This window comes from Tenrec ecaudatus, chromosome 8, assembly GCF_050624435.1.
Source record: "Tenrec ecaudatus isolate mTenEca1 chromosome 8, mTenEca1.hap1, whole genome shotgun sequence".
In the NCBI taxonomy this organism is placed as follows: Eukaryota; Metazoa; Chordata; class Mammalia; order Afrosoricida; family Tenrecidae; genus Tenrec; species Tenrec ecaudatus.
The window spans coordinates 19,183,538-19,255,626 of record NC_134537.1 but is presented as its reverse complement, the minus strand read 5'-3'; positions in this window follow the sequence as shown (position 1 = coordinate 19,255,626).

Genomic DNA, 72,089 nt, shown 5'->3' with positions numbered 1-72,089 from the left:
GAAAAAAATTGATCTGAAATTGATCATGGTGATGATTGTATAACTCCTTTTCCTATATTAAACCACTGAATTATATCATGCATGAAGGCTATGTCAATAAAATAGCTAAAAATGACACAAGGAGAAGACATTGAAATTATGTCATCTTCTCAGAAAAGGACTACATTAAATGGCAACTCATATAAAAGGGTGGTGTTACTTGGAAGACTTTTTTATAACAAACAGAGACGACAGAACACAGCACTACATAGCACGCGCTTTGGCTTTTGGAGACACTTAGTTCTAACTGTAGCTCTGTCCTTGACTAAGTGTGATACTGGACCATTTGCTTAACCCCTCTAAGCCTGCTTCCTTCTATGTTAAAGGAAATAGCAATAAGAGAAACTCAGTATTTTTGTGAGATAGGTATACAAGAAGCACTCAAAAAGAACTGGGAATTTTTCGATAGAATTGATGCAGTTGTGATTGCTTTTAGGTACACTGGGCCAGTTCTGCCTCACAGTGGCCCCATGTGGGCCTAGCAGTCTCCCAGGGTTTCTCTTTGTTACTGTTGTTATAATTCCTTTATAGAAGTAGATTGCCAGATTTCTCTCCCACAGAGCCACGGGGTGGATTTTAACCTACAAAGTTTTGAGTAGCAGCCAAGAGCATAATCATTGCACTACAAGGACTTCTTGTAATAAATAAAGTAGTAGTAATAATAATTCCCATATACCAAAGTATAAGAGAACATAATTTTCTTCAATGTGGATTCGATTTTTTCTTGCATTTGCTCATTGTTTATTGTTTTCTTCCTTAAGTGAATTTGAAAACAAAGATACATTAATATATAAAAACTATCCATACTCGAGACCAACATATTGCTGTTTCAGTATATGCTACTGTTACACATACTGGGCAAGAAGGTGTCAGTTGGGTAATTAAGTACGTGGTCAGTGCTACCTGGTGAGAAACAAATGGTCAAGTAAGGGCTCTGAACGGTTTTTCAGATTCTACTGTCTTCCTTTGTACTACCCTGCAGTTTTGTATTCCCTCTTGCTGACGCAGGTAGAGTAGAAGCAAAGAGCTGAAACTTGATCTAGTGAAGTTGAAATTCAGATATGGAACATCTGAGTTTCTGCATTGAGCTGCACCTTGAAAAATAAAAGGTATTGCAGATGTTGGCAGAATTACAGTGCTAGAGACAGGAGCAAATCTGAAAGCCTGGCAGACATTATAAGACCTATGGAAGCAGAACTCAGGAAGTGCAGGGAATTAGGGCTCTGGAAGAAGAAAAAGATTCGTGAGTCACTACCATCGTGCCTTCTTCAAGAAGCAAAGAAAGTAGAAACTAATGTTCTTGTCATGTTTCAGTAGGTTTGGAAATCCAATGACCTGTGCGGCATCAGAAAACATTGAATCATTTCAAGTCTCGATGAAATTCAGCTAAAATACCTACCCCACAGAGTGATCATGCCAATGGATGAGCTACTAGATCTAAAGGATTTAGCAAAGAGTAAAGTCCAGAGTGATAGTAAACATGAAGTTAGAACTTGACCATCCGGCGGTGATTCAAATGGCTGGCGGACAAGAAGGCGGGAGTGAATCACAAATGCGCAGGCTTAGGAGGAAGAGAAGAAGCAGGTAGTTGTAAGGCCGCCTGGCGGGCTCAGAGAATGGAAAGGTGGATTGAAAAAAAAGTAGTGTATAATTTGTGGGATACAATGCAAAATTAAAACAAGAGTCCTGTGTTCAAAAAGAAGAAAACATCAATATTCAAGGTACTAAAATATACGTATTTCCCCTTAAAATGGTATTACTTATATAATATGTGTACATAGTACTTATATTACATGAGCAAAGCCATAAACATACAGACAGCAAAAACAACAGTATGGATTATGATTCAATTGCAACACAATTGAGAGGTAATCAATGACTTAATATGGCCTTTCCAACCCTCATCCCTTTTGTGACGTATGGTCAGTTCTAGCTTCTTTGTCTGTGGTTAGAATCCCATTTTAGAGGAAGCGCACTCTTACAGGATTCATAAGGGATTTATTCGGCGCCCACACCGTACGAGAGGTGTAATCCTACCATGTTTTGTTTCCTTCTGGTATGGCCTGCTGAAAGACAAGAGCCATACTTCCTCAATGTCGCCCCCTTTTGATGACTCTGGCTTCCTGACTGAGAATTGGCAGAGGCCAAAATAATCTGCTTTGACTTGTGGACATTTTTGGTTTCTGGCTTTGGACCCTGAATTCTGCCCAACCTCTGTTCTTGGGGCTTGAGTAGCAGTCTATCAGCTGCCCTGATTTCACCTTTTTTTTGCCGCCTTTGGATGAGGAAGTTCCTCCATAGAGACCGCAGGTGATAGGATGTGGACTTCACAGAAGCCACAACCACGTGAACCATTTCCTTTAAGCTCTGTGAGTTCTGTAAGACATTACAGAGAATAGCAGAGCCCAGGGACGTGAGGTGTGAGTTGAAATCAATCCTATGGCACACAGCAATGCCAATGTTATTTCTGTGCCGGTGCTAAGGGATTGGTGCTTAACATCATGGAAAATGGAACAATCTCACATCTTGGAAAAGTTTGGCATTTGAGGCAGCTTTAATCTGCACTGAAGTGTACACTTCAGACTTGTCAGGCTCTGTGACAATAGTGAAATTAGTTTCATATTGATTATTTTATAAGATGCATTGCAATAGGGAGCCATACTGGTGGGATAATCATTTGTTTGGCAGCTAATTAAAAGGTCTGTGGGTCAACCATTGGTTCCATGGAGAAAAGGCCTGGTGTTCTTCTGCCATAAAAAAATTGAGCTTAGGAAACCCTCCTGGGCAGTTCTTCACTGTGAATTGGAATCAACTTGATGGCAACATAGCAATGGCAATATATTTCAGCACCTACAGGATAATTTTTTTCAAAAAACAATTTGTTTTCTAAAACCAAATCCATGTGTGCAATTGTGAATTTAATGTAAGAGTATACTTATATGATACACATTGAAAGTTTCTCTGGACATTTTATTTCACTTGTATGAAGAAAAGCAAAAACAACTTCATAATGTATATATATTTCAAGATATCTATTTATTTATTCTATTACCGCAAATATACAATCATAAAGAAAAACTAATGATAAAAGAGTCTTTCCTAATAATTGATCCATTTGAAAATTCAAATACAAATGCTGTTTTTGTTGCTGTTGTTGAATGAAATAATCCTTCAGCTCCATTTCTACTTCTTACCTTGTAGATATTTTCTTTGGAATGTGCCACTGCTTTCAAGCCAGAGATTCTAAATCTTTGAAGAATCTAACAATTCTCTCAAATGCTTTATATCAATGCCCATCTACATGCTTTGATTTGGTAATAATTTCTTAGTGACATTTACTGCCTTGGCTACAGCAATTCCTGTCCTTGTGCCTAGGCTGCAGAGTTCATATTTGTTCAGGTGCCATAGCAACAGGCTCCAGGAGCAGATGGGCAGGTCAGCATCCCGCCACGCGGCCCACTGCTCCTCCCAGGTGGCTTCCATTACCACTTCTGTTGCTGGCACTGCTGTTTGCGCCACCGTGGCTCCTGTCACTGCTGTCATTCTGAGCCTCTCGGGTTCCTGGATGCCCTGAGGCTCCCGAGTGAGTTCTGGGCAGAAATACCAATTGCTCCTTATTTGTGATGCTCAACATGTATGCGTGTACCCTGCTGCCCTGCAAACCTCTAGTGTTTATATTCAACAACTCCATGATTACATCAGACTTCACTTACAGAACACAAAGCCAAAGATACAATTATAAACATTTCAATACCGTGTCACCAGAGCATTACATCAATGGGGGCTCCTTCGTGTGTGGCTGGCTATATAGGTCTCCCTCGCGAAGGTGGTTCTGATACCCAGGGATACTGGCAATGCCATGCCCATAACAAAGGAATGTTAGTTCGAGCAAATCCAAGTTTTAAGAATTGTACTAAAAAAAATAGAAGGTCCTATGAGCAATGATATATTAGAGGGGACATCCTACTTTTAGGGTGGGGTTAGCAATAATCTCATTGTTCTGAACCAAGTATATGATGGATTAGGCTCCTGGAAAAGTCGTAGCTATTTTTCAAAGTAGCGCTAATCATCAGATATGAGGCCCTCATACTTACGTGATTGACAAGATCGTGGCTACCAGGAAGGCTGGCAGATGTTAGGCAGGACCTCAGCCAGTAGATTCAGGTTCTGCAATGGAAAAGGGCATGAGTGTAGATATTCAGTCTCAAGCCAATTAGATGGGTTCCCGGAGAGATGTCACCTTTAAGAAGTCTGATATGATTCAAGACACGGGGGCAGGGAGTCTTCAGCTGTTGGAAGTTTTAAAAATTTGATAGAGGAATTTTTCACAGGACCTCAAAGTACTCGTCACTAACTCTTTTGTGGTGGTTGTTGTTCTTATGTAAGTATTCATCTTCATTACTATTTTAAACTCCTTCCTGCACCGGGCAGAGTTCATTATATTATTTGTAAATAAATCAGAGAAAGAATGCATTCCTGGGAGGTTATTTAGAAATACATTTGTATAACTTCAGAATTATAATATTTCTTTTTTATCGTGCTTGAAGGTCCATTAAGGGTTGAAAAATCTCCTTTGGCTTCATTTCCCTCCTATGTCACTCAAGGCTTTATTAATGATTTCATTCGTCGCCTTTCTAAATCTTTTTAAACTTTCAAATACAGTTCCTACTGTATAATATGGGAATGCAAATTACACACAAATGGTGAGACTACCTTTCTCCCTATAAGCCTGTGAAACATAAATAGCTTTTTAAAAAGTTACTAACTAAAGCTATTTTAGCAGAGCTAGAAAAATTTTAATATACTCTTGAATTATTAACCAATGTTTTACCAACTCAGCATACTTTCACAAAAATATGTAATTCAGAATGCCCTTAGAATTTATTGAACTTAAACCTTAATTTAAAATGGCAATTTCTGATAAGTTTGAAAAAAAATGGTTTAAGTAGAACTGTGCAGTAATTTCATTGCTGTGTATGTAAATGATCCATCAATGTTTACTTGGAAAAATGTCCCCTTTGAAATGCCACATGCAAAAAGAATTGCTATAGTGCTATCATTAGCATTTAAAATATCCCACTCTGTAAAAAAGTACATCTGAAAAAGAGTCTGAGTCAGGTTTTCTATGGCAAGCATAACCAAATTATTCCATATTCAAATTACTCTTTGAACCCAATAAAAAGTAGATTTGCACCCTGATGTCAAATATTGAGAGATGCTGTCAGCAATTCCTATTAGTTTGGGAAAGTAAAAACACGGGTACGGGTGATTCTGTTCATTTTCCATGGGTTGAATTGTGTTCTGCTGGCACATTTGCCAAATTGAGTGAACCATGGAGCTCTGATTTGGCCATTACGTAACGATGAAATGTAGCAGTTATGTAATGCGCAGATACCATGCGATCCTGTGTGACAAGCCAATCAGACGTAAAAGGATCGAGGTTGGAATGCAACAGCCTTAACCCCATCCCAGCCCTGCTTAGTTGTCAGGGAAGCTTTCCTTTCCTGTGATAACATCTTTTATTTTACAAGCGATAAAAGGAGAGAAGAGTGACCAGAGTGGAAAGGACCCACTACTGCCACTAAGTTATCACAGCATTCAATGACCAAGACACCTATAATTGGAGGGCAAGGCATGAGACACTAGTAGAAAATGATTTCGTAAGAAAAGGATTGCTTTCCTGATCCATGCGCAGGCCCTTCTGCTTCTCTTATTCTCTCTGTGGAGAACATGGGCACAAGCCACCGCTTGCCTGTATGCTTGTCTTACGTATGGCTCATGCTTGTGTGTTGCTCTGAGGCTTCAAGCTGTTACTATATTTCAAATGCCAGCGGCGTCACGCAAAGTGGATAGGTTTCGGTGGGGCTTACAGACTCATCCACAAAGAAGCAACCCCCTGTCTTCTCCAGATAAAGTAGCCAATGAAAACCGTCAGCAGAAAACGGAGACCTTGTCAACTACTGCAGGTCTAATGAATGGAAGAAAAACACTGTCAGAGAGAGTGTCACACGGATGGCCCTGCAGGTCAGAAGTCACTCAAAATTGGCCCGAGGAAGAGCTGCCTTCTCACAAGAGTTGAGCACAGTGATGTCAGTGGAATGAAGGTGAAAGGGATAAAGCCTTCGGGAACCTCAGGCTGATGGAGCTTGAATCAGAATGAGAAGAAATAACTGCAAATATCAGTTAGAAATCAGACTTGGAATGTATGTAGGATGAATCTAGGAAAATTGGAAGTAATCAAAATTGAGATAGAATGCATAAAAATCAAAAACATAGGTCAAGGGCTGGCAACTTGTGGTTCACCTGTCACATAGGACTCTTTTGATATAGACACGTGGCTCTGAAGTACAATTGAAAATGAAATTACAGGTCTAATACTTTCATTTACAACATTTTAAAGTTTTATTCAGGTAGTGGTGATGTCTTCTGTTTGTAAAACTATATTGATGGCTCTCGAGTAATGTTAAATTATTGTGAGGGATAGGATTGACTCTTCCATCTCAAAAGTTTGCCAACTTCTGTAACTTAAACTGAAAAAATTTGGGGGGGGGCGAAGGGGGAATTCAATAGGAAAGAAAAGAAAAGTAAAAATATTAACCCTTGAGTTGCATTATTCAAAGATACTATTGGGAAAATATTTAACGGTACCAGAAACAGGAAAAGAATTCATGTTGGCACTCTTCAAAACAAAAACAAAAAAGCTAGTCAACATTCAACCATTTCAAGAGGTAGCATATGAGCAAGAACCAATTGAGCTGAAGGAAAAAGTTCAAGCTGCGTTGAAAGCATTAGCAAAGAATAAAGCTCCAGAAATAGATGGACTATCAATTGAAATGTTTCAGCCAGCTGATGAAGCACTGGAAGCATTCACTTGTCTATGCCGGGGAATTTGGAAGATGGCTATTTGGCAAACTGACTGGAAGAGATCCATATGTGTGCCCATTCCAAAGAAAGTTGATTCAACAGAGTGCTCAAATATAGAATAATTTTATTGATATTAGATGCAAGTATCATTGTGCTGAAAATCATCCAACAATGGGTACAGCAATACATTGACAGGGAACTGCTAGACATTCAAGCTGGATTCAGAGGAGGATACGGAAGAAGGAATGCCATGGCTGAAGTCTAATGGGTCTTGGCTGAAAGCAGAGCATACCAGAAAGATGTTCACTTGTGTTTTATTGACTATGACAAGGCATTGCACTGTGTACATCAGAGAAAACTATGCATAGCTTTGAGAAGAATGGAAATACCAGAACACTTCACTGTGCTCATAGAAAAATGTGTACCTGGACCAAGAGGAAGTTGTGCAACAGACAAAGGGAATACTGCCTGGTGGAGATATGAGGTAAGGTGTGCATCAGGTTTATAACTGCACATCATCCTTTTTTTTAATGGTATGTTGTGCAAGTAATCAGAGAAGCTGGATGATGTAAGGTAGAAGGTAGCATCAGGATTGCAGGAAGACTTATCAACAACCAAACTTGAAACACTTTCTGAAGATCAAGGCTTGCAGCCTTCAGTGTGGATTCCAACTCAATTTAAAAAACAAAACAAAACAAAAGACCAAAATTCGCACAATTGGACCAATATCCAGGTAAATGAAGAAAAGATTAAAGTGGTCAGAGATTCTGTCTTGCTTGGATCCACACCAATGATCAAGGAAGCATCCATAAAGAGAACAAAGAACACACTGAGTTGGGTAAATCTCCTGCATAGGACCTCTTTAGAATGTTAAAAAGCAGGGAGGTTACTTTAAGGACTAAGATGCTTTGTCTGAAGCCAAGGTATTTTCAGTGGGCTTATATGGATGTGAAAGTTGGACATTGAATAAGGTAGAGAAAAATAATGCAAATTCCAATAATCCAAATAATGCTACAGAAGAATATGGAAAATTCCATGGACTGCCAAAGGAACAAACAAATCAGCCTTGGAAGAAGTCAACCAGAATGCCCTTTAGAGAAAGGATGGTGGGACTTTGCCTCATGTATTTTGGTTGTTTTGTCAGGAGAGACCAGTCCTTGAAGAAGGACATCATGTTTGGTAAAGTAGAGGAGCAGCGGGAAAAAAAAAAAAAAGCAAGGCGCTTAATGAGATGGATTGACACAGTGGCTCAGCAATGGGCTCCAACATCGGAACAATGATGAAGACGGTTCAGGACAGGCAGTATTTCCATCGATGTCCACAGGGTCCATACGGATCAGAATTCATTCAGCGGCACCTCCAACAGCAAAAGGCCCTGAGCATGAAACTGGATACTGCTCTCTCAAGCTTAAGAATAAAAGCATGTTAAAGGTCATTTAGTGGAAAGCCAGAAGAAATAGAAGCCATGAATAAATTCAACTAACGCTTTGGCAGCAACCATGGCTGGCTTGGCTTGGCTTTGATTTCTTATTATGTGAGAAAAATAATGGCTGCTTCTTGAAGCCATCCTCCTTGGATTTCTTTAACCTGCAGTTAAAAAAGCAATTTTAAACTGATTCAAAATTTACATGCAGTTAGATGTATTCCTAACATACAATAAGACAATTATCTTAATGGATATCAAATATTGGTTACATTTATTTACCAATTCAATGGTACATTAAAACTGTACATTGCAGTAGCTCTTAAGACAAATTCAAGCCTGCAATTCTAATTCAGTCTAGCTAGCGTGCCCTACTTTGACACAGATAGAGCATTTGCCAAGTGAAGTAAAAGCTCAATTTTAGATTCCTAAAATAAAGATTTTTCAACATGTATGTTAGAGTGCCAACTCAGAGTGAACTACTTTCACATCTGACTACAGCAGACTGAAGTGGGCTCTCATTTAGCACTGACGTCACATGGGGACACTGCCTCCTCCTTCTATTTCAATAATTATACTCCTGGCGCTGTCTGTTGAGTGAGTGTTGTATTGCTAACCTCAAGGTCAGTGGTTCAAACCCACCAGCCACTCCAAGGCCGAATGATATAGCTGTCTACTACTGAAAAGATTGGCAAAGCCTAGGAACCTCTAGGTAGGATTACTACGAATCAAAATAGACTTGGTGGCCATGATTTGGGGTTTCTTTTCTTTTTTTTGTATGAATGTATCATATATATATATATATATATATATATTCAGGTGATACATATACCATTTTAAGAATGTTTCACAGTAAACATGCCTGTACAATCATCCTCCTGATAAGAATCACAGCACCAGCAGCATCATAAAGATCCTCCCTCCCCTAATAACTGCCCACCTTCTTCCTCCCCTGAAGTCACCATCACCCTCCTCTTTGCCACTATTGGTTTATTTTCTGTTTTGAGGTTTATATAGAAAATCTGGTTCTCTGAGTGGGACAAACAGTCTGTCTTCTCCTATTCATCTACAGAGTGGCAATAAATTCTTTGGATCTGGCCCTTTTTTGTACAACATTATATTTTTTACCATGTAATTATATAAAGCAGCCTTTTTATTTTGTAAAGTTAATCTACAGTTTAATTGTAGATTTATTTGCTTCTTGAATGTACAAAACAATGGCATTCATAAATGTCATCTGCAAATTAGCTTCATTTCTTCCTTTCCAATACTTAGAATTTTTAGCCCTTCTGCCATCTAATGCACAAATTACAAACCTCGAACATTGTGGAATGTAAGTGATGATTGTGGGCATCCTTGCCTTATCTGATGTCTAGGAGAAAACAATCACTATTTTCCATTAAATGTAATGTTTGTCATAGAATTTTATAGATGCATCTATCAAATTAAGAAAATTTACTGATATTGCTTCTTTCCCAAGAAATATTTTCATAAATTGAATTCTATCAGGAATTGAATTATAGTAAATTGTTTTTCAGTAACTATTCAGATGACAGATGATTTTTCAAAGTGACTTTATTGAAGCAGAGAATTACATGAAATAATTCGAATTTTTTTTCAACTATTAAACTAAATTCCACTTCTGGACTAAATCTCTGATTTGATAATATATAGTAAATTGTACATGGTGTCCTTATGAGTTGGAACTGACTCACTGGGACCTAAGAACAATAACAACACACATACATAAAGATAAAGCATACATAATCTATACAAGTGTTGTTGTTGTTGTTAAGTGCTCAGATGCAGTGCACTATTAAATGTGCCTCCTGTAGCGAATGTCTCTCTCTCACCAAATGACCTATTCCTACATAGGACTTGTAAGAAGGTGGGGAAGATGCTAATAGGATTCACCTGTGAGTAATTGTGAACAGGATTCCCTGTAATACTATCTTGTTGCATATAAAAGCAGCCCTCTGGGAAGCAGGAAGCGATATCTCATTACCAGCAACAGCAGGAGTGGAGCATGTCCTCTGGACCCAAGATCCCTGCCCAGCGAATCTCCTGATCTCAGAAGTCGGCTGTGACACCAAAAGACCAGAAGCAGAACCTGGAGCCAGAGCATGGACTTCCCAACCCCTAGAGGTTTTAAAGATGAGTACTTTCTTGCAGGAGTCTGGCTTCTGAAGGGCGGTGGCTTTGGACACCTAATTGAGGAAGTTGAGCTTGCAAACCCATGGAAATAGAGCTGAATGCCCTTGGGCTGAAGCTGACTGGAGTGGGCTACTTCTGGGCACTTAATTCAAGGAGCTAGGTTTACTGCTCCCACAGAATTTGAGCTGAATGCCTTTGGTTTGAGGTTTATAACACAGTGGTATGCCCTTTGGGTATCTTTTAGCAACACTGTAAGAACTTTGCAACATATCCTGATGAATGACTCTATCTTAAGTCTTCCTCACTTTTATTGCAACCTGTTCACTTCCTTAATAAATCTGTAATCATAAATTCTGTCTATGGATTCTGTGTACCCACTGCAATGGATATTAGAACCTAGCTATGAAATAGAAAATATCAGTTAACACAACCCATGTATCACACGTTGGTTCCAACATATAATGATCCAATGTAAGCCAGAACCAAACACAGCCTGGCCTTGCAACAGCTTCACAATTGCAGTTAGGCTTCTGTGTCAATCCATCTTCTCAAAGGCCTTCTCCTCTTCCACTGTCCTTCTACAAATGTGTACACACATGATATACATAGGTATACTAAATAGTCACATATTTATAAGATGTGCATTATGCATATAACATGTGTATGGCATAAAAATGGAAAAATATTAGGATAAACTATCTGTTCCATAATCAATAAAGTTAATCATTACTCTTGCAATTGGTTGAGGTCACATTGGTATAATGAGTTTGGTATTTACACGCAGATTTGAATTCATCCTCCTTCTGGTATATCCGAGTTATTACACAGTAGGTAAACAACTCATCTTCCCTGTCTTCAATTTTCTTTCATATTACATGAGGAAAATTATAGCTCAAGCACAGGCATGTTATCATAATTAGATACAATTTATGGAAAACAATTTAATACGGGCCCTACTACATAGAAGACCCTGAAGAAAGAACACATCTTTGCCTCGTTTATTGACTATCTTGTTATGGAACATTTCACATTTACAAAAGTGAAAAAAATTCTCTATCTTGCACATGAACTACATACATGTAACGAGTCCTGAGGGGTGAGGTGAGAGTAGTGCTGGCGGTGATGGTTACAGTGATGCGTTCGCTTGTTTGGGCCATGATTCTCTGTGGTTGGGCGGTCATGTGATGGTGAAATTTGGCAGTTATGTGGTGATATAGTCATGCTCCCTTTTATGATCTGATGTGGTCATCTTCCATTTTTTGGAATCCAGCCATGGCTGTTAGTTGCAGTGGTGTCAATTTTAGAATTATAAGAAAAAAGCTTTTGCACTTGTCACTGAGGGTACTAATGAGATATGATTGCAGGCCACATTTGACCCCCTCTGGCTACCCATTCAAAGAGGAGAATTCAACTTCACACCTGTCTGCTCAAGAACGATTCCACATTCCAATGTTCATTCCCTTATTCAGCCACAAAATCTACCTCCCACGTCACTGTACCCTAATGGGTTTGATAAGCCATTGGACTGGCTACATAGAACTCAAAATGATGGGGTCTAATAGGGAAGTTTGCAGATCACCACAAATTGTATTAAACATATTTAAAGATACAGTCCTTTTATCCATAGTAGTGCCTCTTATCCCACATACCAGCAGACACATCTCTTTCTGGTCCTCTGTCTCTCATTTGTCTCTGATCCTACCCGTGGCTTCTGCCCTTTTTAGGCAAGATTTACAAAGGTCCTATAGCCCTGAGAGGTACCCAAAGGGCACCTCTATTGAAGTCAGCTTCTCCTAGAAGGTACTCTGCTTAAGTCATTTGTGGACATGGAAGCCTACTGGTTCTCTGCTCTGCTGCTCTTTCTCATGGTCTCAGTGCTGACATATCTGGTGCCTCTGCTGCTGCTGTTACTTCACTCCTGCATCGCACATCACGCCCTGTCGCTGGCTCTTTTTCCTCCGTGGTTGTGGAGTTCTGTTCCAACTTCGGAAATAGTTCACTTTCATACCCAAGGGAATGGCAAAACAAACCAACCTCCAAGTTAGAGTCCTCTGCACCTTATTTGCATCTTCCCACCCAGTCATTTGGTAGGAGTTACAAAGACTATGAACAGAAGAGCCATGCCATCAGCTTTCTCCACCACTTTTGCTTATGTACCCATTTGTCTTCAGCAATAGTATCGGGTAGGTTAGCACACAAATATATGATGTTGGTGACCGGCTATCAAAATATACAGCGTCTGGGGTCTTAAAGGCTTGAAGGTAAACAAGCAGCCATCCAGCTCAGAAGCAACAAAGCCCACATGGAAGAAGCACACCAGCCTGTGTGATCACGAGGTGTTGAAGGGATCAGATATCAGGTATCAAAGAACAAAAAATCAAATCATTATGAATGAGGGGTAGTACAGATTGGGGACCCAAGATGCATCTCTAGGCAACTGGACATCCACTTACAGAAGGAGCGTGGGGAGGAGATGAGCCAGTCAGGGTGCAGGGTAGCAACGATGAAACATACAACCTTCCTCTAGTTCTTAAATGCTTCCTCCCCCACCCACTATCATGATCCCAATTCTACCTTACAAATCTGGCTAGACCAGAGGATGTACACTGGTACAGATAGGAACTGGAAACACAGGGAATGCAGGACAGATGATCCCTGTAGGACCAGTGGTGAGAGTGGCGGTACTGGGAGGGAGGAGGGAATGTGAGGTAGAAACGGGGAACCGATTACAAGGATTTATATATAACCTCCTCCCTAGGGATGGGCAACAGAAAAGTGGATAAAAGGTCACCCAGTGTAAGATATGACACAATAATAATAATTTATAAATTATCAAGGGTTCATGAGAGTTGAACGGGCAGGGAGGGGCAAAAATGAGGAGTTGATACCAAGGGCTCAAGTAGAAAGCAAATATTTTGAGAATGATGATGGCAACAGATGTACAAATGTGTATGACACAATGGATGGATGTACAGATTGTGGTAACAGTGGTACGAGCCCCCCAAAAATGTTGGGGGGAAAAAGAAGAGCCATACTAACTAATTTTCCTTCGCTGCAGTTTCCAACTTACAAAGTTTGAGATACATGAATTGAAAAGATATTTTTATAATTCAGGAGGAGAGTTTTCATTTTGTTGTATCTGCTTAAAACAGTCTGGTGAATAGGCAGAGTGGATTAGTGCTTCAGAGAATGTGTATTTTTGTACCCAGATAATTTAAACAATTTACGCAAAGGACAGGAAAAGCAAGTTTAGTTAACCAGATGCAATCTTCTATGTTATAACCTGAGCTTAGGGAGATAGCTAGTATTCAAACTTTATTTATATTTCTGTGTCCTTTCATAACTCCAAATATCCAATAACTTGATTCTGAGTAGGGTTTTAGCTTGAGGCCAGGAATGTTTTTAACCTCCCAGCACTGTCTTCTGTTTCACAGTCGGAACAACCAGGACGAACTGTTGAAGCTGCTTTCACAGAGTTACGATTTGCTTGAAACTCTTCACTCGACTCTCAAAGATAAATGGACACATTCAAGTTCACCTACGATGAACTCTGACAGACTTCTCCCCTCACATGATTGAATGATGCTTGGCTGCACCCTGCACAGGAAACAAACTTGGGGAAAATATTTGCATGGCTGGTTCTCATAGCACCATAAAAAGGCAGTGAGACTATAAATAAGTGCTATGTTATTTGTCAGTGATAATCCCTGCAATATATAAAGGAAGACTTATATAACGGTACAAATGAAGGGATTCAAATGTTCATGGGAAAAAATGGAATCGAATATTCTGAAATTTTTTCACAACCCCTGTGAATTCCCCTTATACATAGACAGTATTAAACAATGTAATAGTTACATTTTAGGTCAGTTTGGCTGGGCCAAACTTCTCAGAGTTTAAGTTTGGCAGTTAAGACCTAATCATCCTTCATGATGGGACATAACACAATTTAATAATTCCATAATCAGATCTGCTATAAACAGGAAATCAAATGTATGACGGTTCTGGTAGAATTCAACCCCATTACTCAGGACACAGCACTGGTGCAATGAAAATAAATTTTCCTTGGGGGTGGGGTGGGGGTATTCTCTACTTCCTATATAAACAGACTTGTAGAAATCCTCGCTTAGTTTTGCTGGTTCTCGATCCTGTGTCTGGCTCATCAAGCTCCTGTTTTTTGGACTTGAGCCAAAGGCCTGCCATATTGCCTGCTGATCCTGGGAAACATTCATGCCTATTAACTGATCTGCATACTTTGGAGTCCTCTACCTCTGCCACGACCGGCCTGTGGTCATTCCAACAGTTCTGGGTTCATCAGCTCCTTAAAAGCATCTACAGAGTTTGAAATGAAAATAACTCATGCTAATTCATAATCCTTATCATATGAAGTTTATAAAGACAAATCATAATTTTGTAAATTTTATTTCACAGAAGCTAAAGTTGTGTATATTTCTGATAGCCACAAAGGATCAAAGATCCAGACACGATTAAAGATAAACTAGGATTCATATCATGACTGAATTGGGAATGACTTTCTAGAAATTCTCTTTCTAATTAAAAGTTTCTAACAGAATATATTGAGGAAATTCATATCCTTTCTTCATACATTGATTAATACTTCATTTTGATAGGTTTGTTATGATTATTAAAAGTAAAAGCAATACTTTTACCATTGCTTCTTTTTATGTACAGTTGTCCATAGACATTGTACCTAAACAACACCGAGGAAAATTTATTCACACTACTTGTCATGGTGCAGAGTGGCTTAAGCACTGTGTGCTTAACCGAAAAGTCAGGTATTCAAACCCACCAGCCAGTCTGTGGGAGAATGGTACAGCTGCCTATTTCCTGAAAAGATGTACAGCCCGAGAATCCTTAAGGAGAGGCTCTACTCTGCCCTCGGCGGTCACTGTGAATCTGACATGACTTGATAACGGTGGGTGAGTTTTGTATTTTTATGTTTTTTGTTTTTCTTTAGTGAATGAGTATTAAAAGTACAGCTCTCATTAAGACCTATAAGACCTGGTTCATTATGGGTCTTAATGAATAAGGTCTTTTTTTTGGTTGCATTTATTGCAGCTAAACAATCTACCCTAAAACTTTCTCACTTGCAGTAGTCATTTTACTTTGCTCATAATTTTGTAAGTCAGTGCTTAGCCAGGGCTCAAGTGGATAGTGTTCCTGATTCACCAGTCTATGAAGAAGAGACGGAAGATTCCACCACATTCAGTACATAGGAGGGGACTCCCCAGGATAATGAATTCCAGAAGGTCTGTTTTTTTGAGGGTGGGGAGTGGTGGTGTATTACTGGAAAATAATGTTCAGTCATGATCCACATGAAGGCTGAGATCATCTTTATAGCCCCACCCCCAGCTCTTGAAATGCCATAAATCTGTACTTCTTTAATGGACCACAGAATGCTACCTAATTCCATTGCCTCCACCAGTAGCGCATCCTCGATGCTATTTTTGTCGGTACGTCTTTATTTCTTTCCCAGGATCGGGAAGCAGCATCCTCTGCCCACTTCAGACACATTTGCCATTTACAGGCCGATAAGTGTTATTTCCCCACATCTTTTCCTTGGTGGATTGGAGAATAAGCTCCCTTCCTATTTAAAATTTAAATTTTGCCCTGCATTGCTCCTCCAATCTGTCACGTTTGAAGATGAAAGTCAACTAAGATTTTTACTGTTGAGTTTGTGGCAGCAGAAAGAGATGGTGTAGGCAGATGACAGTCATTTTTAAAGCTATACCGGGCCGCTCATCATCTCACGCTGTTTTTAGCATTCAAAGTGGCTTCTTCTTTTTGTCAAAGAGGCTGACATATCATGAAAGTGCAGCCTCATCTGCATAGAATGAAAGGTGTTTTTCAGCACCCCACTAGGCTCTCACGTATTATTTCAGCTCAAGCCTATTCGAGATAGCTCTGATTCTGCTATAACCAAACAATAACAAAACCCTTGCAGCGGAGTTCATTCAGACTCATGGTGACCCTGAATGTTACAGGGTAGAAATTCTCCATAGGATTTATATACATCAATTATATAAAGCACATTTGTACCTCCATTACCCTCATCATTACCAAAACATTTCCTCTCCACCTAAGCCCCTGGCATCAGCGCCTTGATTTTCCCCCCTCACTCCCCAATTCCCTCTCCCTCATGAACTCTTGATAATTTGTTATTATTTTATCATATCTTACACTGTCTGACGACTCCCTTAACCCACTTTTATGTTGTCTGTCCCCCAGGGAAGAGGTTATATGTAGATCCCTATAATCAGTTCCCCCTTTCTATGCCACCCTCTCTACACCCTCCCACCACTCTCACCACTGGTCCTGAGGGGATCATCTGTCCTGGATTCCTTGTGCTTCCAGTTTCTATATGTACAGTGTACAACCTCCAGTCCAGCCAGATTTGTAAGGTGGAACTGGGATCATGATAGTGGGGGAAAGCGGGTAGAAGCATTTAAGAACTAGAGGAAAGTTGTATGTTTCCTCGTTGCTGCCCTGCACCCTGACTGGCTCGTCTCCTCCCCGTGACCCTTCTGTCAGAGGGCGTTTCAAAAGTTGTTTCACAGTTGACTAAGTCTACTAAGATCCTCTAGATTGCCAACTGATTATTTTAGATTATTGTTCATTATAAAGCAATTATGCTTCTCTTGTTTAAGCTTGTTATATGCTTGTGCCAGTCTATGCTTACCAGACATCCCCTCATTTGTGTTTGATCTTATCCATTGCTAATCACTTGCTTGGTTTGGGTTCTTACTTGCTGCCATCGAGTGGATGCCAACTCAGAGTGACTCTATAGGACAGGATCGAACTGCTCTGAGAGTTTCTAAGACTGAAATTATTTTTTACGGGAATAAATAGCGCTTTCAGAGCAGCTAGTGTGTTTGAACTGTGAATCTTGCGTTTAGCAGCCGAAGCCATAACCACTAAGCCACCAGAACTCCTCTGGTTTTGTTAGATGCCTTTAATTTTGCTGCAAATAATGAACTGCGGGTCATCTTGCCACACTTCCTACGCCTATCATGACTCCTGTAATCCCAGATATCCATCACAACTCACAAAACTGTGGCATTTGACACTGGGAAGACACAGCTAGGTGGGTACATTTTTTAAAATTAATTATTGGCTAAAGAGTATAGAGATAACACAAAATAAATGCTTAAGCTCTTAAACAGCATGTTTGGTTTTTGTTGCTTTCTGGAAACGGAAAATTCCTGTCAAAGTCTATCTCTAATTTGCAGTTTTCCTTCATACATTTAAGTATCTTATCTGTGCGGCCAGTGAAGACTAACAGTGCTTGTTAGGAATCTATTATCAAATATATGTTTCACCCCCACCCCTATCTATTTGCCTTACTTTACACTGAGCTCTTGGGATAAACTGCTGTGATCATGGAGGAAATGTAGTAATAAAAGCTATCTTCTCTTTGTTTAATTACTTCGTACAATAAAAAAACAAACACATATATCTATTTTCCCTCTAAAACTTTAAAGATGAGATGGTAACAGTGTGTGGGTCTACTTAAAAACCATCAGAAGCATTGCTAGTTAGCTTCCCTTTCATGTCATAGAAAGAGACGTTAAATGAGTCATGTGAAACGATCCATGAGATTAATTGGACAAAGATGTCATATCCTCATGCATACAGCTGTGAATGGCATATCTACTTCGCCATCTGCAAAGTTAATGGGCAAAATGTCCCAGTGACTGCTTTGGGGTTTTATGTAACTCAGTTATCAGTCGCCAGATTTCCTATTGCTTAATACCCAAATTAAATTCCATGGGGAACTTTAGTCTGTCTTTTGGAGGAGGTAAAAAAAATCTGCTAAACACATTATGCTCTTTCATAACTATGTTGAAATGTACTACTACTGAGCAAGCGCAAATACAATTTACTTTGAGACAGTACTGTGTTTTGTGTGGACTGGTGTTCATTCTCACTGCATGTACACTTTCGATCGGTTGTGGAATACTAGAATAAATGGTAATGTAGCGAGTATTATTTCCCACGGTGTTACACAGGACCTGAAAACAGAATCTGAAAGTAGATATATAGTATGTTTAATTTAAATTCTGATGTGTAAATATTTTCATGGCAAATGTTATATTCCTCCTTGCACATCAAAAACTATTTGACATTTTTCCAGCAATACCTTTTCCTTTTCTTTTTATTTGCTTGATCAAAATTGTAATTTGTCTGCTATTTTTTATATAAGTTGATCATTCGTGGAATAGAAATACATTTCTGATTTTTTAAAAATCATTTTACTGGGGCTCGTACAACTTTTATCACAATCTATGTATAAATCCATTGTATCAAGCACATTCGTTGCCATCATCATTCTCAAAACATTTGCTTTCCACTTGAGCTCATGATTGTTCCTCATTTTCCCCTCCCTCCCCATGACCTCCTCCCTCATGAAAACTTGATAATTTATATTTTATTATTATTTTTTTTCTTTCATATATATTTTTTTCTCTTTTCTTCTTTTACATTTTATTAGGGACTCCAACAACTCTTACCACAATCCATACATATACATACATCAATTGTATAAAGCACATCCATACATTCCCTGCCCCAATCATTCTCAAGGCATTTGCTCTCCACTTAAGCCCCTTGCATCAGGTCCTCTTTTCTTTTCCTCCCCTCCCTCCCCTTTCCCCCCTCCCTCATATGCCCTTGGTAATTTATACCTCGTTATTTTGTCATATCTTGCCCTATTCGGGGTCTCCCTTCCCCCCTTCTCTGCTGTCCCTCTCCCAGGGAAGAGGTCACATGTGGCTCCTTGTAATCAGTTCCCCCTTTCCAACCCAGTCACCCTCCACTCTCCCAGCATCGTCCCTCATGCCCTTGGTCCTGAAGGTATCATCCACCCTGGATTCCCTGTACCTCCAACCCTCATATGTACCAGTGTACAGCCTCTGTCCTATCCAGCCCTGCAAGGTAGAATTCGGATCATGGTAGTTGGGGGGAGGAAGCATCCAGGATCTGGGGGAAAGCTGTGTTCTTCTTCGATACTACCTCACACCCTAATTAACCCATCTCCTCTCCTAAGCCCCTCTATGAGGGGATCTCCATTGGCCGACACTTGGGCCTTGGGTCTCCACTCTGCACTTCCCCCTTCATTTAATATAATATATATATACACATACATATATACATATACACATATATACACATACATACACACACTTATATCTTTTTTTTTTTTTGCATGATGCCTTATATCTGGTCCCTTGGGCACCTCGTGATCGCACTGGCCGGTGTGCTTCTTCCATGTGGGCTTATTTGTTTCTGAGCGAGATGGCCGCTTGTTCACCTTCAAGCCTTTAAGACCCCAGACACTATCTCTTTTGATAGCCGGGCACCATCAGCTTTCTTCACCACATTTGCTTGTGCACCCATTTGTCTTCAGCGATCCTATCATGGAGGTGTGCAGTCAATGATATGATTTTTTGTTCTTTGATGCCTGGTAACTGATCCCTTTGGGACCACTCGATCACACAGGCTGGTGTGTTCTTCCATGTGGACTTTGTTGCTTCTGAGCTAGATGGCCGCTTCGAATAATCGGTCTACCGGAACACAACATAACACACAAATCGACCGCCAAGATAGCAAAGGAATTCCTGGAAGAAAATTTCCCCAACCTAACAAAGGAGAATCCGACTCTCATACAGGAAGCAGAGAGGACGCCGGCTAAGCTAAACACCAAGAAGAACACGCCAAGGCATATAATTGTAAAATTATCCAACTTAGAGGAAAAAGAGAAAATTCTACAAGCATCAAGAGAAAGGAAGACAGTCACATACAAAGGAGCGCAGGTAAGGTTATGCTCAGACTTATCAGCAGAAACCATGAAGAGGAGGAGAGAATGGAGCAACATCTTCCAAAAACTGAAAGATAAAAATGCCTCCCCCAGAATCCTATACCCTGCCAAGTTATCCATTAAGATAGAGGGTAAGATAAGGGTCTTCCAGGACAAGGAAGAACTCAAAAAATATACTGCAAGTCACCCGACCCTGCAGAACATACTGGCTGACTCACTATGGCCAGAAGATCAAGCTCCAACTAGAACCACCAGGAGACCACCATATAGCCCATCTCCATCTAGAAGCCAACATGCCAGCAACACGTACCAGGACAACACGGCCTCAGATGGAAAAGAGGACAGGATAGAAACCCTCCACTCAAACGCAGTACACTGATATGAAGGAAGATAGGCAAAGACCCAAAACACAACAGAATATGGCAACCATGAAGCCAGAGATTGTAATAATCACTTTGAATACAAATGGGCTCAATTCATATGTTAAAAGAAAGAGGCTGGAGGATTGGATTAGAAAACATAACCCATCAATCTGCTGCCTGCAAGAGACACACCTTAAGCAAGCAGACAAGCATATGCTGAGAATAAAGGGCTGGCAGAAAGTTTACCAAGCAAATGGTAACTCCAGGAAGGCAGGAGTGGCTATCTTAATCTCCGACAAAATGGATCTCAAGATCCAAAACATAAAAAGAGACAAAGAGGGACATTACATAATGCTCAAAGGCTCAGTAAACCAGGAAGCAATAAGCATACTGAATATTTACGCACCTAATAATGGTGCGGCAAATTTCGTCAAACAAACTATTAAAAAAATGACAGAAGAAATCACGGAAACAACAATAATAGTGGGGGACTTCAACACTCCACTATCAGAGAAAGACAGGTCACAGGGAAAGAAGCTCAGCAAAGAGGCCAGAGAGCTAAACAATGTAATTAGGCAACAGGGCCTGATAGACATCTATAGAGCCTTTCATCCAAAAGCAAAAGGTTTCACATTCTTCTCCAATCCACACGGATCTTTCTCAAGAATAGATCACATGCTGGGGCACAAGGCCAGCCTGAGTAAATTCAAACACATAGATATTATCCAGACGTCTTTCTCAGACCACCATGCCATAAAGCTGGAGATTAATAGGAGGGCACCCAGAAAAGCAAGGGCCACCAATTGGAGAATAAACAACGATCTCCTGCGACATGAATGGGTTAAGGTCCAGATCAGAGAGGATATCAGGAAATTTCTAGAAACTAATGAGAACGAGCATACAACATATCAAAACTTATGGGACACTGCAAAGGCAGTTATCAGAGGTAGCTTGATATCACTGAATGCATACATGAAAAAAGAAAGGCGTATGACAGATATATTTTATTATTATTTTGTCATGTATTACACTGTCCGATACCTCCCCACCCACTTTTCTGCTGTCCATCCCCCAGGGAGGAGGTTATATATAGATTCTTGTAATCAGTTCCCCCTTTCTACTCCACCTTCCCTCGACCCTCCTGGTATCACCACTCTCACCACTGGTGCTGCAGGGACCATCTGTCCTGGATTCCCTGTGTTTCCAGTTCCTATCTGTACCAGTGTACAACCTCTGGTCTAGTCAGACTTGTCAGGTAGAATTGGGATCATGATAGTGGGGGGAGGAAGCATTTAAGAACTAGAGGAAAGTTGTAAGTTTCATCGTTGCTACCCTGCACCCTGACTGGCTGGTCTCCTCCACGTGACCCTTCTGTAAGGGGATGTCCAGTTGCCTACAGATGGGCTTTGGATCGGCACTCTGCACTCACCCTCATTTACAATGTAGTGTTTAGAATAGTTTTAAATTACAGAAAACCAGAGATCCTATTTATTGATATCCATCACCACCCACAGTTTTGCTTATTAATAATATGTTACACTCTTTCTCAATGCCTTTGAATCATACCAACTCATGGTGACCCTAAATATCTTGCACTCATGAGGTATGAGTTATGATTAATGAATCATTATTGATGCATTATTACTAGTTAAAGTCCATCATCTGCACTGATTCACTCTTCGTGTGTGGCAATGGTGACCCCGCAGTAGAAGTCTTGCCTATCATGAAGGAACCCCGTTTGTTTGTTTTTTCTGTTCAATCTTCCTCCACTTCCTGTTTGGCAGAGGAGATTTGTATGTTACTATAATGCATCCCAGTAGGTAGCAACTTTCATGGGAGGATTCGCTCTTAGTACTGTATAGTTCTACGGGTCTTGACAAAGGTGTGGTGTCATGTGTCCACCATTGCAGAAGCATACCGAATAGTTTTAAGGCTCCAAAATGCCTTCTTCTCTACTAGGCCCCCTCCTCTCAGCCCCAATGTGCCTGGCAAACCCCACTGCTATTGTCCCTGTCTCTAATGTTTTGCCTTTTCCAGAATGTCACACAACTGATTTCACATAATCCGAGGATACAACTACTGCAGACCTTCTTATCTCTTAGCATTGTGCATGACGAACTCTTCCCTATCTTTTGGCAGTTTGATATCTCACTTCTGGTTATCGTGAAATAATCTTTCAGCATATGAAAGTACCACAGTTTCCTGCGGGACACAGGAAATCTACCACATTTCCCCATTGAAGAACATTTTCGCTGTTTCTACTTTTGGTGAATAAGAATAATAAATTGGGCAACAGAAACTCAAGTAGAAAGTCGTAGGAATTCTGGACTGAGGCATAAACTAAGAGCACAGGAATATAAAGTGGAGACATTAGTTAGGGGGTTGGGAGAGTCTCAGAAAAGGTAAAACAGTGTAAAGAAAGTAAGCCTCAACTCTATAACTCACCTTCACTTTGGTCTTTGACTGACCCCTGCTCTGTTGTGTACATGGGAGTCATGGAAGAGGCTAGCAGATAAACAAACAATCATCTGAGGAAATTGAGCCGACTTTATTGCTGCTCAGGCAAGGGAAATAAAGCCTGGAATTTGAGTGTGGCCAATTTAACTACCTGTGCAAGGATCCTTGATCATTTGAAGAAAATAAGATAATCCACATTATCTACAACGTGTCATCTAAAACAATCATTGTGTACTAAAAACATTAACTATATGATGAAATAGGAATATGCAATGCAAAAAATAAGCTTAGAAATAAAAATCAAAGATTAAAACATACTAGAGAAATTAACAAATCCAAATTTAAGGAAAAGCTCAATCAATAATTTTAATGATCTCTTATAGTAATTCAGTGAAGATGAGCAAAAATAAATAAGGTCAGGAATGAAAGAGACCATTGCTAAAGTTCAACAGATATTAAAGTGACTTTACGTGAATATCAAGAATTATATAATGATAAAAGGGAACTCAGAACAAATGGACACGTTCTTTGAAAAGCATTATATACACAAAATGCATACAATAAAATGTAAACAGCTCTATATTTATTAAAGATATTGAATTCAAAACCACCCCTTATGTAAACATAAAATTCAGGTCAAGATGGTTTGAACGATGAATTCCAGTAAGCATCTTAAAAAGAAACATTATCAATGTTAAACCAACCCTTCCAGAAAGTAAGGAAAGAGAAGCACTTCCCAATTTGTTTTATGAGGACTATTACTGAAATAAGAAAAGATAATAAAACCATTTCAAGTAAATATAAATATGCTTCATGAACATAAGCAAAAAGCCTATGAAAACCATGGAGACACGAATGTAGAAACATGTAAAAAGCTTTATGCTGTATCAAAAGCATTATACCAGGTAACCAAATGAATTGTGCCCCCAAATTCAGGGATGCTCCAACATTAATCAATACAATTGATATAATTGTCCCAATCCTTTTTGTGTCAAGTCAATTATGATTCATAATGACCTTATGTAATAGAGTATAGCATCTCCAAAGTATTCCCAAGTTTATCGTCTTTATGGCAGTTGATAGCCATAACTTTCTCCACTGAGGTAGCACATGGGTTTGAGCCACTGGTCTTTTGGGTAATGCTTCAGCATTTTTTTTGTCTTATTGAGGGCTCTTACCGCTCTTACCACAATCTATACATCCATCCATTGTGTCAAGCACATTTTTACATGCATTGCCATCGTCACTTTCAATTACATTTTCTTTCCACTTGAGTCCTTGGTATCAGCTCTTGGTGTCTCCCACTCCCACCCCCACCCTCCTTCATGAACCCTTCATTTTTCCTCTAGTTCTTTAATGCTCTCCCCCCTCCCCATTAACATGACCCAAATTCTACCTTATAAATCCGGCTAGACCAGAGCATGTACACTGGTAAGATCAAAGCTCAAAACACAGGGAATCCAGGACCATTTAAGGGGAGGGGAAGGAGAAGGTGGGGGAAGAAAGGGGGAATAGATCACAATGATCTACAAATATCCCCCTCCCAGGAAGACGGAAACAGAAAAGTGGGTGAAGGGAGACGGTGGTGGATGTAGCACCTCAGCATTTTAAAGCACTGTGCAGACGAAGGCTTCTTCCTTGTCTTCATTTGACAAAACCCAAAGCTCATTCGTGGTAATGTTTTTCAGAACAGTAGAAATAGATGGAAAATTCCTCAAACTGATAAAGCGAATCTTTCAGTAAAACGAATAACTAACACTTTAATAATGAAAGTTTGAGGATTTTCTCTTTAAATTCGAGGAAAAGCCAATGATATTGACAGCTATCACTGTTATCCAATATTGGGCTGGAAGTCCTAGTCGCATAACAAAGCAAGATTGACAAAAATAAATGATACGTGAACATGAAAGAACAGTAAAGAATCGCAGTATTCAAATAATGTGGTTATCTCAAGACAATTGTTTTTAAATTTACACTATGCCCTAGTAGTCTAGGGTGTTCAGTAAAATATTGCTGGACCCCAAACCCAGAAGTTCTGATTCAGTTCCTAAAAGGTGAGCTCTAGAATTTCAAATGCTATCTTCTTCCCAGATGACTTTGATATGTTGATTCCTTCACCATACTTGGAATCACTCTCTTAATGATCTGTCATTCAGCCTAATGAGTACATTTAATGAGCTAGTAGAATGCAGACTCAATATATGAAAACTAACTTAAGGACATGAAATAACTGGGAAATAAAATTTAAAATGCCATGCACAGTAGTCTAAAAAAATATAAAGCATTCAGAAATAAATTTACCAAATAATTTTAAGACCACTGTAGCACAAGCTTCAAAATAATTCTGAAAGAATTAAAAAATGCCTAAATAAACTGAGAAATAGATCATGTTTATAGGTTGGAAGCCTCAATATTATTAAGATGTCTGTTCTCCACAAATATATCTTAATCATAATCTAGGAAGGTTTTTAAAAACCTAAATCAGTGAGTCAAATTTAAGAACGTATGTAAAAATACAAAGGTCAAACCAATCTGGAAAAGAATTGGCATTGGTCCAGAAGAAGGATTTATATTTTCCAATTTCAAGTTTTAATATAAAAGTTACATGACTAAAAACTGCTGTGTCTTGGCATAAAATACAAAATAGTTCAATAAAGAGAAAAGACCCTAAGAAGGATGCACAATCAGATGGTCAATTAATTTCTATCAAATATGCCAATGTGATTCAACAGGGAAATAGAAGCCTTCTCAACCAGGTGTGCCAGAAACTGGATGGCTCTTCAACCAACCAACCAACGAAAGCATTCATCCTTACCTCCAGCTATACACTAAAGTTAACTTGAGATAAATCATAGAGCGAAACACACCCAGTAAAATTATAGAAATTTTAATGGTAGTCTTAGAATGCAGAAATTAATACCATATATGTTTTATTTATTTAAAATTTGTATTGATTGTATTGAACATTTAAAATCCTCATCATTGAAGAGACCTTAATAAAATGAAAGACAAGCCATATACTAGGCCAGAATATTTATCTAATTAATCAAAGGACTAATATGCAGAATATATATGGGGCATCTATGCTTTAACAACAAAGAGACAAAAATGAAGCAATAGATGATTTATACTAGAATTGAGTAGACATTTTAAAATAGGTGATATACATGTGCCTTGGGAACACATTGCAGGATGTTCATCATCATTAGACATTCAGGAAATCAACACAAAATCACTATAACATACCATCATACACCTATCATGGCTAATACCATAAAGATTGCTGTATTAGTTTCTCATTGCTGCTACCAAAAATTACCAAACACTTCGTGGTTTAAAAGAACACCAATGCATTCTCTCAAAGTTCTCGAAGGACAAAGGTCTAAAACAAAAATGGTGCCACGACTGCTTTCATTTTGAATGCTTCAATAGTAAATACATTTCATTTCTTTTTTCACTTTCTTGAGGCTGGTGCATCCCTGAGCCATTTCTTCACATCACCTCCATCTCCATCAATCACATTTCCTACTACTGACTGTCCCACTTGCTTCTCCCTTGAAGGACCGGGTGACAACATTGGACCTACTTCGATAACTCACAATTCTATAGGAACAGAGGATAAGCTCTCCATTTTAAGAGCTTTAATTTAATAACATTTCCCAAATACATTTCAGTGCATAAACTAATGTGTTCACAAATTCTAGAGATTAGGGCGTGGGTCACTTTGGGTTCAACATTATTCAGTCTACCACAATCAACAACTTCAAGCTTTGACAGAGATGCAAATTAACCATATTGTTGTTGCAGGATAAAATAGTAAGCATCATTTTGGAAAATAATTTGGAAGTTTCTTAAAAAGCGAAATATTCACATAGAATAAATCTCAGCAATTCTTATTTAACCAAGAAAATAAGATCATGCCCACAAAAAGACAAGAACAATTATATCAGTTTTATTTATAAAATTCAAGAACTATGAACTGCAAAATTTTCATTAAGAGGATAATTGTTATGTAAAGTGTGGTTATTTTAGGGTTCTTTTGAAAAGCAGAGCAAGCGATTTATGAGAGGATGATTGTGAAGACTCAATAAGATATGGGGTTCTCTTCTCATGCAGTTGATTCTGACTCCAAGTGACTTTACAGGACAGACCATAACTGGCCCTGTGGGTCTGATGGACAGCTTCATCTTTCCCCTGTGGAGTGACTGTGACTAGTTGTTTATAACAACTGATCTTGAAGTTAGCAGCCTAAGGTGTAAGCACTAACCCTATCAGGCTTTCAAAATCTATCAATTTAGTGGTAGGCTGGAAAGGTTACAATATTGTGCATCGACGGTCTTGAAACCTCTTTATTTACTCTATGGCCTCTGAGAGATTGGGTCAGACCAATCCATGTTATGGAGGATAATCCTAGTTTATCATCAACTGATCTAAATGGTGCTCAGATGTAAATGACCCATAGCAGCATCCAGGCTAGTATTTGAACAAATGCTGGGCATCAACACCTAATCAAGGTGACATATAAATTTAATCATCATAGTAGGAAAATCATGCAATAAAATAATTATTGGCAAAAAAGATATTTGGCACACACAACATGGGTGACTGTCCCAGATGTTGAGCTGAGATACAACAGCAATCACAATGAAATCACAGGCAGAAAGCAGACCTATATGACTTTATTTACCCTCACTGCAATGGAGACAATGCTGACTCCTGGTGACCTATAGGACAAAGCAGAATTGCCCCCTGTGGATTTATGGGATTAGAAAGCCTCTTCTTCCCCTAGAGGAGCTGCTGATGGTTTAGAGTTGAGTCTATTGTTAATTTCAGTGAGGAAAACCTTATATCATGGGGAACACTGGGTGTCTCAGTAGAAGTTTCTTGAAAGGACCAATTATAGGATTTACATTTTAGTTATGCAACTGGGGGGCGGGATCTACATAGAGGTTAGTTTTAGACTAGATGGTGACAGAAAACAGAGGAAATTTTGTAGTTAGGTATGTCGATAAAATTCCTATACAGGCTGGGCAAACTATAGAGGGACTATACCAGTGAATCATTGTTAGATAAAAATTGCTTGAGATAACTGATATATAGCTTGTTATAATATATGTGAGCTCTTCTAATAAGATGATTTATGTAAAAAAAAACCAGGAAACAAGCATAAATAAATAGAATGCTGTCTGATAACTCCAACAGATAAATTACCTATGATCACCTATTTTGCTATTCATACTTATTTGGTCTTTAGTATACTTCATTTTTTTTTTTTAGCTTCTTGACATCACTGATGACAAACTCAAGAGTCCGTGAGTTATATCACTTTTCTAAAATGAGGATAAGTTTCTTTCTTCCAGAGAGATAACGATTTGAGGATTACTTCAGTCTCCCTGAGGATTGAGTTCAGACTCTCAGAGCTGGACTCTGTTTCAGGTTTTCTTCTACTCCTCTTACCCAGCACTTACTTATTCTGCGGGCAGAGTTTACTCCTAGGGTATGAATTTCGAGATGTTTACCAAGGCGCTTGACTTTGAGGGAGCTTGGCTACCATCCCCGCTGTTTCCAGCATGATGAGGGGTCAAGTTGAGGAAGAAATCGAAACCAAGAAAATAATCTTTTTATCTGTTTTTCTATAGCTTGAAACTTTAGAACAAGCCCATATCTTAGTTTTCAGTCATTCGCATGCGTCTTTATACTTGCTAGATTTATTTTGTTGCTGTTAGTGACTCACTTTGAAATCTAGGAAACAGTCAAGAAATGGAAGCGCATTGTGATGAAGAATTTAGGGTTTAATGCTTTGAGATTTGCTCCTCTCTAGGATTATATCTGTATATTTTTATTAATATTAGCTAAGATGAGAAGAGTAGTAATCTGCAAATCTACTCTAGTAAAACTTGTAACAAAAGAAAAAAGTGTATGGAGCAGTCCTAGTCTGTAACACAGCCGTTGTCATGAATCAGAATAGACTCAGTGCTCTTGTTAGGGACGCTTGAGCTGATTCTAACACACAGGGATCATAGGAGATAGTGTCAAACTGCTCTGTAGGGTTTTCTATGTTGTATTAATTACAGGAGTCAACTGCCATATCGTTCTCCCATGAAGCCACTGGCTGGATTTGAACCACCCACCTTTTAGATGGGAGGTGAGTGCTTGATTGTTGTACCCCCTGGACTCCTTATTTACCTGATGATACCATGTTTATTTGTTTTATTTCACTTTAGATCTTTTTGAAGACCCGAACTCAGACAAACCTCTCTTTCATCAATCAGAAAGATTATTGATCTCTGCTTGAGTTCTTTCTCTCCATGCTCTTATTTCACATAGTAAATTCCTTGAAGCACAAGCTGGGACAGCCTATTGTTCTGTTGTATATAAGTTCTTTGTGAGTCAAAGCCAACTCAATGGCAACTAATAATCATAAAGACTCCAGTAAAAGAGAAAGCAAATTTAAATAAAAATCATCGAGAAAACTTCAAAGGGAATACTGAATCGATATGTGGTTAAACATAGGAGCAGCCTTCAGGATTTGTGGTAGTATTTTGGAGTAAAGGAATTTGAGGAATAGATGAGATTTTCTGCTAAGTATACCATAGCCCTGGAACAGCAAGGCTGATATTACTATAAGATAACAAAGAACGTAGAATGTGCTAGCTACTCTCCTATATTCTTCTTTGTGTCTGTCTGTTATGGATGTTGTGGTGGTGGTTTGTAAGGGCTTCTCAGTGTTCTTTAGGAGTAAGTATTGAATCCAACTTACTCTCATAACCCAAATATCCCCAGAAAGACCAGCAGATTAATTTTGTAATAAAAATTTTAATTAGTGCCCAAAACGGATTCTTTTTACACTATCTATGTCCATTACTCCCATCTCTGATCAATGTTCTGCCTTTCTGCACACTGCTCTGTGTCCACCTTAGACATCCTGTCTAGAATGCTGTGACTTCTCATTTCATGCACTGCTGAAAAGGGTGAGAGGAGAGACAAATTGGAATATTTCCCCTGCCTCTCTTTCCTCCTTCATTCAGTGCCATAGTTGTGCTCCTCTGGCTCCTATGAGAGATTTCTAAAACCCCAGCTCTTGCTGGGCTCCACTTAAGTACTTCCTCATTTGCTTGTTCAGGCAGTGGATAGGGAAATCTGAATAAAGAAATACATTTATACCCAGAGAGCCACCCCCACAGTCAGAGGAGGCAACTCAAATTCAGATCAAGTCCTTGGTCAGATGCTAAATTAGGGTTCTACTAGGTAGCATGAAGACAAACCAGGAAGCAGGAAGGTCTCAGGCTGATGGAGACCGGGTCAAGCGACTCTAAGCTCAGGCTGGCAACAAACATGGCTGGTCTCCTGGAAGTCCTAAGAAGTCAGATGTAAGATCAAGGTCAGGAAGCTCTCCAAGGTGTCTATTTATAGAAATTCTGTAATGCTCACCCTCCCGGCACAATCGCTGAAAACAAAATAGGTGCATAGGCAAATATGGTGAAGAAAGCTGATGGTGCCCGGCTATCAAAAGATAAAGCATCTGGAGTCTTAGAAGTTTGAAGTTAAAGAAATGGGCCATCTAGCAGAGAAGTAACAAGTCCACATGGCAGAAGTACACCAGCCAGTGCAGTCATGAGGTATCACTGCGACCAGGAATAGGCATCAAAAACCCAAAACAGACAACAAAACAAACAAAAAAAAAACATATTGTAGAGAATGAGAGGGATTGGAGAAGCCATCCCAGGCCCATCCATTGACAATGGGCCTTCCCCTCAGTGTGGAGTCACAGGGAAAGGATGAGTCATACAGTGCAGTAAAGCACCCTGGTTCTCTGAGGCTTCCTCACCCCCCATTATTATGACCCCAGTTCTGTCTTTCACAGAAACCATGGGGGAAGAGAGAAATGATCAGTGTAAGATATGAAAATAATAATTCATAATTTATCAAGGAGTCACAAGGGTGAAGGGAGGGGGCAAAAGAGGAGCTGATACCAAGGGCTCAATAGAAAGCAAATGTCTAGAAAATAATGATAGCAAAATACACGCAAATATGCTTTATACAATTTACGTATGGATTGTTATAAGAGGTGTAAAGTCCCCAATAAAATCTTTTAACAAAAAAATTTTAATAAATAAAAATTGCATAAGCCACACCTCCAAAGAGACATCTTCAGGATGTGACAGGAGAGGTTACAATCCACCCTAATATTCCCACAACTGACCGGCTGCTTAAAGCACTATCATTATGGAGCTGTTTATATTATGTTAGGTCAAAACACAGTGGCCCTGTCTGCCAACCTACTGGGAATCCTGACCCAGGAAAGGTGACGCAAACCTAACTATCACAGCTTCCCAGTTTTGCTAGTGCATAGGTATCTTACCCTCCCTTTTTGGTTTCCTTGACCCATCATATAACCCATAAAGTCTCATTAAGTTCTCTTCAAGATCTTATTTATATCCCTCTGTACTGTGTTTTAGTCTGTGTGCATTTTGCTTTCTGTTATGGCCCTGACTATTACACTTGAGAATGATGCAAATCAGCATTACTTGAGGGTAAGTACATTGTCTACACCTTTTGCATTCAGTTTGAAATGATGCTGCCTTTGAACGGTGTTGGGTCAATTTCAAGTATTCCTTGAATTTTAAACCATATTTCTAAGCAAATAGCATGCTTCCTCTCCACTTATTTGCTGACAATTCCCTCCTCTAGAAGATATTTTTGTGAGTTCTACTATGCCAATATTATTTTACATGTTGTAAAGCGTTAGCAAAGCACATTTATAAAAATACCTCCTGGGGGAAGGAACTGTTGGCAAACAAACATAGACGGTGTGTTATTTGCATAAAAATAGAGTAGTCATAATATGACCAAGGAGTGATATAATTGATTTTAGAACATCCGGATGTATGCCATTGAATCTAAGTAGTCACTCCAGGAGGTTTCTGTATAACTGTGCTGATAAACCATTTGGGAAACTAATTTGAATTTGCCTGGATAGCCAATTTCATTTATTTCTGAACAGCCACAGTGCTGGCACAAGCTTTGCAGTGTATTTTATTTTGGTATTAACCTATAGTCCTTCAGAATCGAATGTGGCCATTGAAATAGATTATAAAACAGAACGATAAGGGTTTTTACCCCTGCCAGAAAGTGTGATTAATAAACAACTAGAGAAAATAATTTTAAAGATTCCCAGAGGTGTTTAAAAAAATAAGAGCATCTTTAGTAGGCACATGTAAATTCTCAAAGAGAACCCTTCAATTGCCACACAGAGCAGATGGTTGTATAAAATAGATTATCCAAGGTATTATCCTGACCTTAAACACAAAGCATAAATGATGAGACAATAAATAATTCCTATGAAGGAATAATATTTATTGAGCGTTTGGGTATCATTAATTCCATTGCTTCATGTTACACAACTCAGCCCGGGAGCAATTATTATTTTCCTTTTAAGATGAGGCTTCCTACTCCCATGAAGAGTTACTGAGAACCCCCGAGGGGCAGTTCTACCCTGCCTAGAGGGTCTGCCAGACCTACCCTACAGGGATGCCAGAAGTAAGAATTGACTCCGTGACAGTGATTTGGGTCTTTTAAGATATTATTTTCTTTTTTTATCTGAAGATTAACATTTCCCATCTTAAAAAAAAAAAAACTTGTGTGCCTTTTCTGATCTTTTTTGATAATGGAATAAGTTCCCAATTGAGAAGAAACCAGTGAAAAAAATGTGCATATGCAAATGCTTACATTTGTATACCGGTGCTTCTTTAATTATTATATAAATATATTTACTGATGGAAACTTTAACTTTAAAATCTTTGCTATTTCTTTCATTTCTTGTAATAATAATGCAATCTTGTGCTTATATTCATAAGACCATTTGAACAGTATGGGGTCTTAGAGTTAGGTACCATTAAGTCCGTTTTAACAGATAGTGACTTTATGTAACAAAGTAGAACCACTAGGGAGGGTTTTCTTGGTTGTAAACTTTAAAGAAATCCATCACCTGGTCCTTCTCTGCAGCACCTAGTTGGGTCTGAACCACTCATCTTGAGGCTGGCAGCTGTGTGCTGAACTGTTTTACACACATGATTAAATGGCACAATGATCTAAACAAGTACCTGCGTCAACTAGAAGTAGATATTTTAAGTTCGTTTGAATCATAATAGTCATAAAATATACCTTAATATATTTATCAAATTTCAAGTTATTTCAAGGTTATATGTTGTTGTGCTTTTTAAAATCATTTCATTGGGGTCTTATACCATTCTTATCACAATCCATCCATCCATCCATGTGTCAAGTACATTTGTACATTTGTTGCCATCATCATTCTCAAAACATTTGCTTTCTACTTGAGCTCTTAATATCAACTCCTCATTTTTCCATCTCCCAGTCCATACTCCTTCCCTCATGAACCCTTAATAATTCATAAATTATTACTATTTTGTCATATCTTACACTGTCCAAAATCTCCCTTCACCCACTTTTCTGTTGTCCATCCCCCAATGAGGAGGTTATATGTAGATCCTTGTAATCAGTTCCCCCTTTCCACGCTACCTTCCCTCCACCCTCCCAGTATTGCCACTCTCACCAGTGGTCCTGAAGGGATCCTCTTCCCTGGATTTTCCCTGTGTTTCCAGTTCCTATTTGTACCAATGTACATCCTCTGGTCTAGCCAGATTTGTAAGGTAGAATTGGCATCATGACAGTGGGGGGAGGAAGCATTTAAGAACTAGGGGAAAGTTGTATGTTTCACCGTTGCTACCCTGCACCCTGACTGGCTTGTCTCCTCCCCACAACCCTTCAGTAAGAGGTGTCCAGTTGCCTAGAGATGGGCTTTGGGTCTCCACTCTGTACTCACCCTCATTTACAATGATATGATTTTTTTTGTTCTTTGATGTCTGATACCTGGTCTCCTCTAAACCTCATGGTCACACAGACTAGTGTGCTTCTTCCATGTGGGCTTTGATGCCTCTGCGCTAGATGGCTGCTTGTTTATCTGCAAGCCTTTAAGACCCCAGATGCTATATCTTTTGATAGCCAGGCACCATCAGCTTTCTTCACCACATTTGCTTATGCACACATTTGTCTTCAGCGATCATATCAGGAAGGTGTACTTCATGGAATGCCAATTTAATAGAACAAAGTGTTCTTGTGTTGAGTAAGTTCTTAAGTGGAGGTTCAATGTATATCTACTGCCTTAATACTAAACCTATAAATATATGCACATAGGTCTATTTCCCCACGATCCTCTACGAATATATTTACACATGTACATGTCTGTATTTAGACCTCTATAAATACCCTTTGTCTCCTAGTTCTTTCCTCTATTTCCTTTTACTTTCCTCTTTTCCCACTATTATGCTCAGCCTCCATTTGGGTTTCAGTAATTTCTCTCAGTTGCATTGCCCTTGATGAATCCCTGCCCGGCCTCTCATACCCTCCTTGTCACTAATTTTGGATTACTTGTTATTCCCCTGTCCCTGGTTGGTCAACACCACCTCCTTTCCCCCACCTCCCATTCTCCTATGTGCTTCCGACCCATTGGTCTCATTGTTTTCTCCTCTAGATGGTTCATCCAGCCTATCTTATCCAGATAGCTCTGTAGCGATAATAATATGCCCCAAAAACAAGGCATAGCAAGACAAAGCAACAAAAGAGGACACATTGATGACAACAAAAAAGAAAACCAATGACCCATAAAAGAATGAATTAATTAAAAAAAGAAAAAGAATTTTTTAATTAAAAAAATAAATAAAAACCTTGTAAATAGATCCAGGTTTGTGTTTTGACCTCTAGGCATGTCCTCCAGTCAAGTCGGATGGGGTGCCACGCTATGGACCCAGAGTATATCCATGTACTCCCTTGGGGGGTCCCTACACTGCTCCCCTCCGTCCCCCTGCCCTGTTGCTCTGCTGCACTCACAGCTTTAGTGTTTTGCCTTGGTGACATGGGGACAGTCCGGGTCAATCCTGACAATGAGTCTCCAGTGTTATGCCCCATAGGGCCATGGGTCAGCGAGGGATGTTGTGTCTCATAGTGGGATCAGCCATATGGTCCACTCAGTGTATTGGCTGTTCGGAGTGGGGATATAGTCCTCCAGGCTTGGTGGGCCAGGATGTGCTCCACTCTCTCTTCCTCCCCATTCATTTGCTCCCATGTGCTCTGACCAGATATGTCCCTCTCCCCTAGCTGCAGCTTCAGTGCCTTCCTCTAAAGGAAATTCTTCTGGGGGAAGGGCAGTTGTCCATGTAGCTGGAGTCTAACCCTCTGACCCCTCCACAAGCTCCCCTCTACATTCACATCCTGGAACACTGGATTTAAGCCTGGTCCTTCTTTCCCTGTGGAGACCCCAAAAATACCCTCCCCTTGGGTAGGTAAGTACCTTATTCCCCTACCACACATCTCTTCCCCCCCCCTTCCCTCCCCCTCCACCTCCTTTTTAGTTGGCTACTTTATGCACCCCTGGATTTGGTCTGGCCCCTGCCATACTTCCTGGACTTCACCCCTGGAATGTTTGTTTACAGTAGCTTTATCCCAATGCCCCTTTTGCATTTTTCTTTTATTTTTATAACCCCACCTCAGCGGACTCATATTGTACTTGTCCTTTTGTGCTTAGCTTACTTCACTTAGCACAATTTCCTCTAGTTCTTCCCATGCGGCGATATGCTTCATGCGTTCATCACTGCTTTTTAGTGATGATAGTACTTCATTGCATGTATGTACCATGTTTTTTTAATCCATTCGCCTGTTGATTGAAATTTGTGTTGTTTCCAACTCCTTGCAATAGTGAACTGTGCCGCAATGAACATTGGAGCGCAGATGTGTGGCCGCAGTTTGTTTCTTGCCTCTTCCTGGTATATGCCCAGTAGGGGGATTGCTAGGTCATATGGTATCTCAATTTTCATCTGTTTTAGATATTGCCAAATTGATTTCCATAGTGGCTGTACATACCTACAGGTCCACCAGCAGTGGATGAGAGTGCCAATCTCACCACAGCCTCTCCAACACTTGTTGCTTTCTGATTTTCTGAATTGGGCTACCATGGAGGGTGTTATGTGGTATCTCATAGTTGTTTTAATTTGCATTTGTCTTATGGCTAATGATCAGGAACATTCTATCACATGTTTATTGGCCATTTGGATTTCAGACTCTGTGAAACTTCTGTTCAGGTCCTTTGCCCACCTCCTCAGTGGGCAGTTCACTTTTCTCCTATTGTGAGCTTGCGAAGTATTGCAGATTTTAGTAATAAGGCCTTTGTCGGATATGTCATTGCTAAAGATGTTTTCCCAGCCAGTGGGCTCTCAGTACTATCTTGGTGAAGTCTTTCGATGTCCACAGGTGACTTATCTTCAGTACATCACACTTGTCTATTTGTGACTCCTCTGTATTTGTATCCTTCCCTATTTCTGATAGCCTATGTATTCCCTTTGCCAAGGTTCTCAGGTTTGTCCCAATTCCCTCATTAAGAGCTTTAATTGTTTGGGGTTTTATCTCACAGTCTATGGTCCACCTTAAGTTTATTCTTGTGCATGGAGTGAGGTAAGGGTCTTGCTTCATTTTTTTGCCGGTAGATATCCATTTTTTACAGCACCATTTTTTTAAGAGGACACATGCTTCCAATTTAATATTTTGGGGCCCTTATCAAAGATCAGTTGCCTATATGCTGATGTTTTTATTTCTGAGTCTTCAGCTCTTTTCCATTGGCCTGAATATCTGTTGTTATACCAATACCACTCTGTTTTGACTACTGTGGCCGTATGGTACATGCTAAAGTCAGGTAGAGCAAGCTCTCCCACTTTTTCCTTCTTCTTGAGGAGTATGTTGCTAATTCTGGGCTTCTTCTCCCTCCATATGAAGTTGGTAATCAGTTTCTCCATTTCTTTGAAGAAGGATGGTGGTATTTGTACCAGGATAGCATTGATCTTATATAGTGTCTTGGGCAGAACTATTATCTTTACTATATTGAGTCTGCCAATCCACGAGCATATGATATTCTTCCATTTTTTGAGGTCGTTCTTGGTTTCTTGTAGCAGTGTTTTATAATTTTCCTGATAGAAATCTTTCATTTTTTAGCCATGTATATCCCTAGGTATGTTAATTTGTGCTTGGCTATTGTAAAGGGTGCTACCTTTATAATCATCTCCTCTGTGATCTTGTCTGATGTGTAGAGCAGTCCGATAGACTTCTGTTTGTTTATCCTGTATCCTGCCCCTCTGCCATATTCCTCTATTGCTTCCAACACTCCACTTGTGAAGTTTAGGGGATCTTCCATATATAGAATCATATTGTCTGCAAATAATGATAATTTCTCCTCTTCCTCCCTGAGATGAATACCTTTGATATCTTTCCTTTCTCTAATGTTGTTAGCTAGGACCTCCAGTACGATGTTAAATAGGAGTGGGGACAAAGGGCATCCTTGTCTGGTCTGCTTTTTTTGCTGGAATAGTTTTCATCTTTTCTCTGTTAACTACTACGTTGGCTGTTGGTTTTTCAGATATGACTTGTATAATATAATATAATAAATTCCTATCTTAAAGAGGAATGTGTGTTGGATGTTGTCAAATGCTTTCTCTGCATCTATCAATATTTTCATGTGGTTCTTATCATTTTTTTCAGCTAATGCTGTGAATAATACTGATGGTCTTTCGTAAGCTGAGCCATCCATCTATACCTCGTATGAATCCCACTCGGTCACGGTGAATTATTTTTTTAATATGCTTTTGTATTCTATTGGCCAGTATTTTGTTAAGGATTTTTGCATCAGTGTTCATTAGGGATATTGGTCTGTAGTTCTCAATTCTTGTGGTATCTTTGCCCACTTTAGGTACTAGCTTCATAGAAAGAGTTTGGGAGTTTTCCATCTTTTTCTATGTTCTGGAAGAGTTTGTGTAAGATTGGTGTCACTTCTTCCCTGAATGCTTGGTAGAATTCTCCTATGAAGCCATCTGGTCCAGGAGATTTTTTTTTGTTGGTAATCCCTTGATAACTTTGTCTATTTCTTCCATTGCTATGGGTCTGTTGAGATTCTTGACATCCACCTGGGATAGTCTAGAGAGGCATTATGTTTCCAAATATTTGTCCATGTCTTCCAAATTGTTGGATTCATTAGAGTATAGGCCTTCATAGTACTGTATAATTATCATTTTAATTTCTTTAGGGTCCATTGTAATGTCCCCTGTTTCATCCTTCATCCTTGCAATTATCATTTGTTCCTTCCTTTCTTTGGTTAGGTTTGCCAGCAATCTATCAATTCTGTTAATTCTTTTAAATAACCAAATTTTAGCTGCATTAACTTTTTCCGAGTTTTCTTTTTTCCCCTCTCCTGTATCACAGCTCTGATTTTTATTCTATCTATCCTCTTGCTATTAGTAGAGTTGTTCTCTTGTCTCTGCTCTAATTGGTGTAAGTTTTGTGCCAGCACATCATCTACAAATTTCTCTTCTTTTTTCATATGTGAATTTATTGCCATCAGCCTTCCTCTGATAAAAGCCTTTGCTGTATCGCAAAGGTTTTGGTAAGTCATCTTAACGTTCTCATTGGTTTCTAGAAACTTCCTGATTTCATCTCTGATCTGGATTAATACCCACACCTTTTGCAACAGAGAATTGTTAATCCTCCAATTGTTTTTCCCTTGTTTTCTTCACCATCCTTCTGTTAATTTCCAGCCTTATGGCACAGTGATTGAAGAGAGATGTCTGCATAATCTCTATGTGCTTGAATTTACTCAAATTCGACTTGTGTCCCAGCATGTGGTCTATTTTCGAATGTGTGCCATGTGGACTTTAAAAGAATGTGAATTTTTTACATGTGGGCAGAAAGCTCTGAAAATGTCAATCAAGTCATCTAATTGTGCTGTTTAGATCTGTAGTCTCCTTGTTGAGTTTCTTTCCCAATGATCTGTATTTTTCAGACAGTGGTGTATTAAAATCACCAACTATAATTATTGAGCCTGTGGTTTCTTTTTTCTTTTTTTGGAGTGTTTGATTTGCAAATTTCACAGGTCTCTTGTTCCCTTGAGCATTATATAGTGCCCCTCCTTGTCTCTTGTTATGGCCTGTTTCTTGAGGTCAATTTTGTCAGATATTAAGATCGCTACCCCAGCTCTTTTTGCATTGCCATTTGATTGGCATATTTTTCTCCAGCCTTTAATTCTCAACCTGTTTTTGTCTGCAAGCTTGAGATGTGTCTCTTGTAGGCAGCAGATCAATGGGTTATGTTTTCTGAGCCAGTCTATTAGCCTCTACCTTTAAATACCTGAGTCCAGGCCATTGATATTCAGTGTTATTACATCCATCTGTGGATTCTGTGATGTCATCTTGCACGTTTTGTGTTGGGTGTTTTCCTACCTCCTTAGCTTATCCGCTTGTCTTGGGTGAGTAGTTTATGTTTCTCTCTTTCCACTATTGAGCCAATGCTGTCCTGAGGGATGTTTTCCCTTTGTCACCCTATGGGTGGAATTGTTCTATGTGATGGTCTCTTATTTGCCCTTGGTGAGCGTTGATCTTCTGCCATACTGGATCGGCAAGGATCTTTTGTAGGGCTGAGTTTCTTTTTATGTATTCTTTGAGTATGTCCTTGTCTGGGAAGACTCTTACTTCTCCATCTATTTTAATATAAAATTTGGCCAGGTAAAGTATTCTTGGGTTTGCGTTGTCTTCCTTCAATTTTTGGAATATGTTACTCCATTCCCTCCTCTCCTTCATTATTTCCTCTGATAGGTCTGAGCATATTCTTATTGGGGTATCCTTATATGTACTGTTTGCTTTTCCCTAGCTGCTTTTATGATCGTCTCCTTTTCCTCATAATTGGATAATTTGACAATTATGTTTCTCGGTGACTTCTTCTTGGGATTCAGTCTGACTGGTTCAAGTTTATATGTTAAAACAAACAAAAATCAACACATTCCTTAATTGTACCATTTATATTACTTCCTACAGGCTTGAGAAGAAGAACTCCTTTGCCCTCAAGGAGACTCAGACTAGGAAACTGAGTTATTATTTCTACCCTTTCAAATAAAAGGAATATTTTAAAATCTGTTTTTTAGTGATATGATGAGATATGACATAATCATATTTTGTTCTATTTGATATGATTAAACTGCTAATCATTATGACAGTTTCTTGACACCAGACCAGACAATAGCATTTTATTGCTAAAACAGACTTTTAAAAACCATGTAGTTCCATCTTCAACACTGGAATCAAGAAGACTAATGCCAAGTCAGGGTTCATTATTCGACAGTGGTTATGCATAGCTAAAAGAGTTGCTTGTACCTTTTGATTTTCTTTCTAAAACAAATGGCCATTTTCTGTCTCTTGGCTCTAGAAATACAAACCAGAGTGTGTACACTGAACTCTGGAACAAGTTTCCCTGTCAGTGTCTGTAACTGTCATTAACAAAAATGGAAAATAACCATGTACATCAGGTAGAGCATTATTTCTTTAGTTTGTGGGGCTTTTTTTGGTTGTGTTTTCTTAAGATTTCTATAGGCGTTTTGCCGCCAAGAGTATTTCATTTTCTCTCTTATGGGAATATTTCTGTTTGTTTGTTTCTGACATTTCAGTGATCAAAGGCAGCTGGTTTTATCTAAAAACAGCCCCCAAAACAAGTGACAGTATGACTGGAAGAAAATTCTGCTCTTTTTCTGAGAGGATTGTAGATTGTCATCAGTTTAAAAAGGCTTGCAAAAACCAAAGTGACAGATATCAGTGATTATAATGATTTTTTTCAGTGATTGCCATCAAAAGATGCTTCTGTGAATATTTTAATGTGACTACACCCAACTCAAATAGTTTCTTTGAGGGGAAAAATGAAACTCTGACAGTGTTCAGATGAGCTGAAAATACTTAAATGATCCTCTTGTTATAATAAAGTACATAAGTGTTGAAAAACAGAAATATTTAATGCATGACTGAAATATTCTGTCTCACGTCTAAAGAAAAAGTTCCATTGTATTCTTAGGCAACTGCTTAAAGAGGGAATAAGATGTACAGCGTTAGTAGCTTGTCAGGATTAATTATGATAGAGATCCATAATATAATACACAATTTATAATGTGTAATGTAGACATTTATATCTATGTAATATACACTTACTACATATATTTATGTAGTCTGGGATAACAGATTAACTAGGAACATGAGGTTTGAGTGGAGAAAAAACCCTGTTTGTGGGAATCTGAATGAAAATTGAAGAATTAAGATATTTTACGATTAATATTCTAAAATCCATTATATCTGTAATAAAATTCATAAAAGTCACTGAAACAAAGCAAAGTATTTCACTAGAAATATTATTTTACTATAGAATCTAGTACATTAAACCCAGTTCTGAGCCACAAAGCTGCAAGGTGTCTTTTATCTGCTTAAAATAAGCACCAAACTAATGTCAAGGTACTGGTCTGTTTCTTTCTATTAGAAATAAATGCTTGTTTGTTGGTTGGTTTGCTAAAATCCAGGATAGATAAACCTATAGAGACAATGGCTGTATAAATGATGTCTTGGGAGCTTGGTAGAGGAGTTTGGGGAAATTGTGATCTAATAACAGTGAGTACAATAAAGAAGAAAATGTGCTAAAATTGATTGTGGTAATGATTGTACAACTCTTCTTACTGTGATTGAGCTATCTAATTGTATGATATTTGAATTACATGGTAATCTAATTATAATAAAATCATATCCTTATCATGACGGTTCTATATTTAGAAGACTCCCTATATTTCATGAATCAGATCAATCTTTCTTCCCACTTTTTTGTTCATTGCATTCATTTGTTAGGCTGTATTCTCTAGAGGAAAAAAGCAGTGATGTTTGTATGTGTACATACAGAGATATCTATATAAAGAAAAGGTTCAAACAGCCGTTGAAGTAGTTAAGTTCAAGTCCATGGGTCAGATGTAACCTGAAAGCATCCTTGCCTTCTGTAGTTGTAGGACCGGTCAAAGCCGCTTGGTAGGTACCAAGCTGAAAGAATTCAAGGTCAGATCCTGAGATGGGCAGGTGATCTAGCAGTAGGCTGGAAAACCAGATGCAGGACTCAAATCCAACAGAAGTCAACTAGCTTCCACACACTGTTAATTTGTGCTGAATGAGCCACACCATGAATGAAACTCCTCTCAACCATGTCAAGGATGTGCCCAGATTTAGGCACATCTGCTTGGTTGCTTCAGACATCTCCACATCTGCTTGGTTGCTTCAGACAAGATCCCATCATGGAGTTGACCAAGCTGTTTGGTAAGATCATGGGAGAGTCCTGGCCCACCCAAGTTGATATAAAACCTAACTATCTCAATTCCTCCACTGTTTTCTTAAGTTCCTAGCACTGGGTAATGTAGATACTGTCTAAAGTGATTAAGACTTACGAAGTTCTATTTTCACCAAGTGTACATTCTACTTAAAGATATTAAACTTTTAAAAATGAATACAAATGATAATTTTATGCAATATTCAATTTCACAGGAATAAAATAGAGTAATTTGATAACAGTGGGCTAAAGTGAAGTTCAGAATACCTCTTAGAGGGCCTGATTTTTCAGAATACCTATTAGACGATCTGATAGTGCAACAAATGGTTCCAAATACCTAACAGAGGACCAATAGTTCAGCAAATGAGGAGTCAGCCACAGATAGATCAAGTACTAGCATCTGAGAAGTAGGATCAGCTCGTGCAAGGTGTTACATGGGGATGGATCCAGCAGGTTGGAGGACCAGAAAAGACAATGATGCTAGATATTCCAGAGCAAGGTGAGCACTGGATGACTTGATGTAGAAAGGTAGGAACCAAATCTTTTTGTTACTTCTAGACTTCTGCAAGGAAATTGTGCTTCATTCGAAGGCCAATGGGAAAACATTGGAAGGTTTTGCACAAATGTGGCACTAACCTTAATATTTTAGAAGATCACTCTGGCTTCTCTGTGGGAAATGTAGAATTATAGGTGTGCTCTGTGGGATCATAGCTGCGCTGTTGGGGCAGATGCGGAAACATGAGCTATGTTAGAATGTTGGTTTCAGAAGACTGAGATGCACATGATGGCAGCACGATTAAAGTTAGTAGCAAGAATGGCAAAGAAAAATGGAGTTGATTTGTGATCTATTTTGGAGGGATAGCCCTGAAGATGGACAGATGGTTAAGGATAATGGTGCTTAGGAAGAAAGGAATCAAGACAATTTATTTCTGGAGATAAATTCTGAGGAAGAGACAAGTTTTCTGTTCCTAGTTTGGATAAATCAGGCCCATAATGGAGTTTCACTGCTGATGCTCAACATTCATTTTGCTGGGACACAGCTAGTTTCTGTTCTCCTTGGTACATGCACACTTTTCTTAACTATGTGGGCCCCCTAATAGTTAGTCCTATTGTGTCCAAGGACAAGTTCACCAAAAAACCCAATGCAGCTGATCCTTCAGTGCTCCTCTTCAGGTGGGGTCCTTACTAAGAGATTTGTAAGAGAAATGCTAACAACATGGCCATGTGCTTTTGTAAAATTTTCAAACAACAAATAATTTAACCACATTGTGAATAGTTTCTCTTTCCAGCAGTGTATTGGTCTCAGAGTGTCTGTGATATATGGTAGCTAGAAAAGTTAAACCTGAGTTGAGGATATATGTAGTTTGAGTTTGCTAGGCAGCAGTGGCTTGTGATAACTTCCCCAAACAGTTCTAGTGGAAGGAAAACTTCTACCAATATTGCTATTCCTTGTAATATACTATGAAAGTACAGTGCCAGAAGGCACGTTACAACATGTAAGGATTTTATCAGCACCGGGTACTGCGTAATGTGGATGGCAGAGAAACAACACATGGAATGTAGGAAAATGGAGATTTGTTTTTGGAGACAATCTCCAAGGCTTTACACGCTCCTTTTTTTCTTGTTTCTCCTTCAACACTTAGATAAAATACATGTTTTCTCCTATCCGAAACATACTTCCTCATGTAACCTATACATATAGAAATACACCATACTGCTGTTTATTTTTTTGACAGGAATTAAGCACAATCAAATTTATCAGACTGTCTTTGCTTGGGAGCCACAAATCTGTAGCTGTACCCCAAACTAAGAGGGCATCAGTGTGTGGAGCCATTTGTTTTATGCGTCCAAATTGCCAACAGTAACACCACAATTTGATCAGCTATGTCAGAGAAAAGACTGAATTATGTTGATCATTTCTCTATAGAGATGATGAATATTATAAAAACTGTCTATGAAGAAACAATCAAAGAGTATATCTTCAGAAGATGTGGAAGAAAGAATGTCAGAGGTATATCAGGCAGTTAATTCATAAAACTGGGGTTTCTTTAATTTTGTGTTTATGAGATTTCTTCCTTTGAAGCTTGTAGTTGTTTTTTTTTTATAATCATCTCTTTTTAAGCAAGTAGTCAGGAAGCTTTGGGTGCACAAATAGTTAAGCACTAACCAAAGGGTTGGCTGTTCAAACCCACCCTGGAGTACCGTGAGACAAAGGCCTGGCAATCTGTCTTTGAAAGGTAATGGACTTGAAATTCCATGAGAAGGTTGGCATTGTCCTGAGTCAAAATTGGCTTGATGGCAATTCATAATAACAACAACTACAAAAAAGTGTTCACTCTTGATTTTAATGGTGCATATGTATCTGTGTGTGTTGTTGTTTTTTTCATTAGAACCCTATGATTTGCACATTGAGCTGCTTTCCACGAGGTCAGTAGTTTGAAACCACAAGCTGCTCATTGGAGATAGATGTGGCTTTCTACTCTTGTAAAGATTTACACTCCGTTTGATACTGTTGCCATGAGTCAGAAATGACGCAATGGAGGCGCTTTAAACTTCAACTTACATAAAACCTCAAGCTGCCCTGCTTCCATTTGAAGGCAGAGAAAGACATTGATGAAATTCAAGAACATAGATTCTCTCTGAAAACTTCTAATATTAAGAATTGTATTTTCCCCTCTTTTTACTGTGACCGTAAACGGCTAGAAACTGGCCATCTACTTCTCATTTGTAGATTTTCTTGCTCTCCTATGACCCTCACAGGGTCAGATTTGTTAATATGATTGCCAGAAAATTAGCAATATGACCATACTCATAATATTTAAATGTCCTTATTTGGAATATGGCTTATCTAATATTGGCCAGGTGAATCCATCTTGTGGTATGTATGTGTGTTCCTTTTAGCAAGGATATTTAAAAGCAACCTCTGTTTTGAGTTAGTCAAAGCCATATGGCATGTTCGGTAACTCAGAAGTACAAAAAAAATCTTCGTCTTTACAATTCATCCCAAAAGTTATGATGTTTATCTTTGGAGAGGGTGGCTATAAGGTCATACATACATACTTCTGCTTCTGGTGGGCCAGGGAAGCATAGTAATATGTCAAAGATCTTAAAGTCAATATAAAAATGTAAAAGCTAAACTAGATGCTACTCTGCCTTATATGCTATCAAGCAAATTAATATTGTCAAACCCTTATTACCAGCAATGCTGAATGAATCTAATTTAATTTTCATATCCTTTTATACAATTTGTGCAAAGTATTATATATATTATAATTATTATATTCAGAGACTATTCAGCTTAAATTTCCAAGTCTAAGTTAATATCTTAAGTAATATGATGACAATGTTTTCTTCAAATAGTTTATCATATATCTGATAAAATAATACATATTCCAGATACCTGAACACTTATGAACAGATAATACTCGCAGATTTGTTGTACACTGAAAGCTTGGGGAAACAAGTCTCTCAGTAGGTAAAGTTCTTGAAGGATGTAAGTTTTTGTGCTAGGTCTTCGACTGGGAATCCAGGTCAGATGATCCATCCCTTCCGGACCAGTGGTGAGATGGCAATACCAGAGAGTGGAGGGAAGGTGGGAAAGAAAGGGGGAACCTATTATAAGGATCCACATATAACCTCCTTCCTGGGGGACGGACAACAGAAAAATGGGTGAAGGGAGACATTGGGCAGTGTAAGACATGACAAAATAATAATAATTTATAAATTATCAAGGGTTCATGAGGGAAGGGGGAGTGGGGAGGGAGGGGGAAAAGATTTTCAAAACAGAAGGTAACTGCATAGCTTAAATGACTTAGCACGCATGAATGCATTTTAACAATTTTAAACTACTGATGACACTACCTGGGAATTAATTTTGAAAAGAAAATGCCAGAAAGAAATGCAAGGTAACATCCACGGCTAAGTCACTGTTGGCCTTCCTGTACTTTGATCCAGGATTAAATCCTATGCTCCTCATGGTGTATATTTGACAACTAATTATTTGGATATGAAAGGTCTGGTTTGAAGGAGTCACCAATGTTAACACACAACTGAAGCCACGGTACTGGTTATGTCACTGAATATGGAGTTGGGAAAACATATTTACAGTAAAAGCTCAGTTGTGCATAGTATTTTCCTCCCACAGATATAATATACTAATCGGCAAAAGCTATTAGAAAGCTCTAGGGAGTATATGCATCATACAGATAGACAGAATGCAAATGATCAAGGGGATACACACAGGAATCTACTCTTTCTGTCAGCTTATTTTATGGTGGTGCTTGATTTGCTGCTGGAAGCTCTAGCACCAATATTTCAAATGCCAGCATGGTCACATCTGGGGCTGAGTTTCAGCAGCACCTGCATTCCATGACTAGGGAAATCTACCTCTGAAAATTAGGCAATGAAAATCCTATGGATTCCAACAGAATGTCATCTGACGTGCTTGCTTTGTGCGCACCATCAGAAAGGATCGATAACTGAGGGAGATGTCATGTTTGATGTGGAAGATGCCGACTGGATTAGTACAAGGAGGAACTAAACCATGCTAGTGATTGTGAGGATCAGTTACCCATAAAGCCATCCTGTGTAGGAGTTGATTCAATAGCAAGTAATAGTAATAATAAAAATAAGAGTAACATGTACAATTTGGAAGTGATGAGATTGAGGTATTTATTACTGTTCTTGTTATTTATTTCATTGAACCCAACCCATTGCTGATGAGACTCTTCCAACTTATAAAAATTCTATAGAGCTGAGTAGAGTTAATGACGCAGAGGGTTTCCAAGGCTGATAATCTTTATGAAAACAGATGATCACATCTTTCTCCCACGCAGTGGCTGGTGGATACCAACATGTAATCTTTAATTGCAGGGATATATTTTTAATATTTTTGAATAGTCAGGTTTAACAATCAGCTGGCAAAGTTGCTGAAATTTTAACAATTGGCTTTTGTGGGACTGTAGCAACCAATTTCAACACATGAGAGCTTTAAGCCCCAATATAGATTAAGTTTCTCCTAAGTCCTTAAAAGCTTAGAAAGCTTTAAGGAGGCATGTTATTTTTATTCTGGTCAGAAGCTGGCTAGAAGGGGATGAGAGAGGAAATTCAAAAAAGTTAGATGATGATTGGTGTATGGTCTCTAGAGCAGTCTGATCTCTGAGAGGACTTGGACATCAGGTAGAAAGTCATTTGGATCTCACCTCAGTCAAAGAACACTTTTTACTGTTGCAAGAAAACCATAAGACAAATACAAACCAAAAAGGAAATGCAAAAAAACATGGGGTGAAATTAGTTGGTAGCGTAGATTGTATGTCCTGCTTTGGTACACATCTTCAGTCCCGCCTCTCTCAGCTGTGCAGATTCATTCCCTTTTTCTTAGGTAGCCTTCTTCTTCTTCTTCTTCTTCTTCTTCTTCTTCTTCTTCTTCTTCTTCTTCTTATTATTATTATTATTATTATTATTATTATTATTATTATTTATTATTATTATTAACTCTCTCCCCCTCCCTCATGCCTCCCTCTCCCCTTCTCTTTCTTTCTGAATGCATATTCACTTTCTATATCTCTATCTATTGTCTTGAAGTAATGCATACATATCTTTCCTAGGATCCTTCAACTCTAAAATGATTTACTGAACTCTCACACACACATCTTCTCCAAGCTGTTCAAATCTTATATTTTACAAGGAGGAAAATTTGTTTATGTCCTGGTGTTCATACGGTGCTTTGCAATTGACAAAAGACACGGACACACTTTTTCTCATTTAATTTCATATTATGGGGCACTAGGTTCATCATTGCACTCCATATACTTCCTCTGATTTGGAGGAATTCAAAGACCAAGATCCTCAATGAGCAAAATATTTTACCCACAAAATGCAAAGTTGTAGCATTTTCGAAGTGATTCTACAAATTCAGGGATAGTGTTATGCATAAAGTTATTGAAACATATTATAAATCATTGTAGCAGAGGATAAAAATGTACTTTATATTATAAATAACTATAGCAAAGTTCCATCTGGAATCTGGAGACTCTCCAAGGAGGGTGTTGGTACTGAGATATGTTCTAAGAAAATCATTTTCAAATGGTAAATTACCATGCTGTTGTTAGGTGGGGTCAAGTCACTTCAGACGCATAGCAACTCTGTGTGTGCCAGAACCAAACACTGCCAACCTGTGTCTTTCTCGTGATCGTTGTTACGTTTGAGGCCATGCAAGCCTAGGCATCTCTGAGCTGAAAAGAACTAGTATTGACCATGTCTAATCACACAGTCACATAGTTTACTATGCTAAGAATGACAAACTCAAAGGGAATGGCGTCACATTCATTGTCAAAATGAACATTTCAGGATTTACCTTACTGTAAATTGCTCTCTAACAGAGTAATGGGTCTCCTCATATAAGGACATCCAGTTGACACAACTATTATTCAAATTTACAAGCCAACCACTGAAGCTTGTGCTTAAAAAAATGGAAGGATTCTACCAACTTCTTCAGTGTGAAATTGATCAAACATGTCATCAAAATACACTGACAATTATTGGTGAATGGAAGGTGGAAGCTAGAAACAAAGATAAGACAATAGTTGGAAAATACAGCCTTGGTGCTAAAAAGGAAAGTTGCATGATGGACTTTTGCAAGGTATCTTTTTCATTAATATAAGCAATGACTAACCGTGTGGACTTTACCAGATAGAATGTATCTTCGGGGAAGGATTAATGAGATGCAAACCCCACCCTCAGAAGTGCGTAGAGCTACATAGAGGGCATTTTCAGAAACAATAACATCACATGTTGATGTCTTTGTTCTATAAAATGCACATGATTTTATGGTAGTACTTTTTAAGGTATCCTTGTACAGTCTTTCCTAAAATCTATATACTTTAGGATTTACCTCTGAAACAAGTCTTCTTTCCAATATTCTGTTTAATGAGCACATGCCATTCACTTGATAAAAGTCTACCTTTCTCCCGTTTATGGGCTGTTCGTGATTCGGTGGTAATATTTTGACCCTTCTCTGCTGGAGACCAGGGTGCAATCCAGGCCAATAAGCTTCATGCAGACTCATGAGCTGTCTGTGGAGACTTGCATTTGCCATGAGGCTGAAGAGGTTTCAGAGAAGCTTCCAAATTAAGGTAGCCCAGGAAGTCAGTCCTGATGAATTACTTCCGAAATGTCAGCCAGTGACAACCCTGTGAGTCACCAATTCAGATCCTCGTGCTCACAGGGTCACCAGCAACCGGAGGGTGTCTCAGCAGCCAACAACAATCTCTAATGGTATGAAGGCATATGTTCCTTGAGTTAAAAAAATCTGTGGGTCTAATATTTGGACAATTTGGAATATTGTTGGAGATATTGAGAAATTACTTAAATTACTAGGTAATAAATTATTTCTGCAAGTTCAATGTATTCCAACTCTTATGTTTCACAGAATTTTTCCAAAATCTTGATTGAGTTATTGGCACATATTTCATTTTTAAAATCCTTGATGATTTTTATTACTAAAGGATAATACTTGGAATGCATTCAAAGAATTGTGTATCATTAATAAAACAGAACTCAGTCAATCTTCAGCCATATTTCTTGTGGACAGCAGGTTTTAGTACCTACATTTATGAAATTAAATCAAAAATATAATTGATGCTGAATATTTGCTCAGGCTAAATGCAAGGAATATCCACCCACAGATACAAGGTTTACATATCTTATTAAAACTAAAACTTTGTATATTTTTCTTCAGTGTTAACATTTATCAAAATGTATAACATGCCTTTCATTCTAATTATAATAATAACCTAGACTCAAACTAGTTTTAAAACAGAACTTTGTAGTCACAGAAGTGTTATGTATAATTAAATTTAAATGTATAAAACACTTTTGCTGAGATATATAATAGGATGATCATTAATAGGCATCCAAGCATAAACTATATTTTAGTAAGATAATCTTTATGGTAATTGTAAAGGAAGTATACATTCATGGAGGAAATTTTGGTGGACATGTTTCCTTAAAGAGTATATTCGTGTAGCTTTTCTTTCTGTTTTTCTTTATTGATTAACTTAGTATGAGTTGAGTGACAGGTTGACATTTCAGACCATCAACTCTGAATTGAACAGTTCAAATGACACATAACCCCCTTCTCCTTGGTTTCCTACCAACCCCTCTGAGTTTTCTTCTCCCTCTTATGATCCTCCATCCTTTCCTCCACTCAAGTCAAAACCTGTAAACCTTTGGGTCAGATGCTTTATCTTCCAACTTCTGTCCATCCCACCCTGGTAGCCTCCCAAATATTTTCCTTTGGATGTACAAGTCCTCTTTGGTCTTTCTTCTTTTACTAGTGGTCTCATGCAATATTTATTGCTTAGTGATTAACTAACATCACTCAATATAGTGATCTCTCCACTTCCTTCCATATAATAAGGCGCGTCATGGTTTCGTGATATATTTTTAATGTCACATAGTATTCTGTTGGGTGCATGTACCAAAGTTTCTTTATCTCTACTCCAACTGAGGGACACTTGCTGTTTACACCTGCTTGCTATTGTGAACAGGATTGCGATCAACGTGGGATGTATATACTGATGCTACGTCTCTTACAAATTTAGGGTACCTATACCCAGCAGAGATATAGGTATTACTGGATCAAAAGGAAGTTCTATCCCCAGTTTAATGCAGAACCACATCACTATTCACAATGGTTGCATATACATACAGACTCACTAGCAACGTATGAAGGTTCCAATCTCTCTATACCCTCTTCAGCATTTGTTGTTTTCCATTTTTTTAAAAATTGAGCTGCCATTGTTGGCATTAATTAATATTTAATTGTTGCTCTCATTAGCTCTCCCAGATAGCTACTGATTGTGAGCACTGTTTCATATGTTTTTTAGCCATTAGGATATTTTTGTTCATAACTTTGTTCATAAAATTTGCCCAATTTTTGATTGGGTTATTAATTATTTTCTTATGTTGCTGTTTTCTATATATTTTAAAGATTAGTCCCGTATTCATGTGTCATTGCAAAAAAATTTTTCCCGATCCGTGGGTTCTGTCTTCTATGTTGGTGAAATATTTCCATGGAAATAGTGTTCTATTTTGAGTATGTACCAGTCATCTATTTTGTCTTCTACTGTGTGTGCTTGCTCCTTTGTGGGTGGTGGCGTGCGTATGCTCTGCAATGGAGGTCTTATGTTTGTCCCTACAGTCTCAGCGATGAACTTTAGAGTGCTGGTATTTACATGAAGGTCTTCAATTCATCTTGAATTTAACACAGTTGGTAAAAGGGAGACCCCTGACTCAAATCTATTAACTCTGAACTTACCTTAAATATACACATGTATATATGTGTTTGCATAAGTATATGTTTGTACATACACATATACATATAAAAATTGCAGAAAATGGAACTAAAAGATAATGGAATTACTATTTTCATGAAGGCACCTCATCTATGTGTATATGAACGTGTGTACTTGTGTTTGTAGGAGCACTGGAGGTGTAATGGGTTATGTGTGGGTCTACTATCCATTAGGTCAGCAGTTCAAACTCATCAGCCACTCCATAGGAGGAAGTTGTGATTCTTGCTTCTGTAGAGCTACTTACATCCTTGGAAATCCACAGAGGCAGTAAGTTTTATTCTGCCCACTGGGTTGCTATAAGTCAGAATATCCTCTCTGGCAATAAGTATGCTTTTGTTTGTTTGTTTAACAGTGTGTGATGCAGGCCAAGACTCTGATTAGATGAGTGTAACCACTGTGCTTCAGCTTGCCTAGAGTCTGCATGCATGATTCTCAGACAAGGGGCCCCTTCGGGGAGGCTCTTTCTGCTGCAGGAAGACATACAGAGATGGAAATCTGGGGAATATCATATCATGTGTTCTTTGCCAACACAAACTTTTGTTTTTGGCAATCCTATGATAAAAAGAAAGGATCAAGGCTGAGACTAATGAATGGCTTTTCTTGTGGGACTTAGTAAATATTAGGGCACAGAAAAGTTGACGAGGTTTTCAGAAGGCCAGTCTGACCCAGGGAAAAGAGGATCATTTCTCCCATATCTGCACTGAACACAGTGTTGCTCCAGAGGCCTGGCTCCTCTGGGGACATCAATAGAGGGCACTTTTGCCTGTGTGATTTTCATCTCAGGCATGACAAGAGCAGCAGTTGCATAAGGAAACTTATACGCAGAGAAGTTCCTAATGCCTAGAATAGATGAAATGGACCAAGAGCAAAAATGGAGCATACAACTTATTAATGCATTTAGCTAGCAGATTGGCCCAGGAAAACTTACAAAAATAGTTTCACATTTTTTTTCGAGAGGTTTTCCCTGAATTGGCATGCTTTAAAATCAAGTATACTGAATTATTAATGCTGTTGTAATGATCCATTTGTATCTGTACGTTTGTAAGACCTGGGAATTTTCAGATTGCATATGTACTTGTTTTTTGCACACATACACACCTACACCCACAAATCCTCAATGATTCATAAGGTTAAAAAGGGTATATGTAAAAACATCTTTTGATGTATTGTTAAGTCCTTCTCACACTTTACAACTTTTACCTGATTCTTACCAGTCAGATGCTTATTCGATGAATATTTATTGGGTACCTATTTTAAGGACCAGGGATAAAATGATGAGCAGTACAAAATTTTTCTGCTGTTGTTGGCCTGATATTCTAGTGGGGAAACTGATGATAAAAATACAATGGTTGCCTTGTGACATGATGATAATGGCTTGGACTTCTTGCTATGGGCATCAGAAAGGTCTCTGTGGGGGAGATACCCCAATAGAAACCTTGAGCCACCATTTGAAGAGCTGATAAGATCTGACTTTGAATTCTATCTGCAAATTAACATCGGCTGAGGGCTTTTCAAATACTGCTGCATATGCCTCTGCACAGACCTTTTAAATTAAGATATCTCATGATGGGGTTCAGATATTTACTCTGTGAATAGCTCCCCAGGTGAGTCTAATGTGAACCCCTTGATGCTTATTCAACCCAGTCCACCACCAGAATAACAATTAACCCAAAGAAACAGTGGGACCAGCCAAGGAATAGGAAAGTGCATCTGTATGTGGTCACATACCTGTTTGGCAAGACTTAGCAAGGAGTGGAAGACGGAAACGGGATGCAGTCAGAAAAATAAGAATTCCCTGGTCGTGGAAGACCATTTAAGTCATGGTAAAAGTTTATATTTTAAATGTACCAGGAAGCCAGGTCACAATGTACAATGAGGGAAATAGGATAGAACCCAGAAGATCCCCACTGATCAAATTTGCGCGGTGTAAAATACAATGGTGCACTACCTATTAAATCTCAGTGCTAAATTAATCAGCCATCCAACCACTGGCAAATGGGTTGTTTAAGATAGACGTGAGCAGAGAACTAGGGTAATCGTCAACGTGCAAAGAATATGCCGTGGCATGGACAGCACAGTGTGCAGTAAGAGACAATGTACACACACACACACACACACACACACAAAGACATAGGAAGGGAGAAAGAGGAGGCCGTCTGCTTCCAAAAAGGGATACAGTCTCAGAAACTCATCAAGTGCAGTTCCATTCCATCCTATAGGGTCACTTGAGTCTGCATTGAGTTCAGTTATTCGTAATATACCAGTTGGCTCTGAGTTAATTTAAAATCATGGCAAAATATGTGTGTCGAAATTGCACTGAACACTGTCGAGTTTTTAAGAGTCATTTGTTTTTCAGAAGTGGATGGTCAGGCCTTTTTCATCGACCTCTGAAGCTGGGTGTACTGACCATTTGCACCATTCAGGGAATATTAATATATGCATTATCTTTTAACTCCAGTTTCCCATGAACCCCTTTTTGGAAGCCGGCTCTGATATGAACACATGTGTATAATAAATATTGGTGCATATATATGAACAACTTGTTTTAAATCAGTTTCCCCACCCCCTCCTCTGAAATGCCAAAAAAATGGCTCCTGGGGTAATAGCTATTGAAAACTTATTACTTGACTTACTTTTAACTTTTTAATATTTTTATCTCAGTGCCTGTCCTTTCCCTCCTACGGTGCTGTGATTGTCTTCTTAGTTCTGGCTGTTGGAAAGAGAAAAAGAAAGAAGTATTTATCTTGAAAATGAAATGCTTAGATAATTGAGGGCAAAACTACTAAAATACAGAGCTGAAATCTATGCCACTTTAAAGCACTTACGAGATATCACACTAATCTACCATATATATATACATATATACATACATATATGCACGTGTAAATATAGTGTGCTATGGCTTGCTATTTAATTTTATTAGAGAACTTGTCAAATATTACATAGCAAGAAGAATAATCATCTATAATGCCCATGTGTTGACAATCGTAGAGCATATTAAAAGAGCTGATAGAATTCCACTCTCATCTGAGGGAATAATTGTGTTTTCTTCTGGAAAGATATGAATCATTTCCTCTTCTCAGGTGAAACTGAGGTTCAAATGCTATGCTTTTTAGGATGGATGACAGCTCAATGTAAAGAAGACCGATCCTTACCACCGAACTGATAGGTCACACCTTGATAAATGGAGAAAAGGCTGATGCTGTCTTCAGCATGTTGATCCACAATCAATGTGAATAGAACCAGCAGTCAAGAGATCCAGAGATGCATTGCTCTAGGTCAATCTGCTGCACAAGACATTTGTAGAATATTGAAAACCGGGGATGTCACCTGGAGGACTAAGGTGTGCCTGACCCAAGCCATGTTATTTTCCGTTGCCTGACACACATGGGAAAGCTGGGCCTGAAGGGAGACTCAAGAAGAACTGCTGTGTATGAATTGTGCTGCTTGCAGAGAATGTTGACAGGACCTTGGGCGGCATAAAGAACAAGCAAATCTGTCTTGGAAAAAGTAGGGCCAGAGTGCTCCTTAGAGGTGAGGATGGTAAGAATTTGTCTTACATACTTTGGGCATTTTATCAGGAGAGAACAGTCCCTGGAGAAGGACATCAGAGTTGGTCAAGTGGAGGGGGACTGAGCAACAGGAAGGCTTCAAGGGGATGAACTGACGCAGTGGCTGCCCCAGTGGGCTCCAACATAAGGTCAGTTGTGAGGAAGGTGCAGGGACGGGCGGTGTTTCATCTGTTGTTCCTAGGATTGCTCTCAGTGGGAACTGACACTGAGGCACCTAACAACAACAACAACAATATTGCTGTGGTGATTAGAAATAAACATTTCCCTTCAAGCCTTGCAGCCCCAGGATACATAAAACTGTGTTTAACTTTTTTTTTTTACCTACTACAATAGGCTCATTCATTTAACGTGTATATTTGACAAAAATATATTAAAAAGTACAATAAACAACCGAATAAAAACAAACAACCTTATTGAGCAACTCTGACTTTTGGTGACCCTGTGGGTATCAGTGTAGAATTAGTCTTCCCAGAGTATTTAATGACTACTATTTTTGAAGCCAGTTAAATTTTAGAGACTATACATGTTCACCAGTCCAAAAGTCTATGTTGGCTTTCTGTCTCAAAGCTATGCAGATGTGTGGGTGTTCCTTATATCAATTCTTCAACATAGATTAAAAAATATATCCACCATTGAAGCTTAGTTTATCTGAGTATACAATATTTTTTTTACCATATATCCTCAACCTACCCTCTCCGTTACTACAGTTCTATACACGCTGCTCAGTTATCTCTATGGTTAAGTCCAAAGACCAAGTCATTATGTGAAAATTGGCATTATGAGAAACTTCATGAATCAAATGCTCTCCATAATCAAGGTGTCATTTCTTTTTCTTTTCTGTTTTTTTTTGGGGGGGGGGTGTTGACACCAGAATTTATTGGTATATAAAATTCTGTATCATTGATACAGTGGCAATCTTTTCAGCTTCTTCTGTGTAGAAAATGTCCACTCACACCACCAAAAAGATTAAAACATCCACTCACACCACAAAAAAGAAAAAAGAAAGATTTGGTTTTGAAAACATTGCAAATAGCTAAATATAGTATTTTGACTTAAAAAGGGGGGTGGGTTGGAGTTCAGATGAATGCATTTAGTGAAAGAAAGGAGGAAGAGATAAAAGGAAGGGAAGAGAAGGGAAGGGAGGAAGGAAGGAAGGAAGGAAGGAAGGAAGGAAGGAAGGAAGGAAGGAAGGGAGAGGAAATTATGGATGTTGGCTAATAGTCACACTTCTCACTACTGACCTCCAAAGATCAGCCTAGGATTGGCTACCTCTAGGCATCGAGACCCCACGGAGGTCTTAAGAATCCCCAAATGGAAGGTACAAGTATAGTGCAAGAAGACAAAAGAGAACGGCCCTTCTGCATTGAACAGTATCAGCCTCCAGACAAGAGACAGCAGCGCACCAGCCCTTCTGCACCAGAGAGGTGCGCGCAGCCTTCTGGTCCCACTCACACCTTTGCTCCATGCCGGTGGAGACTGCAGGGACATGAGCCAGGGAGGCCCAGGACAAGGGTCATTTCTGAGATGGCCTATGGAATGTTCTCCCACCCTACAGCCACCTTCCATAGTTCAGGTGGGCCGACCAACTTGTGCCATTCCAAACCTCTGGAAAAGCTTACTGGGACAGGAATTTCAGCCAGAAAGGTACGCACCCTCTCAACCCCAGTGGAGTTATTGTTCTCCACAGAAATGCCCTCCCACCTCAAATGAACCTCTTCCCTCCAGTGCACAACAGGTGGATCTTGGGGTCTACAGCACGATGACAGCCTGCACCCCGGTGCTATCTTTTCACATGAAACTTCCGCTCCATTAGGATGTAGGAACAAAGGAGCCACCAAACTGGGGCCCCAAGGGGATTCAGATAAGACACAAAGGCACACACACAGGCTAATGCACCTGAAACCCCAGCATCAGCCTTCCTTAAATTTATTTGCATACAAGACTGGGGAGATGGGTGGCATTAGAGGGATCAAAGACTTCAGGCCCAGGAGGGAGACACCTTTACCCAAAACACATGGGTTCTCATCTGGCTTCAAGGTGATTTAAGTAGATTTGTAACTATTGACATAAGTGCAAAATGTTGAATAATGAGATAATAGGTGAGGTGTAGGTCCCCTCTACTACTTAGGGGTTTTGCTCAAACACTTCAATTACAAATCTTTGATCATATTGTCTCTCCCTTCTTGTGTTTCTTCCACATAATTTGATGTTAAAATTCTGCCCACTCTTCAAAATCCAACACAAGTACCTTCTGAATTAAGCTACGCTTGATTCCTTTGGTCAAAATTAATGTTGTCCTTTCATATGCGGGAGCCCACTAGATCAGGCTTTCTGCTCCTACAAAGTGTCATAGCCTGGGACAACCACATGGGCAGTCTGTACAGAATGGACTTGAAGGCTGTGAGAGACAGAGTCATACAGGAGCCCTGGTGGGTTACACCTTGAGCTGGTAACCATGAGATCTACAGTTCAAACCCACCAGCCACTTCCCAAGAGAAAGATGACACTGTCAACCCCAATAAAGACGTAAAGTCAGGGAAACACACAGGGCAAGTTCTGTCCTGTCATTTAGGGTCACTATGAGTCAAGGAAACTGGAGAGCAATGAGTTATTCCTCTACTCTAGGAATACCTAATTTTATTGTAATTATTTGTACAAATGTGCCTTGTATTTCATATTGTAAATTGAAGGAAGAGATCTAGCATAGGGCATCCTTCCATCATATTTTTGATGGATTAAACTGATATAAAACATCTGAAGTTGCCAAAGGTTTGCACATAAGTCAGATTTTACATTCATACCTGGTTCTCCTTTATTCTCTTTCCTTTCATTAGTATTCAAACAGTGATATTTCACCTAACTCTTTTAACAAGTTACTTTCTATTTTGGTATTTAAATCCAGCTTTGAGTCCCAAACTCAGATTCTTTGCAGTTTAATTACATGCACTCAACTCCATGCTTTGTTGAATTTTACATCTAAAAAATTATACATGTATATATATGCATATATATTTGTGTGTGTGTGTGTGTGTGTATAATCTCCATTGAAGTTTCTAGTGTCATTTGCTCTGAAACACCCTTTCAAAAGAAAATGTTAAATTTGGCTTCTTTAAAATCCCAAATTTCTGATTTATTTTTCTCCATATCATGTTTCAGTGCCCTGATGGCATAGCGGGTTCCACTCTGTCTGCCAACTGCACGGTTAGCAGTTCAGAACCACCCACAGTCCCTAGGGGAAAAGATGAAGCTTTCTGCTGAGGTAAAAATGAACAGCCTCAAAAGCCCAATGGTGCCATTCAGTTCTGCTCTATCTGGTTTCTATGAATCAGAAGTGAACTTGGATTGTTGTTGCTGCTGCTGTTTATATTTAGTTATCCACAACATGTGGGAGTCGCCAAGAGTTCAGGTTCTAGGTCTAGTGTCTTCACCAACAAGTGTTACTATATCTTCAAATAAACTGTGTTCAAACAAATTATTTTAATGCAATTAAGATAAAAGTTAGACAACAGGAACACCAAAGAATTGGTGCTTTTGAATTGCAGGGTTGAAAAAGAATTCTAAATATACAGTAGGCTGCCAGAGAATGTATAAATCGGTATTTAGAAGTACAGCCAGAATGGTCCTTAGTCATAAGGACATGAGCCTTTATCTAACATACCTTGGACATGTTATTAGGAGGGACCAGTCCCTGGAAAAGAGCATCATGCTTGGTAAAGGTGAGGGTCATTGAAAACGAGTAAGATGCTTGAGTGGATTGACGCAGTGGCTGTAACAACTGTGAGGCTGGCTCTGGATGGTTGTTCTGTTATTCTGCTGTAGATAAGGCTGCTGATGCCATGGCACCTGACAACAAAAACATAATAATTCAGACAACATTGCATTGAATCCGCAACGTCTTTGTAGGAAGAGGAAGTGTTATCATGTGTGACCCCATTCATAAATTTTCATCTTGTCTACAAAGTTCATACCCAAAAAAAGGGAGGGGCAGAACTTTTTGTTTTGTTTTTTTTCAAATCAAGATGACTCTATCTTTATCCCGGGCCAAGGAATATCTGTGGTCAACCTCTTGAGAGTGTGACAGGAAGAATGCAACCATACATTTTAAGGACTCTCACTTACTGGTGTTGCTGAGAATGGTGTTGCCTGAATCGACGTCAGCGGGACACCGTTCCATTTGTGCCCTTTTCAAGAACATCTGCTCCAGATATTTACAGCTCAGATATGCAGGTGGGTTCGGCTATTATATGCTCTACAGATTCTTTTCAATCTTTTTCCTCCCATGTAAAAGTGTAAAAATAGATTTACATTGCAGTTCCAGGGCATCTTCAGTGCCACAGCAACTCAAGAAGAACCTTTTATTTTTTAAAATAAAATTGCAAATGTCCTCAGACTGTCATGGGCAGGAGACTAAGCTCTGACGCTATTTTAAAAATTGATGTGACCATAAATCTGTTCTACAGTCAAGGTAATGTTTTATAATACAATGTAACCTTTTTCTTTCTCACTTCTCTGATTTTACCAAGCGATGTATGCATGCTGTGTTTATAAATTCCTTGATATTTTTTAATTTCTGCGTTAACCTTTCATTCACTGCATTCACTAGTAACAGTTTCACAAATTAAGAGAATGGAGGTTTTGTGCATTCTTTGGAATAATAATTTGAGCTGGAATTCAAGGGCACAATATTTTATTAAAGAACACTGCTGCATGCACGTCTGTCTTTTAAGGTGTCCCTTCCCTGTAAGCTTTTCAGTATTCTCAGCAACCCATCAGTCCAGTTCTCTCTGAGGTTTGCTTTTCATTTGGAATCAAGTTTATTATAAGTTCCCATGCAACTAGATTCCAGAGCATATTTTTATCATCTCCTAAGCAAATGCTAATGCTCTGATGAAAAATATTTTTAATAGGAACTTGAAGTCTTAGAATAGTATGATTCATCTCCTGTGCCTTAGAACTATAATACGGGAACAGTTTTCATCTGCCTTAGAGCACGTTTTCTTCTAAGAAGTTTTATGTGCTTGCTGTCATCTTTTCCACTTCGCCTCCCTGGTAGAGAGTGACTAACAATTTAAGACAGTTTTCTGCCCAAGGATGCACATGAACTAGTATCAGCTCATTTAATCAAGCTCACAAAAGTCACTCCGATAAAGCTATAGATTGAGCCGTGCATTTGCGTGTACATCTAGGTTACAAGATGGGAGTGATTAAGTTTCTTGAATCTTAAACTTCTGGTCCCCAATTCTACTACAAAAAAATTAAACTGTACATGTTTACTTCTTGTGTCTAATGGGCATGTCTTTTTATTTTTGCTTCAAAAGTTCTTTTAATTCTTGGTAGACACAGGCCCACACCACACAAGGAAAGCCAAAGGAAGTGAATATTCTCTTTCTCCAACCTTGAAAGCTAGAGGGCAGGCATATGACTAAGAGCCCCACCCCAGATGGTTCCATCAGTCTGAGATCTAGGAACTTTCAAGACAGGTGCAAATATTTAGGAGATTTAGTTTGAAGTTTAGGTTCCTGCCTTTCCAAAAAAAAAGTTACTTCTTTGGGAGACAGGGAAAAGGTTTCTTAAAAAGAATCTCACTGAGAGACTCGAGGAAGAAGAAAACCTATCAATGCTGAATATTTTCGGACTTCCTTATTGTACCAACAGACTCTTAAGCATTTCTGAGAAAGAGATCATGCGGGAAATTCCTCAGGCAGCATGGAGGGGTGAAGGTGGTAGGGTGATGGCTAGATGTGTGACTTCCAACAAGGCTAACAAAGGATTCTGGGAAGTGTAGTCACAAACTAGGTAAGCGGAATCTGAGCTGGCCCTGACCAAATCTCCACCTTTGGTCCATGACTTGTCTCATTCAGAGATAACTTGTCCCTGGATGTTGCCAAGTGCTTGATCATTAACCTAAAAGTTGTAAATTCAACCCCAGCTAGCAGCACTACCAAAAAAAAGGCCTGGCATCCACTCTCATAAAAGATGCCATCCAAGAATCGCGGTGGAGTAGGTGTAGTCTGTAAAGCACCGGGTAACCATGAGTTGGCAATGACTCCATAGCATGAAGTCTGTTTGTTTTTGTTTTGTTTTGTTTTCGAGAGTCTGCATGGAACACACTACAGAATATAGAGAACGATGGTCGAGACAATACATGTCCCAAACAATGCTGTAACCTGCAGCACTAGCCACTGGTCACCTGACAAATTCCAGAGGCAGGACCTTGACTAGGTCCTACACTCAGTACTCTCAAGTAGTTCTGACTAGGTTGTGCACCTAGTTCTTTGTCCTTTCCAACTTTCTTATGGACTACTCAAAATCTCTCCACTCTAGTTTCCCATTTAATTTAAATCTAAAATACAGGACCCTGATTGGAGCTTCTTACAGAGAATTAGCAGCAGCCAATTCTTACTAATTGCACATACGTCTCTTATCAGAAGTTTGTAAGTGGTACAAATGGCTAACATACCACTACTAACTGAAAGGCTATTGTTTCAAGCTCATCCACAGGCACATTGGAAGAAAGGCCTGGTGATCCGCTGCAACAAAGTCAGTCATTGAAAGCTCTATGGACAAATGTTCTACTCTTCACACAGGTGACACGTCAGTCAGTTGAAATGGGATGCTATTGGCCATTTTGAAAAAGCATGTCATTTTCTATGCTGGGAATGTTAAACTCAAGAGGACTGGCTTTGAATGAATCATCAACCATAACATTTCAGGATCCAGCTCGGTTGAAGAACGATGCTGGGTGTCTTAGGTTAACTCTATATGTCTATAAGGAAGACCGCTTCATACAACTATTGTCCAAATTGTCTTGTCAGTCACTAAAGAAAATGATGAAGAAATTTCAGAATTTCAACCAGCAATCAGGATTCACTGATAATTATTGGTTAATGGAATGCAAAAGTTGCAGATGAAGAGGAAGGATTACTAGATGGAAAACAGGGGCTTGGACACAAGAAGCTGCAGATGACATGAGAGAATTTTTCAAGATCAAAAATGTCTTCATTGCAAATAATTTTTCCACAACATAAATGGTGACTGTATATGTGAACAAATAGGATTGAATAAGTAAGAATCAAATTGACTACAAATTGACTAGATGATAGAGAAGATCAATATGAGAAAAAACATAGTTAAAGGCCGAGTGTAAAACATACCCTCAATTGCTCATATTATACAAGTTCAGGTTGAAGCTGAAGAAATTCAAACAAGCCCTCAAGAGAGAAACTACAACCTTGTATGGCTCTTTACTTTTAACCCTGACTGAAAACAAAACTTGTGGTAAAGGGATGCGGATCACGGAGTACAGAACTTGTCTATGTAACTGTTGAATATAGTTCTTGTCTCCTCAACACATTTGTGGTAAATAGAAGACCCCACAAGGGAAGTAAATTGTACATATTTCAGAAACAGAAAATGGTCCTTGAACTGCCTTCTGAGTAATTTAAGGAATGTTTGTGTGTGTGTGTGTGTGTGTGTGTGTACTTTGTATGAGTTATGTAATCCTGGAGCCGAAGCTAAATTGGCATAATATAGATGTGTTTCATATGACTTTTGTTGCAGTAGTGTATACAGAGGAACTAAATTATATAGCTGTGAGTGGTGGGAATCTTATACTTGAGTTGTGTAAAAAGTAAAAACTTAGTAAAATTATGATTGAAACAAAATGCAAATGACCAAGAGGTGAAAAATAGTATAGAAAATTTGTTCACATAAATCAGTGACAAAACAGGTATAACGTGTTGCATTTTCTCATTAGTTTGTGGGTTCATCAGTTGCTTTAATATTTAGAATGTCTATGGCTCAATCAAATATGTTGGAAACATATTTGCAATGGGAGTTTTCACCTCTAATTCCTCCTGCCCCCAACAGTCCCCAAGTGTCTCTTGTTCTGGTTTCCCAGCTCCATTGGATTATATACAGCATCACCTTTATGACTGTTTCCTGTCTCTGTGCCATGCCATCCCAAAGGAAGAACGTGCTCCATGCATTATTATTATTTAGTTCTATACATTATAGTAGTTTTAAAAACAATTTCCTAATTTGACTTTATTTTAATATTGACAGTAATTCTTATGATTATATATATAACTGTATGTATATGCATTTTAATTGTGGTCTGTCTCTTTTGTAGGTATAATCTAACATATTATAATTTTGCATAACACAAGTAATATATACATATATTACAGATTAAATGTATTAATCATTCTTTCATAGTGTGAGTCCATATGCCTTTTGACCTTCTATAGGGTATTTACATCAAAAGATTGACATTTTCAAAAGTTATAAGTATCTATTTTTTTCATTTAAGAGTTATTCTTTGGGTTTGAAAGTCTTACCTGTTCAACCACCAGATAAAATGTTAATTTTTTCATTATGAAAATTAAGATCCTCTTAGAAGAAGTGAATACGTTAATAAAGATACTTAAAAGAAAATAAACATACCTGATTTTTCAGCTCTCAAAGATAGTCTTTATATATGCATACTTAACACTTTTAAAGGAAATTCAAATCATAACTACTATATAATTTTATATGCATTATATTTAATATTATACTGAAAGCATTTTCTCTCAATAGAGTTACTTGCTGATAGCTTTCGAACAGGGTTTAATTTTATAGAGTATGTGTTATTTCCATTTTATTAGCTCTTCTCGCCAGTGTGTCTGAGTAATTTGGCTGCTAGTAGAGTTGTCCATGGAGAAGCATTCTATCAATAACCAACCCTTCTAATTTGAAGCATTAACTCTTACACCATATAATTAAGTTCTGGTACAGGCATCCTTTATTATTTCAATCCAATCTGTTCTTGAATATATATTGGAATTTTAAAAACTTATATTCTGAATATTTTGTAGAATAAAGGGAAATGATTCCTAAGCCCTTCCATAAAACCTACAGTAAAATTTGGAAATACAACTAGGTGATTCTTAAATCCTGCAACCAAATATATATAAATAATACCCCAAGAATTTCTGCATAATCTAAATCATAAAACACTAATTATCTGCTCATTAAGCATTTAATAAACTCAGAGCTGAAGTACTTCTGTGTGACATACAGTGAAATTCACAGTATCAGCTTCAATTGGCATTTTCTTTCTAAACCACAACAAACAAAATAAAGTTAATTCATTAAAATACAATATTGCAAGTGCAAAATAAGATGTGATAGTTAGGTTTATGGTGCCAACCTGGCCAATAGGAACATGTGGGCAGAGATTAATCAGGTCACAGTTTGATTGGAGGGAAGAGAGTAATGGCTTTGTAAGGCATACCACCATCTCTCTTGTTGTCTTGTGATTGAACCAGTGTGCTTCTTTTTAAGCTAGTTCTCTGTCTTAACCTGTGTGCTACTCTACCTGTAGGCTAAGCCAACCCATGGATCCTGTTGTTAGAACTTTAGGCTCCTTTGAGACTTCCTTCACCGGGCCACTGGTGCATATATCACTGCAGCCTGAGGCTGGTGGATCCTGTGGCCTTTCATTGCTTGAGTCTGAGATCCCATTCAAGCAAGCTTTGCTAAGCTCCTTGCTATTGATTGTTTCAGTTGCTATCCACCCTGCTGTCTGCTGACTGTGGACAAATTCTGCTTGTTTTTCCCGAAGGAAGACTCCGCTGTCCACTTCCTTGACCTTGCACAGAAGTGCTCCCCGTCCCCTTTGTGACTTGAAGGACTTTCAGTATATTAACTATTCCACAAAAGTAAGTTGAACCAAGCCCTCTGCATTGCTGTGTGGAATAACTGGCTGTTATATTTCTTCATGCAGTATAAATCCATCTTTATCATAAGTGTCCTGGTTTTGTTTCTCTAGAGAACCCTGTCTAACACACAAGTGCAAACAAATCTTAGGAAATTAGCTAAATATATCAAGAAAATTAACAACTATATTTTCCATTTGAATGATTAACGTATTAGACTTTGGTGGCAAGTGAACCGAGAGAGAAACAGTGGTCAGGAAATCACTGCTGATAGTGGGTGATGGGCAAAGGGAAGAACCAAAGGAGAGGGAGGAAGCAGATAAGAATTACCCATGTCCAAATGTTTAAAACTGGTCTACTTTATTCTCTTTTTAAAGTAAAAACTCTGTAAACAGTTGATTGAAACTACTCTATGTATTCCTGGGCAGTGATGGGTGGGGGTGCCCACATAGTTGGGCTTGGGGCCAGCACTGTAGACCTCTCTGTTGGTTTCCTGTTTCATGCCTGTAGGTTGCTTTCATGTCTAGCATGCCAGGTAGACATCTGAAGGAATGCACTTCACAGGACCACACTGAAGCTACAGGTGGGGCACGTCGGATCAGGAACAAACGAAGAGGGAAGGAAAGAGAGTAGAACACATTGTGGCCCACTGTGTCAGTCTGGGTATATTAGAGAAACAAATCCACATAAACACATATGCACAAGAGAGAGCTTTATATAAAGGGTAAGTGTACATTAAGAAAGCATCCCAACCCAGTGCTGCCCAAGCCCATAAGTGTTAATATTAGCCCATATGTCCAACACTGATCTACAATCATATCAGTGGGTGCCCACCTTCCTGATACAGTCAATGAAGACAAACGTGTACATAAGCAAATGTGGTGAAGAAAGCTGATGGTTCTTGGCTATCAAAAGATATAGCATCTGGGGTCTTGGGGGCTCGAAGATAAACAAGTAGACATCTAGTTCAGAAGCAACAAATTCCACATGGAAGAAAGACACCAGCCTGTGTGACCACGAGGTGTTGAAGGGAACCGGTATGAAGCATCAAGGAACAAAAAATCATATCATTGTAAATGTGTGAGAGCAGAATTGAGACTTAAAGCCCATCGGCAGCCAACCAGACACCCACTTACTAAAGGGTTATGGGGAGGAGATGAGCTAGTCAGGGTGCAGGGTAGCAACGAAGAACCATATAACTTTCCTCTAGTTCTTAAATGCTTCCTCTCCCCCACCTGCCCCTATCATCATCATCCCAATTCTACCTTACAAATCTGGCTAGACCAGAGGATATATATTGGTACAGATAGTGACTGGAAACACAGGGAATCCAGGACAGATGTCTCCTTCAGGACAAGTCATGAGAGTGGCGATACCTGAAGAGTGGAGGGAATGTAGGGTAGAAAGGGGGAACAGATTACAAGAATCTACATATAGCCTCCTCCCTGGGGGATGGACAGCAGAGAAGAGGGCAGGGGGAGACTTCCGACAGTATAACATATGACAAAATAATAAAAATTTATGAATTATGAAGGGTTAATGAGGTAGGGGGAGTGGGGAGGGAGGGGGAAAATGAGCAGCTGACATTAAGGGGTCAAGTAGAAGGCAAATATTTTGAGAATGATGATGGCAACAAATGTACACATGCGCTTGACACAATGAATGTATGTATGGATAGTGATAAGAATTGTATGAGCCCCCAATAAAATGATTATATATATAAAGACTCCCCCCTCGCTTGGAAACACAGCCATTGCTCAAAGAAACAGCAGTCAAGAGATCAGAAGACATGCTGCATAGATTCAATCAGCTGAACAAGACCACTTTAGAGTTGAAACGCAGGGGTCTAAGGTGCTCCTGACCCAAAATATATTATTTTCAATTGCCTCCTATATATATGTGAAAATTAGACATTACATAAAGAAGACCACTAAGAAGTCTGTGCATGTCTCAGAGAAGGCAAGTACATTTGTATTGGTAGCATATTAGTCTACTTTTACATTGAGTTGTCATTCATCCTGAAGGCTGCACTCTCTGTTCTTTATCAGTAAGTGCTTCAAGCTCTCCTCTCTTTCAACAACAAGGTTGTGTCATCTGCATCTCGCAAGTTGTTAGCAAGCCTTCCTTCTATCAGGATACAGCAATCATCTTCAAATTATCCAGCTTCTCTGCATATTTGCATACAGATTGAGTAAGTATGGTGAAGCTCACAAGCCTGTAGAACACCTTACCATTACCTGCTTTTAAACCAGGCAGTACCTCTTGTTCTGTTCACACAACTGCTCCTTCATCCACATGCTGGTCCTGCAGGAGCACAGTGTATTCTTCTGGAGCTCTCATTGTTCCCATGTCTACACATTGTTTGTTATGACCCACACCACCAACTGCTTTAGCACACACAGTCAGCAACACACAGGTAAACATCTTTCTGGTATTTTTCGCTTTTGACCAAGATTTATTTGACATCAGCAACGATTCTCTTGTTTCACATCCTCTTCTGAATCCAGCCTGACACTCTGGCAGCTGCTGGCTAATGGACTGCTGCATTGTTGGATGATCTTCAGAACAATTTTATTTGCATGTGATATCAATGATTTTGTTAAATAAGTTGAGCATTCTGTTGGGTCATCTTTTTTGGAATGGGTACAAATAAGAAGCTCTCCCACTCCATTGGCCAAAAACCTGTCTTCCAAATATCCTGACATCGGTGACCAAGTGCTTCCTCTGCTTCACCAGCTTGATGACCCATTCTAATTGATATTTCATCAATTTCTGAAGCATTGGATTTGGTTCATGCTTTCAGTGCAGCTTGACCGTCTTCCTTCAGCACCCTACGTTCTTTTGCATGAAATAGTGAAATGTTGACTAGCTATTTCTGGTATAGTGATGCTGTGCATTTTATCCATCTTCTTTTGATAATTCTTATATTATTCAATATTTTTCTTGAGTAATTTCTAATATTGCAACTCGTGGCTCTATTTTTTATTTTTGAATTCTTTCAGTTTAAGTTGTACTGAACATGTTCTTACTCTTCTGGTTTTTAACCCGAGGTCTGTGCACATTTCATTATAATATTTGACTTTTGTCTTCTTGGAATGCCATTTGAAATTTTCTGTTCTGGTCTCTGACTTCATCATTTCGTCTAAGAACCCTGTAGACACAGATAAAACTGATATCAAGACACACTGAGATCTCCAATGAACACTGAGCTCAAGGATGTAGAAAGAAGTAAGATGACATAGAAAACTTGCCCTGCAGCTGACATCTTTCTTAGATTTCTAGTCTCCTGAGTTGTGAGAGAACAAATTTCTATTCGTTAAAACCATCCTCTTGTAACATATTTGTTATACCAGTTTCAACAGAGACAATCTAAAGCATTGGCATCTACAAAATCTCCTTCAATCAAAAGCTATGTATCTGTAATAATTCTTGTGTCATACTCTATCTTATATATATTTTTCTGTGTTGAACAAAATATAACTGGAGAGGGGCTAATTTGGCCTCTATTGAGATGTTATGAATTTAGATATATTGGAGAATAAAGATATGGAAAGTACTGTCAATTTTCTTTAATACCTCCTACTGTATTAAATACCTTCAACTGTATTTCTTGAATACCTTCTATTGTGTGTGTGTGTGTGTGTGTGAGTGTGTGTATTTCTAAAGGGAGAACCCTTTGGTATTCTTTTCAAATAATAATTTGACACTTCATTGTCCACTACTTATTTGTGGTAAAGTGCCAACATCTAAACTTCATTTTTACACATGAGAAAAATGTTTTCTTATATTAATTAATAAATAAACCTATAGGACAGTGAATATAATAAAGCAATACAGCTATTAATTATATCACTGACTTCATTATCACTAGGCGTGGAGGTAACTCAGTGTCATGACCCATGAGTAGGGCCCACTGGCGAACCCCTCCCATGACAGGTGGGACAGCACACCTCCTTTCCCATCTATGCAGAACTGAGCGTTTCATAGCCCCATCTTCCTGGCTCCACTTCTACAGATCCCCAAAGCTCCTTCCCTCTCTCATTGGCCACGCTGGAGACTGTGCTTTCTACACAACGCTCAATATAACTTGATGTACTAGATTAGGGGGAGACGGTGGGGGAAGTGTGGATGGTGGTGATGGTTATTCTCTCCTTAAACTGGAGAGAATAAATTTCTATTGGCTCAAATTATCCCTTGTATAACGATTACGACTGGGGGAAATTGATATCAACTCTCATATCAGTGCTTTGGTGGTCCATCCCCCAAACCTAGGGTCAATTTGGTGTCACCTTTTCTACCATTTGCAGACTATAAAGTCCACACACATCCACATGTCCTAAATGTTTCCACAGAATTATATAAGTAAGCTTAACACATTGTTGTTGCTATATGTTCTGATTCATAGTAAACCTATATATAATCGAATGAAACACTGCCTTGTCTGCACCCACCTCATAATTATGCTTATGTTTGAGCCCATTGGTGAAGCCACTGTATCCTTCCATCTTGTCAAGGGCCTTCTGCTTGTTTGCTACCCCTCCACCTTACTGGTAAGCATGGCCTCCCACTCCAGAGGGTGATCTCTTCTGACAGCATCTCTAAATAACGTTGCCTCTAAGAAACCTTGTGACTATACTTCTTCTAAGACAGTAGGAGCTCCTGCTGGTTCTTTTGGACATCTGTGGTACTGTCAGTATTCTTCACCAGCACCGTAATGCAAAGCATCAGTTCCACTGCAGTCTTCCTTATTCACCGTAACACTCTCACACGCATGGGAGGCGTTTGAAAATGCCATGGTTCAGGTCAGGTGCATCTTAGTTCTGAAAATGACATCCTTGCTCTTCAATCTTTTAAAGAAGTCTGCACAGCAGATTGGCCTAATGAAATGCATCTTTTGATTTTGTGACTGCTGCTTCCATGAGCATTGATTGTGGACCCAAGGCAGAAGAAATCTTTGATAACTTCAATCTTTAGTCAGTTCATTTGATGTTACCTATTGGTCTGATTGTGAGGATTTTTGCTTTTCTTTCCATGGAGTTATAATCTATACTAAAGATTGAAATCCTTTATCTCCACCAGATTAATATGGTCATTCAGTAATTAAAAATAACTTTGTGAACTTCACTCAAGTCTAATAGCAAAGGCCAGGAAGTTGCAGATGATGGGGAAAAAATTAGTAAAAGTTATGTTGGTGATCAATCGACTGACTCATAGCAACACAACATGGAAGAGCAGAACGACTCCATTGTGTTTCCTCAACCTTAATCTTTATAGGAGCAGATGAGCAGGACTTTCTTTCCTATGAATTCTCCCTTTTGGTTTGTAGTGGAGTGCTTGATGAAGCACTAGTTGAGGTTTCTGTAGTAATGCCTCATGTCTATTAACAAATAAAGCAAAGATGTGACATGCTAAGTCTCTGTTTGAGATTGAATCGACTTTTTCCACCGAGAATTCCACATGCTTGGGGGAATGTATGAACTAACACACAGTAGGGATTGTTGCTTTGCAACTGAAGGCAGCCATGTGGTGAATGCATCCATGTGCAGTCAACAATTTCTATGTATTTTAAAACCCAGCACTTGTCTGTCAGCTTGTTGTGCTGTGGTGCTTTGTGGGTTGCTTTGATGCTAGAAGCTATGTCAGTGATATTTCAAATGCCAGTAGGGAAACCCAGAGTTTCTGTGGAGTTTCCAGGGCTAAGAACAGACAACAAAGAAGGAAATGGCTCCCTATTTCAGAAGACGTGGTCACCAGAAACCTTAGGTGTAACTTTGATACTTTGTTAGACACTTAAGGCCTAATGAATGGAAGGAGAACATTGTAAGAAATAGCGCTGGAGGATGGGCCCCTTCATTCAGAGCTCTCTTGGAGTGGAGTCAACTATTGTGAGCTGAGTGGTGTAAAGCCTGTGGGAATGGAGTCTTCAGGATCTTCATTTGCTGATAGAATATGACGAGGTGAGGAGAAACAGTTGATTGGAAGTTGGAATGTGTGAAGTATCAATTTATGGAAATAGAAGTCATCAAATATGAAATGTAGCACACAATGAGTGATATCCTAGGCATCGTAAGCTGAAATGAACTGTTATTGGCAATTTAAAATCAGAAAAATCACATGATTTACTTTGCTGGGAATAACACAATCAAGAGGAGGGACAGTGGATTCCTCAAAAGGACATTTCAAGTCAATCTTCAAAAGTCCATTTAAAATTAATCTTGAAGTACAATGCTGTCTGTGATAGGACTAAACCTATCCACCTTCAAGGAAATCCAATCAATACAATTAGTGTGCAAGTTTATGCACCAACCACAAACAATAGTAATGGAAAATTTGAATTATAACAATATCTTCTACCAGAAATTAATCAGTCATACAAAAAAGAGGCATTGATAATTATTGGCTGTTGGAATGAAAAAGTGGGAAACAAAAAGGAAGAAGTAGTAGTTGGAAAATGTGATCTTAGTGATAAAAAAGGAAATGAGATCACACGATAGAACTTTGCAATGACTTCTTCATGGGAAATACATTTTTCAAAAATGAAAGTGACCACCTCTGTGGAAAGACATGATGGAGTAGCTCAATATAAGCAGCTAAAATGAGGCCAGGGGCCGACTGTAGAACAGACAACCAATTGCTAATAAGTAGGTGCAGGTTAAAACTTAAGAAAACTAAAACAATTCCATGAGAGCCAAAATACGACCTTGAGACTATGCCACCTGAATTTCAAGAACAGATTTGGTGCACTGAACACTAATATAAGAAGGTCTGATGAACTATGGGGGGGACATCAAGGCCATCATTCATGAAGAAGGCAAAAGGTCATTAAAAAGAAAGAAAGAAAAGATCAAAGAGGGTGTCAGAAGAGACTCAAACTTGCTCTTCATTGTAGAATATCTAAAGCAAATGGAAGAAGGGATGAAATCAAAGAGCAGAAAAGCATATGTCACAGGACAACCCAAGCAGTCAAAGCCAAATATTACAATGAAAAGTGCACAGACCAAGAGCTAGAAAACCAAAAACAAGAATATGTTCAGAATAATTTAAACTGAAAGAATTCAAGAAAAAAATCAAGCCTTGAGTTGCAATATTATGA